General features: G+C 42.4%; 6 protein-coding genes across 15 annotated transcripts; 3 read left to right on the forward strand and 3 right to left on the reverse strand.

Annotated features, from left to right (window-relative positions):
• The first annotated feature begins 4299 nt into the window (after positions 1-4299).
• Positions 4300-6118, forward strand: LOC115672428 (protein ASPARTIC PROTEASE IN GUARD CELL 2). Its single transcript, XM_030594237.2, has one exon. It carries the CDS (start codon positions 4422-4424, stop codon positions 5889-5891), a length of 1470 nt encoding a protein of 489 aa, XP_030450097.1. The 5' UTR covers positions 4300-4421; the 3' UTR covers positions 5892-6118.
• A 1772-nt stretch (positions 6119-7890) lies between these two features.
• LOC115689272 (helicase-like transcription factor CHR28) lies at positions 7891-15706 on the reverse strand. 10 transcript variants are annotated; one of them, XM_056312868.1, is made up of 14 exons: positions 15527-15705; positions 15245-15311; positions 15005-15125; positions 14207-14325; positions 13883-14111; positions 13203-13804; positions 12612-12683; positions 12462-12539; positions 11470-12376; positions 10942-11072; positions 10216-10437; positions 9356-9934; positions 8872-9081; positions 7891-8339 (listed from the first exon to the last, which is right to left on the reverse strand). In XM_056312868.1, the coding sequence occupies exons 4-14, from the start codon at positions 14258-14260 to the stop codon at positions 8235-8237; spliced, it is 3189 nt and encodes a 1062-aa protein (XP_056168843.1). In that variant the 5' UTR covers positions 14261-14325; positions 15005-15125; positions 15245-15311; positions 15527-15705; the 3' UTR covers positions 7891-8234. The 10 variants fall into 10 exon arrangements, with proteins under 10 accessions (XP_056168843.1, XP_056168844.1, XP_056168842.1 ...); XM_056312869.1 differs by lacking the exon at positions 15245-15311 and having other exon boundaries at positions 14207-14321; XM_056312867.1 differs by lacking the exon at positions 15245-15311.
• A 15689-nt stretch (positions 15707-31395) lies between these two features.
• LOC115670782 (ABC transporter G family member 9) lies at positions 31396-35483 on the forward strand. The gene is made up of 4 exons (XM_030592147.2): positions 31396-31778; positions 32577-33384; positions 34221-34546; positions 34658-35483. Exons 1-4 carry the CDS (start codon positions 31617-31619, stop codon positions 35318-35320), a joined length of 1959 nt encoding a protein of 652 aa, XP_030448007.1. The 5' UTR covers positions 31396-31616; the 3' UTR covers positions 35321-35483.
• Positions 35484-36122: 639 nt separating this feature from the next.
• LOC115670831 (high mobility group B protein 7-like) lies at positions 36123-38350 on the forward strand. Its single transcript, XM_030592192.2, has 8 exons — positions 36123-36313; positions 36992-37074; positions 37239-37290; positions 37394-37504; positions 37591-37648; positions 37735-37779; positions 37861-37947; positions 38045-38350. The coding sequence occupies exons 1-8, from the start codon at positions 36183-36185 to the stop codon at positions 38162-38164; spliced, it is 687 nt and encodes a 228-aa protein (XP_030448052.1). The 5' UTR covers positions 36123-36182; the 3' UTR covers positions 38165-38350.
• Positions 38351-38437: 87 nt separating this feature from the next.
• LOC115670821 (receptor kinase-like protein Xa21) lies at positions 38438-40470 on the reverse strand. Its single transcript, XM_030592179.2, has one exon. The coding sequence runs from the start codon at positions 40447-40449 to the stop codon at positions 38638-38640; it is 1812 nt and encodes a 603-aa protein (XP_030448039.1). The 5' UTR covers positions 40450-40470; the 3' UTR covers positions 38438-38637.
• A 6595-nt stretch (positions 40471-47065) lies between these two features.
• On the reverse strand, positions 47066-52982 carry LOC115680712 (phytochrome-associated serine/threonine-protein phosphatase). The gene is made up of 10 exons (XM_030604578.2): positions 52827-52982; positions 51444-51590; positions 51277-51344; positions 50918-50975; positions 49944-50054; positions 49800-49850; positions 48066-48209; positions 47889-47984; positions 47733-47804; positions 47066-47603 (listed from the first exon to the last, which is right to left on the reverse strand). Exons 1-10 carry the CDS (start codon positions 52905-52907, stop codon positions 47520-47522), a joined length of 912 nt encoding a protein of 303 aa, XP_030460438.1. The 5' UTR covers positions 52908-52982; the 3' UTR covers positions 47066-47519.
• Positions 52983-53469: the final 487 nt, after the last annotated feature.

A 53469-nucleotide genomic window follows, 5' to 3' on the forward strand; every position in this document is an offset into this window, starting at 1 on the left:
CATCCGGCAAATATCTATTTGGAGGCTTACCTATACTGTGTCTAGCAGGTAATTTATATCCCACAGAAGTATTAAGCTCATCAAAGATACAAGAAGGAGTAGGAGAGGTTACCTCAGGAATATTCTCAGGAGTTAAGTCGGGTACTGGAGAAGAGGGAAGCTGTTCTTCGTGATTTTGCTCCTGTAGAAGTTGGCCACCCTCAGATGATACCTCTTCTACTCCCTCAGACGATACCACCGCCTCAGACGATGTCTTCTCCACACCCCAGACGATGAATCTTCCGCCCTCTCAGACGATGCTTTCTCCACCCCTCCAGATAATATACTACCAAGCTCTTCCGCCCCTTCAGACGATACTTTCTCCACCCCTTCAGATAATATACTACCAGGAAACTCCCACCAATTCGCCCTTTCTATCTGTATCTCCCCCTGAAAGGAAGAATGGGAACCCGGATAAAAGGATTCAGCTTCCACAAACGAGACATCCATAGTCACATAGGTTCGCCGGGTAGAAAGGTCATAGCAACGATATCCTTTATGGTGTGTACCATACCCCAAAAACAGACATCGCGGTGCACAAGGATCAAGTTTCGTCCGTTGATTCTTCGGGATATGAACAAATGCAACACATCCAAAAACCCTAGGAGGGATGGTCAGGACTGAAGGTAAAGGCATATATGTGGACAAAGTCTGTAGTGGTGTCTGAAAGTTTAACACTTTAGACGGCATCCGATTGAGAATATGGACAGCTGTAGTCACACTATTGTCCCAAAATCTCTGAGGCACATGACTTTCAATCAACAGAGCTCGAGCTGTCTCAAGGATATGTCTATTCTTTCTCTCTGCCACACCATTCTGCTGAGGTGTTTGAGAGCAGGATGACTCATGGATCATGCCATGTTGTTGAAAATACTCCTTAAGGTATTCATTCATGTACTCCCCACCATTATCACTTCTTAGAACTTTGATCTGTCCATTAAATTGGGTCTGTAACATAGTATGAAAATTTCTAAATATCTTGGCTACCTCATTCTTACTTTTCATCAAGAAAAGCCATGTCATTCTAGTACAGTCGTCAACAAATATCACAAACCACCTACAACCCGAAACAGCAGTAATAGGAGATGGACCCCAAACATCTGAATGTATCAAAGAGAAAGGAGCTTCACTTTTATTCAAACTTATAGGAAAAGGAACTCTATGGCTCTTAGCCAATATACAAGTCTGACATTGCAAATCTAAATCCTTCAAATTCAAAAACAATTCAGGAAATAATCGCTTCAAATAACCAAATGACGGATGTCCCAACTGTCGATGCCAAAGCCAAATCTGTTTTTCTCTACTGATGGATGTACCGCTAGCATGATTTGCACTCCCGGAACTGAAGTCATCCATATAATACAGCCCCCCTCTCTTAGTACCACGTCCAATTATCTCCTTCGTGAGAATATCCTGAAACAAACACAAGTGAGGATACATTATAACAGCACAATTCAAATCTTCAGTAACTTGTCCTACCGAAATCAATTTGGTCGATAATGAAGGGAAAAGCAAGGTGTTAGGAAGAGAAAAAACAGGAGAAATCGCAACAACTCCAGCCCCAGTCACAGGATAGGTGTATCCATTAGCATTTGAGATACTGTCACGTCTTGGTTCTGAAGTATGAACAAAGTCATCAGGAGTAAATGTCATGTGATCAGTAGCTCCCGAATCAATAACCCAGTGATTGCAATCAATCTGATTAGAACTAACCAAAGTACTTCCATGGTTACCTCCTGACATCAAATTATGAGGATCAACGTGAGGTATCAGTGATAGCTAAGGCTCAGCAGTCGCTAAAGAAGCTTTCCCTTTTCCTTCTGCTTGCTTTCGAGCTTTCAACTCTTTCCACCAATCTGGATACCCATGAAGCTTAAAGCACGTCTCCCTGGTATGCTTAGAATTACCACAATTCGAGCAACCTCCCCCCGGATAAATTTTCTGGCGTAGTGCCGAGCTAGGCTTTCCCCCTTCCTGCGTAACTCCTGGCTTCGCTATTTGCAACAGCGGTTCTTGGTATGCTTTGACATTCGTCCTATTCCCCCGAGATACCATGGCTGCCGAATCATGTACTGTGTCACTGTTGATCAGCATTACAGTTTGTCTCATGTCTTCTCGACGGACACGCGCATAGGCTTCTTTAACAGTAGGAAATGGCTGCATCTGCAAAACATCTGCTCTGACCTTGTCAAGACGGTCGTCCAACCCATCAAGAAATATGTATACCCGATCTTCCTGTATAGCCATATTGTATCTTTCAATATCTTCAAGATACCGCATTGGGTTCGGACGGCGAAAGTCGATTTCTCTCCACAAGCCTTGAAGGTTGTTGTAGTACGCCTCAATTGGTCCTCCTCCTTGTCGCATCCGAGCAACACGCCTCTTCAATTCATAAACCTGAGAGGAATCCGTTCCGTCTAAGAAAGTCGTTGCAACCGCATCCCAGACAGATTTCGCTGTTGGGAAGCGAATGAAGTTGCCGATCAACGCCGAATCCATGGAGTTGATAAGCCATCCTTTCACAGTCGAGTCTTCTGTTTTCCACCTCCGAAAGCCAGGATCTGTAGGCAGTGGCTGAGGAAGGGCTCCATTGATATATCCCAGTTTGTCTTTACCAGTGATGTACATCTCGGCAACCTGAGACCATAATCCATAGTTGGCTCCATCCAATTTAATTGCAATCTGAGATGAAGCCGAATCATTATGCGGTGTTGGTGATGGAGGAGGAGGGTGCGTCTGGTTCTGAGTGAGAATCTGAGTTAATCTGGCAGTCAGATTCTCCAAAAAAGCTTCCGTAGTCGAATTCCCCCCTTGGTTCTGATGGGGAATCACCGCTCCGGTAGGGTTCTGATCCTCCATGGATCCAAAATCAATCGTGACAAAGATGAAGAAGATCGAGTAGGACGCATGCCGAACGGCGCAATAGAGAAAGCGGGACCGCCGTAATCGAGGATTCACGTACAATACTCACAAAGAGCAAACCCTTGGCTCTGATACCATGTTAACGCAAAGATATTTCGAGGAAGAAAACCACATTCCTCACTTTTCTGTATTTCTTCTTCATTAGTTTATAATGACCTAGAGGCGTATATATATACAAAGAAAAGAAAGAATCTTAAAAAATATATCCTCTAAACTAGCTAACTATAATCCTTGATTCTAGCTAATTACAATCATAAATATATTTTACAGCTCATTCTCACACAAATATCACTTGACTTTTCTTAGAACAAGGGCAGAAGAAGAAATGTATATGCTCTTCTCACCTCTTCTATTGCTGTTGGTGGAAGCTCATGAAATGATTTGCAGAAACCTTATTTCATATCAATCTCTGTTTTGACCTTGCTTTTGCTATCATCATCATCATCCCCTCTTTGCTTTCCAAACAAAGCGTTCCCACAGCAAGAGAAAGTGCAGCATTTCTCACCAAGAGAAAGAAAAACCATCATAATTACAAGCGTGGAACATAATTAGTATAATTACACTTCGGTCAATGAAAATAAAGGGCTCATGTTGCTAATTCATGGCTCGTTGATTAGGGTTTCTCCATCGGATCCTTTTGGCTTTCTCGTGTTCCCCAATGGCTCTGTTATGTCCATGTGATGATTTCTCACGTCAAGAAAAGAAGACCCAAAAGTGAAAATTTACCATATAATAGTGTCAACACAATTAGATGAACGATCCTTTTCTTTCAAGGATCGATTTTCTTGCTCATCGTCTCACCTATTTTCATACTCAAAGGGACAAATAGGGTCACTTTTCATGCTGCAGCATCAAATATAATACTCAAGAAAGAAAAGAAAAGCCCTAGATTTAGCAGAGGAAAAGATCACATTGAACTTGGGGAGTTTCTATGTCTAGCTGTGGATGCATAGCGTGTGCAAATTGCAATGCACATCTTAGACAAAGCACGAGTATTTTATTCTTCTTAGAAAAATAAAGAAAAAAATAACAATGTGGGTGTTCATATATAGCAGCAGCTGGTCAAAGATTTGCACGGTCTGTGCAAATTGGTAATCACATCACATCACAGCTCTTCAAAAGAAGGAGAAGAAATAAAATAAAATAAAATGTATTGAAAAGTAAAAAGAGAGCGGAAATTACAAAAGTCGAGCTACCACCACAAGGGACACCTCCCTCCTATCATTTTCTTGAATCACTCCAAGAACAAGAGGCCAAACAGCAGAAACAGAAGAACCCCATCACCTCAATTATTTCAAAACCCCACAAACTTTGTCGTCCCTTCAATCAACCTCCCTAAACCCAAACCGAATAAATCCCCTTACCTCACCTCATTTTCTTCCTCAGAGGACTCACCAAAAGAGTGCTTGTCTTGAAAAACCTCTCCAGCTCTTCCTCCTTTATCGACCAAAACCAAAAGGATGCAGAGAACAAGTGTGTTGCGAGCGTTCTTGGTCCTCCTTGTGGTGCTTCAGCTTCTGAGTGCCGCCGCCGCCGCCGCCGCCACCACATCATACCCGGACTTCCAGCGCTTGGACGTGGAAGAAGCCGTCGCGGCCACAAAAGCCCTCCCTCCCAAGATAAACGAGTACCACGACTTCTTCAACAAACATGATGTGAGCGAGAGCGAGAGCGAGCACGAAGGCGAGTACAAGCTGAAGCTAGTTCACAGAGACAAATTACCTTCCACCAGCTCCCATGGCGACTCTCATGCCCGCCGTTTCCACGATCGGATGAAGCGGGACGCCAAACGGGTCGCCGGGCTCTTCCGTCGACTGTACGGCGGCAAGGCCGGTGGGGCCGCCTATGACGTGGTGGAGGATTTCGGGTCCGACGTTGTCTCGGGCATGGATCAAGGGAGTGGTGAGTACTTTGTGAGGATAGGAGTTGGAAGCCCGGCAAGGAGCCAATACATGGTGATTGACTCCGGCAGTGACATTGTGTGGGTGCAGTGTCAGCCTTGCAGCCAGTGCTACCGCCAGTCCGACCCAGTCTTCGACCCATCCGGGTCCGCATCGTTCTCCGGGGTGTCGTGCAGCTCCACGGTCTGCGACCGGCTCGAGAACGCGGGCTGCCGCTCTGGCCGGTGCCACTACGAGGTGTCCTACGGCGACGGGTCCTACACCAAGGGCACCATGGCATTGGAGACCCTCACCTTCGGGCGGACCGTGGTCAACAGCGTGGCAATCGGGTGCGGGCACATGAACCGGGGCATGTTCATCGGCGCCGCGGGCCTGCTAGGCCTAGGGGGCGGTTCCATGTCCTTCGTGGGCCAGCTGGGCGGGCAGACTGGTGGGGCCTTCAGCTATTGCCTCGTTAGTCGGGGCACCGATGCGTCCGGGTCATTGGAGTTCGGGCGCGGGGCCGTGCCTGTCGGAGCCGTCTGGGTCCCCCTGATCCGTAACCCGCGGGCGCCGAGTTTTTATTACATCGGTCTAGCGGGCCTCGGTGTTGGTGGCATCCGGGTGCCCATATCGGAGGACACTTTTGGCCTCAATGAATTGGGCAACGGAGGAGTCGTCATGGACACAGGCACCGCCGTGACCCGGTTCCCGTTGCCCGCTTATGTGGCGTTTCGCGACGCTTTTCTCGCTCAGACGACGAACCTCCCACGAGCCACGGGGGTGTCTATCTTCGACACCTGCTACAACCTGTATGGTTTCGTGACGGTGCGGGTCCCGACCATCTCGTTCTATTTCTCGGGCGGGCCGATCCTGACGCTCCCGGCGAGGAACTTCCTGATCCCGGTCGACGACGCGGGCACATTCTGTTTCGCGTTCGCGCCGTCTTCCTCAGCACTTTCCATCATTGGGAACATACAGCAAGAAGGCATACAAGTCTCTTTTGATGGAGCCAATGGATTCGTTGGTTTTGGTCCCAACGTTTGTTAAGTAAATATGTAAAGAACTCATGGGTGAATTTTGCTAGTCTTAGTCTTACCATATATATTATTCGTAGAGTGTAGTACATAGATGAGAAGTGATGTATTAATGTCTGATTATGGGGTGTTTATGCATTGGTATGAGACTAGAGAGGTGGGGTGAGTTAGAGATCGATAGTGTAAAAGCAAATTTTAACTCCCACTTCACTAGAGTATAAAAATCCTGTCTTTTCCCTTTCTTTGCTTTCATCAGAGAGAGAGAGAGAGAGAGAGTGAGAGCCAGTTAGCACCAAGAGAAAATCTGCAGGCAGTCAAAGGAACCGCATCAAAAGGTCGTTTACATGGGTATTAGAGCAAACTTCTTTTGGGGCAACCTTCGAGGATCCAAGAGGCCCCTTTTACTTAAAATGCATAGTAGAAATGGTTCAGTCTCACCACTGCTGTTAGTGTGTGGACATGACCCTGACACACTGTGAATTGCATTAGCTTTCCCTTTTTCCTGTCATCCATGTAGACAGATTCCTCTCTCTCTCTCTCTCTCTCTCTCTCAGAGTGAAGGCTGCAGAGTTCGAATGATGAGGGAAGGGAGCCACCACCACGGTGGACATGTGAGGCCACCAATAGGGTTTCTGGTCTGCCCTTGGCGTAACCTTAAGTTGGGAGTGTATTCAAGCGATCACTTTTGCAAAGTCATTTGCTTTTCCTTTTTCCCCCTAGATTGACATTAAGAGTACTTTTACCCTTTTTGTTTTAGGGAAGATTAGAGAGAAGAAAGAACAGGGAAAAAAAGAAAAACATCATTAACATCTGAGTCTTTCATACCCCATCTCTCATTCTCTCTCTCTCTCTCTCTCTCTCTCTCTGAAATGAGGTTGAAAAAACAATTATAGAGGGTAATGTCATTACTGTGGTGTCAATTTGAATCCTCCAATCCTTGTGCTGTCGAGCAACAACTTTAGAGGCCCACAAAAGTCGGAAAATCTGGAGGTGAAACTGGTGAAAGGAAGGGAATCAAATAAAGCAAAATGTTGGGATTTGCTCAGAAATTAGGATCACCTTGGATATTCGTCAAGATCATTTCCCACCCTCAATTATCTTGGTACGGCACAGTGTCAATTCTTTTCCATTATTTTAATATTTTCTGGATCCCCTTGCTGGACTATTGTGACTAGCCCAATTTTTTAGGTCACTTTTTCACCCTTCCTGAGGCAAGACAAGGAGACAATCACAACTGGCTCAAGAGACATTTTCCTTACTAGCCAACTCACAAGACCAATATAGTCAAATGGGAACAAAATATGTTCGCCATACTTTAGTACCATTCATAATATGTTTTGACATATTAAGGTCCCGATTTTTGTTGACTTGTGCTCAAGTTTTGAACGGTTGTGCACGGAACACAACCATTCAATTTGAAACCGTCTCGCCCTCTTCCAAAAAGTGCCTTTATAATCCAAGTGAGCCATTAAGAGGACTTTTTCTTTAGAAGAAAAGGGGACCTCTTAGTTTTAAGTAGTCATATTTTGTGGCTTTTACGTCTGCTGATTGACTAGTTGAAGAGTTCTGCCTCATCTCCTCAACTAGCCACATGAGAAAACAAGTTTAAGCCAGAGTAATTTTCTTAGGAATGTTTTCATCCATTCAATCTTAGATTTGTCAAGCGAAGAAAAAAATGACATAAGAACAGAATTTTGCACATCAATGTATGCCCAGCTTATAAATTGTATGGGATGCACTTAATAAACTTGGGCACCCTTGTCATCAGCAGTTAAAAAATAAAAAGAGCAAGGCACAAGCAAGGGATGTCTCTCTACCCGTGTCCCTCATTTCTCCCTCCCACTCACTAGATTCAACATGGTACGCCAGATATTCGTGGTTGGAAAGGAGAATCAATAGAGATTAGATCCTGAACTTAATGCATCACAAATGCCAACACGAGCAGCCAACAAGAGCGAAGATCCCATCAAAGATGGGCAACATGAACCTCAGAGGTTTGCTGAGAGAGAATATACAGAGACAAAATAATCATATCATAAGCTATGAAAGGGTCTAATTCTATGCTAATCTAGTTTAATCTACAATATAATATTTACATGTTAGCCTGGTTGCTGCATCCACCGCCAACAAAAATCCCTTCTGTCAAGCTAAAATTCAGGCACGGGCAATCTAGAGTTTACTGCCGATGTTCTTGTCAAAACACCAGCGGCGGCAGGGGGTAATATGCGCGCCAGCAGATACTCAAAAATTCCTCCCTCCTCTGACTAATGAAAACTTAAATCACTCCCTTGCCCTTCCCCAGAAGTTTTCGGAATGAGAAGACTTACTCGAGCCAAAAAATGTGATGAGAACAAATCTATAACATAAAGAGGTATTTGAGATCTTCAACTGTTAGACGAGTTGCAGCACCACCTCCTTGGTCTTCACCAAAAGCAGATGCCACCATCTTTCTCTTTTCTTCCTGCAAATGACAACAAGCAAAATGAAGCATGTTAACGAGTTAATATCCTATCATCAAGGCGGATATTAAGGCCAGTAGAACAAAATGTGCCAAATGATGAACAAACTAAGGCCTCTTAAAGCATCTATTACTACGCATATGTTCCTTTGCTTAACCATAGTGATAAGGTGTGCATTGCTCTCTCGTCACATAACAATATGATTCTAGCGATGGCTAATTAAAATGACCAGAACGCATATTTGATTAACGATTGAGGGGGAGAATAGTAGACTTCACGGCAATGAACTGACCATCAAATATTTTATTGCATCTGATTGATGAAAATTATTACTTTCCTCAAATAGAGAAAACAGACGGTGACTGCACTGACGATAGTTAGGTTCCTTGTCTGGAGAAAATAAATAATCACTGAATTGATGCTACTATAAATTAAAGAACGGGAAATGAAACCGCAAAAGAACCTGCAAAAATGTCAGAGACTCAAGCCTAACAGAGCTTAGAGGAGGCCCAAAAGAGAAAGACCAAGCAGTACCTGCAGAGCCAAAATCCTATCTTCCACCGTATCCTTAATTGTGATTCGAGATACAGTAACTGGTCGAGTTTGTCCAATTCTATGAGCTCGATCAATAGCTTGATCTTCAGTAGTTGGATTCCACCAAAGATCCAAAAGAATAACATGACAAGCAGCAACCATGTTTAGACCAAGGTTTCCTGCTTTTAATGACATTAGCATAACGACTATCTGCAAAAAATTTCAAAGATTCAGGTGTCAAGCTCAAAAAAATTTAGGGGAAGACACAACGTGGTTCTCTTGTGAAAACAAAACAGGTGACACAAAATTTCTCGCTTAGCAGCTTCAAGCTCCAACTACACACATTAACAGCATATTCCACTAATTACGATAATTATGCAGGGGCCTTTCGTCTAGTGCAGTTCTGTGAGAATATGCGTATCCAAAGCAAAACTGACAGGCACTGAGAGATGATTGAAATGTTCTCCAACTATAGCAGCCAAACCTCAGGATCAGTGTTAAATTCCTTCACAGCTTTGTCTCTTGCAGAAAGGGTCATTGTTCCATCAAGTCGTCTATATTGTATGCAAAACTGGTTCAGATTTTGTTCAACCAAGTTTAACATACTCGTCCACTGAGAAAAGACAATTGCTTTAAATGGTCCTTCGGGAGGAGAACTCGAATAAACAGTTGTGTGCTTCACAGCTTTAACTCTGTATGTAGAATCCCCGGCGGCTGTATTTTCATAATCATCACAATCAATGGGACCATGAAGCTCTGCATCTGTACTTTCACCTCTGCATTGCGACTGTAAAATCTCAAGAAGAGCTTTGATTTTAGCTGAACTAAACTCATGCTGCATGATCAATGATTTGTCAGCTCGCTGTGAACTCGTTGAACCATTTTCAAAGTTACCGAAGATGCAACTCCTGAGAATAGCTTCAGAGAAAACATCTGCTGGACCGAGTGGTTCTTTACATCTATGTGCAGGACATGTATTGTCGTCACCAGTCAGATATTCAGACACACACTGATAACAGAAAACATGGCCACAGATAGTAACAACGGGGTGGTCCGGTGTATCCTGAAAAATACATAAACCTAAAACCATTAGATAGAGTACAATAAATCGATGCAGGAATACAGATTCCAAACTGTCAATCAAATGCGATAGATGACATATTCGTAGTTGAGATGTTAATTGATTTCTTCGGATTTGCAGACACACAAGCAAAAACAAATATGGCTGCAAAAATTAACACTGATTAGTAAAACTGCATTCTGGAGTGCAGACAAAGTGATGAGCACAGGTGTGCATGCACACATGGTCACAAACACATCTAAACACTTATAAAAAACACGTACATTACAGGCAGTACATGTGGACAAGGATGTCTCCAGGAGATCCAGGAGATGATTAAGCCTATTTCGAGGTAATTTTTTTGCCGCTTGCACAGAAAAGTTTCCAACAGAATCAGAATTGTATCCTTTGACAAGCAGTGGATGGTCACAAGCCTGTCGCAGGCGCAAAAGCATCAGAAGAATATTTGCATAGTTCTGTTTCACAGTGCCAGCAGCAGCATATGCCTGCAATATAGAACTAGACAATTAGGAGCACATATAGCCCAACATAAGAAAGAGGGACCACCTAAATTAATCAAAATACGACAGCATAAACTATGGAGACACAATTTGCAATATTACAGTGTAAATATGGACTGCAAGTATGCAACATTTCCAAAATGCAAAATTTTGATCAATAACATCACAATTAAAAGCAATAACACAATGATCAACACCTTGCTAGCATCCTTGGTTTGTTTCTTTTTTTTTGGGTGTCTTTTTTCTTTTTGTTTTTTTTTTGGGGGGGGGGGGGAATGTTAGCAGTTGATACCACAATATCTAACTAAAGTGGCAGAATCATATCCAAAATGATATAAACAGAGATCATCTTCCAAATAGTCCCAGTGGCAGCACAAAATATGACTAGAAAAAGCTCTTTTAAATGACTCTGAACGATACCAGTATTGCTAGTTTAATAACAAAAAACTAAAATGCTAGTGAGAAAATTTAAGAAGGTCCGTTCCTCACCTTGAATTGTACGCGTGAATTGTGCTCTAGTTGGGTGTAGAAATCCCTCTCTTCATTTGAGAAATCCACCTTAGCCAAGCATATTGTTTTTGGAGGCAATGTAATTATCGGCTCCCCATCAATCAATGTTCCTAGAATGTGAAAATAGCTCATCAGTTTCCTCAAATAAATCCATTATCCGAAATAATTTAAAGATACACCAATGACAAGCAAAATTACTAATCAACAATTCCAATCAAAGCATCCCAAATATTATTAAGCACAGGAGTTGGGCAGGATATAGAAAAAAACCAACGAATGTCTCACCGAGAATTTGAATTCAATCATGAAATCACATACTTCATATCAGCATTAATAATGCGAAGGTCCTTCCCATTTAATGTGCAAAAAGGAAAGCGGGGGGGGGTTGGTTGGTTGGGGTGGGGGTGGTGGTTCATGCCCCTTGCAGGAGGGAAAGAACTACCATCAAATGCTAGATCTAAATTTCTGCGAATAAAATATTGTACTGGTGCTAAAAAACAAACTCACCTTTTGTACGACGCAGCATTATAGCCCTAAGGATTGCTTGGAGCTTCTTGTAACCATGGACTGAATTTCGCGATATAGGAATCTTTATTGTCGTATAAAATGATTTATATGCAGCATATGGTTCGTACTTCAAGAATCTGAAGTAGCTATATAAATCATCGATTGCATTCTGTATGGGAGTTCCAGACAAGCACCATCTTCTTTTGGCACGAAGGCTACAGCATGCTCTAGCAACTTGGGTCCTGTGATTTTTTATTGTCTGGGCTTCATCCAAAATTACCCTAAACCACCCTACTCTAGCAAGTGCACCGCTGCTACAATCAAAAGACGAACTATCAAACCCTTTTCTACCCTTCTTCCCTTTCTTACTAACATTGATAGCTTTTTTCCTCTTCTTATTAGCTGAAAACTCCGATGACAATCCATATGCTTCCCCATTTCTTTCTTCAGCATCATCCTCATCAACCAAAGGTTGTTTAGGTACTTCAATAGTTACAATAGCATATGTCGTGACAACTACATCATAATTTGCCAGTTCAACAGGATCCTTTGTCCTATTTCCTCCATGATAGACCAAAACCTTAAGCTTGGCTTCCTCTGCAACTTTCTCATCCAACTCCCTAGCCCATTGCCGGAGAACACTGGCAGGACAAACAACCAATGTGCCTCCAGCGGGCCTCCGCTTACTGAATGCATGGGTGGAAGTACTCACTTCTGGAATAGGTTTAGAATCCTTGGATTCTGCAGGAACCTGGGATTTGTTCAAAGCATTATTACCATTATCTTCATCGTCATCCAAATTCAGCGCTTCAGTTTTGGGATTGGGCATGTTTTCTGGCTTTGATTTAGACTGTAGATACCGTTGCATTTGTATAAGGGCAATCATAGAGATGGTCTTACCAAGGCCCTGCATCATCCGTACAGTTAATCTAGGATAGAATAAGGGAAATGGTTGACAAATATGTAGGCTAAAAGAATTGGTAGAAATTGACCTGATCATCAGCCAAAATTCCACCCAAACAGTGCAAACTTCTTGTTTCCTTTTGAAGCATCCATGCCAAGGCAATTTTCTACTAATACAATAATTAGAGAAAATCCATATTTATCTCAGATAATGGAACAGAGATGGTATTTAGAAGCACCTGATGTCTTAAAAGAGGTACAGACAATAGACCATCGGGTAACATAGCTTCAAGTTTTGGTTGATTAAGATCCTGCAAGAGTTAATATATCAGGCTTTGACACTCAAATGCATATATTCAACATTGACAACTAAACAGATTGTGCACCAGCCCAAGCAGTTACCTCTCCATTTTTTTTAAACAAACTCGGATGGAATTCATAGAGTGAATAGATCTAGTACATGGAAAAGCAAGCCTAGAGGTTACTGGGATGTTTAACACGAGATAGCCAATGATATTAACAAACTCAAGCCCAGCAGGGATTGCTGGCTAACCAATCACCGAGGTTAGTGGTTCTTGGCTTCTTGCAACTAAAACTTAGCCGGCCAATATTAAACCAAGATCCTTGTGTACCGTATTGTCATTACTAATTACTTCTCCGAAAAATTAAGCTGTCACCACGACTTGAGGATAGCACACCTAAAAGATCAAAGTTCGCTCAAAAACTGAAATGCCACATGTTGATGAGTGCTGACCAGGAGAAATTAGCATCATAACGTTAGTCATCCAACATGTAAATTTTTATTAACTTGAAATTAACAGCAATAGTACCTCTAATGCCGCTTGATAAATCAGTCTCTCGTCATTTTTGGACACCTCACCAATCGCAGAATGAAAAATGGGATCACTTGAACCAGGAAACTGTGCAGCAGACACAGACTTCACGGGCATAATTGATGGTGGCAAGATCCTACTACTTTTTTCCTCAATCATGATAACTTCGTCATCAGTGTTCGTGCTCCAATGGTCTCTCATGTAGCTCTTGCTATCTGATGAACTCGGCCGTGAAGAGTTTCCATGAATATCATTAATACGACGATTGTCCACATTCTCTTCAAAAATATTTGCTTTATTAGTGTGCACATGTGGGTGGAAAGACGACGGAAGCGTTCTCTTCAAAGCCTGCTGTGATGAAAGTCTTTCATAATCACCAATAGGGCTACTAGAAATTCGCGAGTTTATGGCTGAAGGCAGAGCTGAATGCCCATTTTCAGGAAAATATCTAACATCATCAGCCTGTGAGCTTTGAGCAGAGGATCCAATGCCATCACTGAAGGAAGAATTTGCACGAGCTTTCGCTTGTGGAACATATCTCAAAGGGCTTCCAGAAGTAGCAGTTTCTTTAGGAGCAGTAAGCAATTGTCCATGAGAATCTAGATTCATCTCAAAGGTAATCAGTTTCTCCTATATTATATTGATCAAATTTTACTAAGAAACTTTCATTTACTAACCTGGCCTCCTAGTGCTCACACCAGAAGTCGAATTCGAATCCCATGGCGGTAGAACCCTTCTATCTTGGCCAGTAGTATTTCTTCCACTGTCTTCCACCTCCGTTTCGCTATCTGATGAACTTATCTCTATAGGATCCATCACCAACTTACTGCTGCCTAATTTACTACGCCTTTCCCTCTCAGCAGCAAATGAAGAGCAAGAACTAATCAACGAGCAAACCTGCCAATTCTTAGATATGATTATCATTGTTAACATGCAACAACGTGAACAGCAAAAGACAAGCCAAATCATTATGCTGCCAAAACTTAAATTTCTTGACTCACCAAATCTGCAAAAAACAGGGAGATCCAACAGCTTAAAAGAAAGGATCTCCACATTGAATCATTGAAATTACAGAGATAATCCCCATGGTCAGATGCACAGTCATCTCCACACCCACTGCCTTCAAGATTAGGACATTGAAATTATTCACTACATTCAATTTCCTCACAACTACACCTAAATTAAATTTGGAGGGGCATAAAAGTTTTACCTATAAAAATTTTCTTATCAGGCAAAAAGAAAAGGTTATTATAAAGCACAGGGGCAGATAAAAACCATGGACAAAAAGAAGCTCAAAGACTAGAGCTCGTTTACACCCAAGAATATACGTCCAGTGTCTGAAAATGAATAGTAACGAATGCATAGTATAGAGTCGAATTCACCAACTGATACACCATTCATTTACGTGGAGTTCCCGCTTTTTTTCTTTTCTCAACTGAATAGGATAACCACTACCAACCAAAACGAAGTAAAGACCTAAAAAAGGTCTAGGTTAGGCCGGTAGCCTACAAGTCAACAGCACACGGCCTAGCTATTAAGAAGGATCACCGGATTACTATTTCCTCACGCAATAATATCCAAAGTTCGCAATCCACTACTCCAACAGCTGTCAGTCCTCAGAACAATATGGTCTAGAAGGACAAATTACCCTCTGGCTCACTATGTTATTGATCATTCTCGTTTCCTGCATGCAAAGTGAACTTTTGCCGATGTATCTTTTTGCGGAGACTACCAATTTGCGAAATCATATTCCACATACCACATCTTTGGAACTCATCATACATCAATAGACTACCCACCAATTACCAAGCAATGCTTCACATACTGCCTTTAATACAGCTTTCAAGCAACCGCTCCCAATAATGCCGGAGGAATCATGTATTTGCAAAGACTAGGAAAGTGATAGCAGGAACCAACATCCTATCACACCAGCAGAAACGAAAGGCAGCATCTTTGTCCATGAGTTCATCAATTAAAAAATAGAAATTTAGTCAAGAATTCAAATGGGCCATCACTAAACAGCAAAAAACCACTCATACCACCCGTCCCCAGTCACGAGACCAATTGTCCAAACCCCGAAAAGGAAATCACGAAAATTGCGCCTCCCTGTGTTGCCGCCACGCACGACCATTGTTAAAGAAACAGAGGCGGGGGTCAATTGCGAAGAGGAATCGCGCAAAGCGATGAAGTCAAGGCTGCTAAGCACCGAAAGTTTCGAACTTTACGATCAATCTGGCGTGGAGACGCGAGGAAAAAGAGAGAGCGGAAGTAATTGAGCACACGACAAGCCAAGATTTTGACGAAGAAACAACAAACCCTACCTTCGATGGTCGATCGCCATTGAAGCCGTGGCCTCGCGGACGCTACTACCTCCGGTTCAGAGTAGCAGGAAAACAAAGATGGCACGACAAAAATCAAAAGAGGAGCTTCGCAGGCACGGACACAGAGAGAGAGAGAGAGAGCAACGGCAGCGTTTCGAATAGGCAAAGGCGAACTTGTCTTCGATTCAGGTTTTTCTTTTTATGAATTCTCTAATGCATAATATTTAAATGAAAGACCAAGATAAAAAGGTGAGCTTTAAGGACTGAGACAAAAGAAAATTACAGAGAGTCCAGACCAGTTCTTTAATTTTGGAAATTTCTTTTATTGAATTTCAGCTGGCAAATAAAATCTTTTTGGCATGAAATAAAATCCTCATGAAATTGGATGGAGAAGTAATTAGAGAAAGCCACATATATGTGTCAAGAGTATCGAGTTTATATGTTTTTTTTTTCCATTTGAGCTGAAATATGGATTTTGTTTCCTTTGCGTTTCGTTGAGAATAATATATATTTAAAATTAAAATGTACTTATCAAGAATTTAAGGTACTCTTAGCAAGATGTGTTTTTTCTTTTAGTATTCAATTCCAGAAAAAGAAAGGGGCAAAACATACGTCAGCCCTTTCTTTATTCTTTCCTCTTTTTGTCTTTGCTATTAGCAAAATATATGAATATCCCATTCTTACAGTCAACAGCCAATATGGGAATAGTCTTTCATACACCATCTCCAATTTGGGTTCCTATAACCTTAAGTGCTCTGCTCATATAAGACCAGGAACATCAGATTTTCTCCGCTCAAAATTGTGAAGGGCGTTTAACTAATCTTCGCTTTGACAGCATTTGGTCCCGTCACTCTGACCAAACCCAACAAGAGAATCTCCCAAGGAATGGCTTGATTCTGCAAGTGATCGCTTGACATGGCACTGTTCATGAAGAACATGTTGTGTGTATTTGCTTGGGCTATCCATTTGATATTTGTCAGTTGGTTTACCAAACTATTGTAATATGACTCTAAAGGTTTTTAGTCTGTTTGTTTTGTGTTGCAGGTTCTCTCAACTCGTTTACAGGATTGAAAGGGAAGTCACGGAATCTTGAGACATTGCTCGAGTGCAGGTGAAAGTTGTGGCGTTTGTTCTCGAATCAGTTTTTCTTTGTTCAACTAGGAAAGCCGATACTTGTCCGGCAACTGATCAGTTTTCGCGTTGACTAGCGGTTGCTTGTACCAAAAGGTATCCTCCAATGGCTGCTCTTAGTGTTTGTCGACGGTTGGCATATCCGAGACATTTGCAAAAATGAAGAAAGGAGGCTAGGTAAATGTCGTTTGACTCGTCGTGTGTTATCCACTTCAGTGACTTGTACTTCCGACTGAGTTGCTCCAAATTTTCATGTACTTACTCGTTCGTTCAGATTGGCAATTTGTTTAGTTTTAGTTTAGTTTTGAATTTGACACCTCAGTGTAATGTCCAGCTAGTCGATTTCCTATTAAAAGTTACGTATTCAATGATGAAGATGTTCGAATTTGCTTTCGTTTTGCGTAAAAAGGTGGCACTTATCCCTATGTCCCGACTGGCAATCCCAACCTGTTAACCGCTGCACAAGCCTTGAAGGTGCTCAACTCTAGCGGATCCGAGATAACTGTGCTGGGTGTCTCATATTCTGATCCTCCAGGAGACGGTCCGGTGATCTTGTGTTTTGCTAATTTCGAACTTTGGTTTCTCCATCTGATGGATCTGGACTTTTAGGCTGCAGCCACTTGATCCTTGGCCAACGGTACCGATCTCGACATGATTATTTTGATGATGAAAGAGGTCAGACTAACATGCCATTTGAGGTCCCTATTTGCTTGACTCAGATCCGATATGGTAGAGCTCAACTACCCTGCTCTTATTTTGTGATTGTGAAATTACATATGCGATAGGACTTCAAACATGCCCCTCACAAAATGCTTTTAATCTTCTGATGAAAGCAATTCATATTGCTTCATTCAGTGCTTCGTCTCGGGGCATATTATCATGTGCAACTTGACTCTGCTATATTCAAGTATCATCTTATTTTAAAGTTGAAAGCATAGTCATTCATGAAGAATATTCGAAGTGTCTGAAAATTCTTTCTTGCTTTGCTGGGCACGCGATGCCTTCTTGTTGTCTGCTTCCTTTGGCGTTGCAAGGAGATGACAGATGACATTGACCATTTGTTCTGTTTATCATAGGTCAGTCCTCTAGGAGTGACCGGCACTCGAGCATCTGTGAACGATCGGGTGAGAACTCTTTTACATGACATAAAGGAGGTCAGCCTGAATGGGAATCTCTCTCTGCTTTCATGGCTGTGAAAGTCTTCATCCTCAGGTCATCGACTTCCGAGGAATGCGACCCGGTTTGTTCAGATTATCCTCATTTTCAGAGTGGTCCTCACATTCGATGAATTTCTCTGCAGCATCCAGTTCTTTCTTTAGTTGTTCAGAGTGCATAGTGGCGACAACATATGGCCACAATGTGTTCTTCAGACAGGACATGATGAATTTGATCCATCCTCAGAATTTTAATCTCATCATGTTGTTTGAGGCCATTCATCAGTCCACTGCTGAATTCTATTGGACCTTGGAACCCTAGAAGCCCTTTAATTTGCCGCATTCACCGAAAAATTAGGCTCATCGGCATTCATCCGTTGACGTTTTCTTTCCTAGTCACCGAAGCAGGACGAAACAGCAATTCATGATTGATGCGCCAATCAAAAGTTTCGTATCCACCGGGCCGTGTTTGCTGTCACAGGCAACGACAAACCTGTTGCCGTCAGCTTCGGCATATCGCAACCTGAGCATGCAAAACGGGTCAAATAAATTTTCTTGGCCTGCTAATCCTAGTTCCCATGTCAAGACTGGGCTTTCATTAATCCGCACAGGTCGCGAGTTGGGGAGCCGATGTCATGATCGTCGGCATCGCAATGGTGAAACTGCTCGATGAAGCTGAATCTCCAAAACAAGGGCTAAAGGAACTAGAGAATTTCACCATATCCTTAAAATCTGCACTGCTTTGAGAGAGGGCTACATGTTTGGTTGCTCTGATGTAGCTTAACAAGCATTAAACCTTGCCTTTCGGCCTGCGAAACTACGTTATTTTCGTTTACAAGAGATCTGTTTATTTAGAGAGGATGTTAACTTCTTCATATAAACTCATGTGGTCATTAAATTTCTGTTGAAAACTTAATGACATGCTAAGTGCTAAGCCCAACTACTCCAGATCTGTGAACTTATTACAGTCCCGAGTCCTTTTCATCGTATACTGCTCCCTCATCTTTCAATCTTCGCCCATCCCCGCTAAGGCGTTGGATCCTCCAACACTAAATCGTCGCTCAACGCCTAAATCTTCACTCAACTCATTTTCAGTATTGAAAGGGAAGTCACAGAATCTTGAGACATTGTTCCAGTGCTAGTGAAAGTTGTGGCGTTTGCTCTCGAATCGACTTGCTTTGTTTGGCTAGGAAAGCCGAAACTTGTCCGGCCACTTCAGTCTTTGCGTTGACTAGCGGTTGTTTGTACCGAAAGGTATCCTTCAATGGCTGGTCTTAGTGCGTCGTCAACGGTTGGCATATCCTAGACATTTGCAAAAATGAAGAAAGGAGGCTAGGTTAATGTCGTTTGACTCGTCGTGCGTTATTCACTTCAGTGGCTTATACTTCGAACCGAATTGCTCCAAATTTTCATGTACTTTCGTTCAGATTGGAAATTTATTTAGTTTTGGGTTAGTTTTGAATTTGACACCTCAATGTAATGTCCAGCTAGTCGATTTCCTGTTAAAAGCTGCTCATTCGATGATGAAAATGTTTAAATTTGCTTTCGTTTTGCATAAGAAGGTGGCACTTATCCCTATGTCCCGACTGGTGATCACAACCTAGCTATTGACCACTGCACAAGCCTCGAATGTGCTCGACTCTTGCGGGTCGAACATAACATAACTGAGTTGGGTGTCCCGTATTCTGATCCTCTAGCAATTGGTCCAGTAATCTTTTGTAAATTTGAACTTTGGTTTCATCTTATGGACCTCGACTTTTAGGCTGCAGCCACTTGATCCTTGGGCAATGGTACTGAACTCGACATTATCATTTTGATGATGAAAGAGGTCAGACTAACATGTCACTTGAGGTCCCTATTTGCTTGATTCAGATCCGATATGCTAGAGCTCAACTACCCTGCTCTTATTTTGTGATTTTGGAAATTACATATGCGATAGGACTTCAAACAAGCCCCTCATAAAATGCTTTTAATCTTCAGATGAAAGCAATTCATATTGCTTCATTCAGTGCTTCGTCTTGGGGCGTAATCACTGAGTTCTTGTGCAACCTGACTCTGATATTTTCAGATTAATCTTACTTTAAAGTTGAAAACATAGTCATTCATGAAGAATATTCGAAGTGTTATTCATTTGTCCCTTGAAGCGTGGCACTTTTTAGAGAACGATGCGTGAATGTAACTGACTCAGGCCAGGATATAATGCAGCTGTCTTGAGGTTTCGTCATAACCCGTTTTGGAGATCATCTTCTATACTGTGGTTGCATCTGTCGCCAAATAGGTCGTTCCATAATTATCTTCCCCAATCGCTTTGTTCTCGTACTACAACCCGATTCTGATGTGTGGGATGTTCATATTCTACCATAAATGATGCAGGGATGCACGGTCATTCGCAGGTTTCTCCCTTTGCTTTTTCTCTTGTGACTTGAAACACTGATCATATGCACGTTGTGGCACTTTTTGCAGGGATCTACCATCTGCAAAACCTTGAAGAAAAATCTGTTTCTTTCCTTTTTACTTCCATTTGTCCAAGATGGGCAATTGATATGTCCAGTTTTTGCTTTTATATCCTTTTGGCCGAGATGCGGATATATATGTCCAGTTCAAGTAGTCTTGCACATACATGTATCAAAAACTTATCGGTCCTGCCCGTTTCTGTTTTGATTCGTAAGCTCTTCAGAGGCCAATTGGTTCATCTTTTCAGGGCTTGTAGTCCAGGTTTGTCTCATATTCTCGAGACATTATCTTGTTCTTCACCATTAGCTAATGTGAAATAGCTAAAGAAGACATTCCATAGTTACATTGACTTCTTGTGCGGGATTTAAATAGCAGATCCACTTCCAGATTGTTGAGAATTATACGCACATTTATCACATATGTTGCATGTCAATTCACTTAAACAAAATGATTGCTCAAAATGGTTTCTTGGCTTCGTAGTTTTCTTATGGTTGGTTATACTTTAAACTTAAGTATACTATTTAAACTACAATTTATCCTAAGATGGCTTGTTCCAGAAGTTAGTTTGGATCTGTGGAATCATATAATCTTACTCCATTTTCCACGACTATATGGTTCAGTTGCTGCTTACTACACCTAGTACTCCAACCAGTCGAATGTGAGCCATAGCCAGAGCCTTGGAATGATTCGTAAATCTCGTAAGATCCTCCGTTCTGTTCTTTACTTTCCATGTTGATGTGAGAGTTTGTTTAACAAATTGTCTCGGGGCTACTAAACTAACTGCCTCATTGGTGTTGATTATAGATATTCCGGGGACTCGAGTAGATTTCGATTGTACTTCTTTTCTTTATAGAAGCTTACCTTTGTGTTGTTGTGAATCGGGGGTAAGGGTTGATTCAGATGCTCTAGTTTGTTTTTTACAACGCGTAGTCCCTGGAAATTCTGTCTTGCTTTGCTGGGCAAGCGATGCCTGCTTGTCGTCTGCTTCTTTAGGCGTTGCAAGGAGATGACAGATGACATTGACCTTGTGTTCTGTTTATCATAGGTCAGTCCTCTGGGAGTGACCGGCACTCGAGCATCTGTGAACGATCGGGGAAGAACTCTTCTTCATGACATAAAGGAGGTCAGCCTGAATGGGAATCTCTCTCTTTGCTTTCGTGGCTGTGAAAGTCTTCATCTTCAGGTCATCGACTTCCGAGGAATGCGACCTGGTTTTTGCTGATTATCCTCATATTCAGAGTGGTCCTTACATTCGACGAATTTCTCTGCAGCCTCCTGTTCTTTCTTTAGCTGTTCATAGCGCATAGTGGCGACAAGATATGACCACCATGTGTTCTCCAGACAGGACACGATGAATTTGATCGATCCTCAGGATTTTAATCTCATCATGTTGTTTAAGGTCATACATCACTCCACTCCTGAATTCTATTAGACCTTGGAGCCTTAGAAGCCCTTTAATTTGCCGCATTCACCGAAAAATTAGGCTCATCGGCATTCATCCGTCGACATTTTCTTTTCCTAGTTACCGAAGCAGGACGAAACAACAATTCATGATTGATGCGCCAATCAAAAGTTACTTATCCACCGGCCGTGTTTGCTGTCACAAGCAACAACTAAACCTGTTGCCGCCAACTTCGGCATATCGCGGAACCTGAAGATGCGAAACAGGTCAAATAAATTTTCGTGGCCTACTAATCCTGGGTCCCATGTCAATACTGGGCTTTCATTAATCCATACAGACCACGAGTTGGGGAGCCGATGTCGTGATCGTCAGCATCGCAATGGCGAAACTGCTCGATGAAGCCGAATCTCCAAAACAAGGGCTAAAGGGACTAGAGAATTTCACCAGATCCTTAAAATCTGCACTGCTTTGAGAGAGGGATCAGTGTTTGGTTGCTCTGATTTAGCATTATAAGCATTAAACCTCGCCTTTCGGCCTGCGAAAGTACCTTATATTTGTTAACAAGATATTTGTTTATTTAGAGAGGATGTTAAATTCTTCCTATGAACTCATGTGGTCATTAAATTTCTATTGAAAAACTTAATGATATGCTAAGTGCTAAACCCACCAAGTCCAAGTCTGTGAATTCATTACAGTCCCGAGTACTTTTCATCGTATCCATCCCTACTGAAGCGATGGATCATTAGATCCTCCAACAGTAGATCATCGCTCAACGTGCTTCGTACAAATCGAACGAGTGCTTTGTCCCGACACCGTCCTCGACATCTCCAGACAACCTTCCCTCCGCATCAAGAACTCAAAACAAGAACGAGGGTGCACTCGAAAATCAGTATGAATCTCAACCCTCCTTCAGAATGCTCTTGCCGTGTTAGGACGCGACGGCGTTTTCTTCAGCTAAGATTATGGCAAGATGTACGCGATCACGACACGTTATAGCGGCGCGACGGAAACGAACCACCAATCATATGGTTAATTTTCATTGGTAATTGCACCAGTGACTAGATTTTTGGTGACCCAAGACCTCATTCTTGCCAAAATGATGGGAACATTCGAGGCATGAAAAGGTTGAAGTTCTGTGTCTTACATGGGCCCGATGGGTCCGTGCATTGAGGGTGTTTCTTGCTGGGATCATTCAAACACCCTACGTGCACGGAGGAGTCCTCGTACACTTGTCCTTTTTTTTCGATTCTGGTGTTACTTCAAGGACACACCCCATGGAAGAGCGTCCCTCTCATCTCGCATCTTCTTCCAAAAGTGACTACTCGTGCTCTACTTCGCCTCGAAAGCGACAGGTCGTTCTTCTGGGTGCTCGTTCTGGTTGAGCAAGTGAAGAGGGGAAAAAGAACCCGCCTTGGACCACGCCTTTGAAGCGTCGGGAGATCCCCCGGCGACCCCCCCGGTCCGAATCGAGGTCTTTGAAATCGTACCCCAATATGGATCGAGACTTGGGTTGTGAATTGATTGGTTTAGGAGTGAACTAGCCGAACAATGATGATGTCAAAAAGAATCGAGAAAAAACCGCATTAGTATGAACCGATCCAGTATTGGCGTAGTTGATCCGAAACAAACTTTCAAAACTTCTGCTGAGCAATAAACCAGTTTAGATTCCACGGTAGTGAAGTACCTCGGCCATAGTAAGATAAGGATTAGATCGATAACAATATACGAGCTAAATGTTTTCAGCGCCGAATGAAAGTGGATATAAGGACAAAAGAGTGTTATATGAACTACATACTCCTGAATAGATGCTCAAAGTCCAGTATTAAAGAGTACAGATTGTAGAGTACGTCGATAATGAAACTATCGGTCCATCATGTACAAAAAAAATTAGACAGTAAAGAACTCTCATCATCCAAATGCTCAAGATATTAGAAGGGGTCTTGTTATTGATGGATGAATATATACTTCACGATAAAAGATTGAACTTTCAAAACACCCATCAACACACTGCACGCGGACATGGACAGAAATCACGTAGGATGTCGGAAACTACGATACTTTCTTCATTAGCTACTTTTTTTCTTTTGAACTTAGTCATTAGCTACTTAAAGAGTGCCTTCTGAACACTTAGGCTGCGTTTGGTAACCGGCCAAATAGTAACTAATTCTATTCTTTTGTTCCCAGAATCAATTTTAGAACAGAAATCCGTTTGGTAAATTTTTTTTTCCCAAGCACAAATTTGCCAAACTTTTGTTTCCATAATCAGTTTTGGAACAGAATCAAGAAGTAAAAAAAAAAAGTAGCTCCTTGATTCTGGGAACAAGAATCAGAAATAAATAAAAAAATTCTTCTTCTTCTTCTTCTTCTTCTTGGTTTTCTTCCTGGCCTGTGGTCGGTCGCCGGCACCGGCGACCTGGCCATGGCATAAGAAAGGGGAAGAAGAAGAAAAAAAATAAAAAGAAAAAGAAAAAGAAAGAAATATTAAAAAATTCAAAATATTATTAAAATATTTTAATAAAAGAAATTTTGTGCGGTTACCAAACACATTTCTGTTATTTTTCTATTCGAAGAGTAGAAATTTTGGACAATTACTAAACGCCTTCAAATGCTTAGAAATTATTTCTAAAAATGAAATAAAAAAGAATCATTTTTGAACAGAAATTATTCCTGAGAATAGAATGGTTATCAAATGCACCCTTATTCCCCCCTACAGATCCTAGTAACGAATACAGAACACGGCATAGAAAGTCAGAGAGGTAGGACTTTTCATCGTATGACATAACACAACAAGAGAACCCAACCCGGAACAATTCGATTACAAAATTAACTACAAAAGGTCGAGAACTAGTCCCTCTGTTTTTTACCCTCATCGGGGAGAAAATGCAAAATAATAATAATAATAATTTATTGTTATCTGTTCCCAGCTGCATTGGTCAATGAGAGTTTCTTAATCACGACGGGGGAGCCCTAGAGATAGGGACAAGTCAGACAAAACGCAACGAGGAGAGCAAAGAACGACATGCAGAGAGGGTGTCGTGTAGGCCACTGCAAGAAGTCGTTATGGGCCTCATTCAATGCGGTACTCCTTTGGTCAAAATTTCATTTGTTTTCTCTTTTTATTTTATTGGGGATTGGCAATAAATTCACCACATGTGAAAACGAAGCAATCGAATTGAAAGACTGGACATTTTTAGCTGAAGAATCATCTTAATTGGCATTGTCAACCGTATAGAATTAAATATTCGGATCGCGCCAGCAAGGTAAATCGGTATAGACCGATACGATGTCAGAACTTTCGACCCTAGAACTTTCCATTGTACCTAAGAGTGTGCAAAGGAAACAGGAACTGCTCGAACCATCCAGAAAAACATTTCCAATCAAAAACAGAAAAAAAAAAAACATTTAAGAAAAATAAAAACCCTAAAATCCCTAATCTAAACCTCAACATCCATCAACTAAGTGCCTGTCTCGTCGTCACTCTCGCTTTGTCTAAGTTGTCTCTTTATCTCTCACTCATGACCTCGACTCTTAAGCTCAACGCTCATTGACTCACGGCCTTGATTCTCAACTCCCATTAACTCACAGCTGCACCTTCGGCCATTCATCACCTCCCTCTCTCGCTCTCGGTCACCTCCATTTGCGTGAAACTACCGGTTCCTGGGTGGGTCCATAAAACCAACGGGCGATTCCCGGTTCCAATTTTTCGGAATCGGTCTTTAGTGGGCAGTTCCTAGTTCCATGATGAAAATCGTCCACCCATACCATGCTCACCCCTTAATCGTACCACAGTAATTACCACATGGGGATATGGAATTGAGGCAGCATGACAATATCGATATTCGAACAAGTTGCCTGGCAAAAAGGCGATCAGGTTGAGATGAAAGAAAGTCCGTCATCTCTTGAAAGTTTTCTGTTAAATTTTGTCAATCGCTCCCCGAGCCCAAAATTTCGTAAAAAGTCTTTTATCTCTCCTTCCTAAAACTTCTACCTTTGCCGTTGAAGTGATGCTCGTTGGTAAAACTGAAAAGCACGTGCCGAAAATTCAAGTGCCGAACTTGAAGTGCTGTAGTATTTATATATTGGTGTCGAGAATGAAAATTTGTTTGATAGTAGATGAAAATCGAATGATAAATTTCATCGCTTTCTTGCCAAATTGGTATGGTGATCATTATTGGGAGTTTTGTACAATTTGTTAATATTCGAACCTCGTCGAATATTTCTTATAGCTTAATTAATTAAGTAAGCGCTTTTTTACTTATCGCGTTAAGTGATTCTTGACTTAAATAATCCAGTTGCTCGTTGGTAGGGATTATCAAACGTACTTAATGTGGTCACCACACAGGCCCCAGTCGAACTAGCATAAGTCAACTATTTTGTCCCGTTTACCCTTCATCCCTTTATTGACCAGTGCCTAAGGAGGCAAAGCTATGCAATCCATGCTTTGGCCAGAGAAAAAGATGCACCCAGAAAACCGCAGTAAAAACGCAGTGTAAATTGCTAAAGTTGAAACGGTTTGCCTCAACACAGTGACACCTAATTTTACTGTGTAAATGTCATTCCTTTACCCAATTTCCTGTGGATTTTATACTGTCACGCTATATCCTCGCTTCAATGTCTTCGAGATTCCAATTTATAAAGTGAATATTTCTTAGGAGAGAAAAGGAAAAGAAGAAAAAAGAAAGAAAAAGCCACCATACTCTTTATTCTTTTTGTGAAACGACAATCGTACAAATAGGCTTTAAACGTTGGTTCAACGTGTAATGTCGTTCTTGAATTTTTAATCTGTGCAATCCTGAATTTTGATCTAATATGTAATGTAATCCCTAGACTTATTTCTTTTAAATTTTGTGCCCTAAACTATTGATAAACGTTAGAAAATTCAGAGATTGCATTGAATATTGGATCAAAATTTCGGGACCGCATTAAGTAAATTAAAACTTCAAGAATGACATTGTACATTGAATCAAAGTTCAATGACTAATTGTGTCATTTGGCCATTTGTGAACTCAGCATTATGGACAAGTAAGTAGAGTGCTGCATGTTACCGGTCAAAGTTCAAGTATGAATCTAATTGACATGAGAAAGCAGATTGGACAAGTAAGAGAAAGCCTTTTAGTTTCTAGGGATAATTTGAGAGATGCCATGCTTATGAAATCGTAGGATTATAAATGATTGTCCTACTTTGACTAGTTCTAATCGAATTTCTATCATTTTACCACACTGCAATGTCCATCCATATGTCGGTCATGGTTAATTGGTCAAAGGTTCGAATGCAAATCATGTCCTTAAAGAGTTACATTTGCCGTATCAATTCAAAATAGATTTATCTCCCACAGACTACACCACCCCGCCCCCCAAAAAAAAGAAAATTCTTTGCCTCGATCTACACTTACATATCATCAACCATAGTTCTTGACAGCAAATGCTTCTTTGCCTCGATCTACACTTACATATCATCAACCATAGTTCTTGACAGCAAATGCTCCAAAAAAAACCAGAAAAAGAAAGGAAGAAACGAAAGAAGAAAGTAATTCTTGGTGGTCAATGAGAAAAATTATTGCTTATGATTGTGACTGATGTCATCTCTTAAGTAATTAGACTAAGCCCCCCCAAAAAAAAAATTATGTGCTTTGTTGGACCATGCATACCCCAAAATCTATCAGAGCATCCAATTTCAGATGAAAAAAGTGGATTTGCTTTTCCCCAAACAGAAGCCAAAATTTCAAAAAGGGGGGGATGCAAAGTACCAAAAAGACACACAAACATCTGTCCATCAACACCCAGAAAGCGAATCCCACCAAATTTGTGATTTTATTGAATTTGAACAAGCAGAACTCAAAATAAAGAAACAAATAAAGAGATCAAATAAAACAAAAAAAAATCCCTTATTGTCAAATCCTCAAAGCGAAGGACCATGTGCCCCCACCACAGTCTATACATACCAGCCGTAGACTTTTTACAGTTAGCGACAACTCTATCACTCTATACACACACACAAAAAAAAGCGGTCTTTCAGAGAGAGAGAGAGAGAGGGAGTACAGAAGCTCCACTCCCCATAAAAACCCCTCTCCATCCCCATCCTTGCACCTCAAGCCAATCCCATCACACCATTTCCCCCTCCCCTCCCTCTTTTCCGCAAGACACATTCCTTTCTGGAGTCCTCTTCCAGGTCTTGTTCTGTGGGAAAACCAGGGTAAAGAAACGGAGGAAAATAGAGAATGGGGGTGGCGAACATGACGGGGCTTTGCTTGGAAGCGAGCTTGGTGCTGTTGGGTGGGAAGAGGAAGCTGAGGAGCTTGTTCTGGAGGGTGAGGGCAGAGATGAAGAGGCAAGCACTGAAGAACAAGAGCATCATCATCTGGTCTAGGAACAAGAAGAAGAAGAAGAACCAGAGGTTCAGCTTCCAGTATGACCCGTTTAGCTACGCCCTCAACTTCGACAATGGCAACTTCGGTTTCTTCTGCTGATGATGATGGAGTGTCTGAACTTGTTTGTTTGCTTTTTTTTTTTTTTTTTGGGGAGTAGCAGTAGCGTGGAAGAAGATGGCAGAGGAAGAGGGGAGGTTGGGTTTTCTTTTCTTTCTGGGGGAAGTGTCTTGTCATGTTTAGCGACTAATGGGAAAGCTAAGACACCCTTTTGGTTGGTAATCAAAAGCTTCAGCTGGTTCGCTTCATTCGAACAGAGATGAATGATGAGCTCATCATGAATTTTCTTGTCTCCCTTGCTCTTGCTCCCTGCTTTAGCCTTTATCATGTTTTATCTGAGTGCATCACTCTCTGATCACCCACCTTTTCTGGAGACAATCAGAACGATGGCTGGTTTGAAAATTGTTTAGGACGGGGGATGATGGAGAGAAAACTAGGAGTCTTTTACAATTTAATGGCATACCTATGTTGTCTGGCCCAGACACCGACATTGTTCTTTTGCTTCCATTTGGTCTACCGGCTGAATCGCCTTCTCTGAAACGGTCCATGCTGACATTATCTTTTAAGTACACATGTTACTCATCCGATAGCAAATGGGTAAAAAAGTTGTTTCCTTAATTATAAACGTTCACTACAGAGATAGTAATTTACAACTATAAAATTATCGGCGAGAGTCCGACTCGAATATTACTAATAAGTGCACAAACCCGACGCACGTTACAAGCATGTTTCGTGTAGGACGTGCCGCCCGTGATTTAAAGATGATTCATCGTCGAATTCGTGGTTTCCTCTATCTTGTAGAGATGTATTTCAGAGAGGCTTTTAACTTGTTAGGCTTGAAACCCTACCTCGTTAAAGGCGATCACGAGATCTTGTCATCTTGGGTTCATGCCTTCATGACATTCATTGGGTACCATTGTCGATTTTCTTATATCAAAGATTGTCACGTGGTGAAATCTCATTCGCTTGCCATACCTGTTACATAACCAAGTATTAATATAAGTTGGCAATATAAAGTAATTTAATCATCGGGTTAAATCCTTATCCAACCAGTCATCGATAAAAGCTTTTTATTTTTTCTGGATAATACTCTCTTGAAATTAGGAAATTGGGGTCCCGTAATACTCATGTATATGTATATAAACTCGAAGGCACCAAAATTGCGTGGTTCGTGCGTTCGTGCATTCTATAATTATAGGCATTCAATAGGTGGTTTCATAGGCGCGTCATCTAAAGCTTACTCTCGCACGATATCAAGCCAGAGGTACATTTTATTCCGGCACGTGCTATGAAATAATCGCGCTTTGTGCCATTTCAATCAAAGTAAGAAAAATAGTGACAAATAAGACATGTATACTTTTTCGTTTTTCTTATAAAGTTATAATGGTTGGTACTTATTGATTTTTTTTGTTTTGTTATTTCTTTGTTAAAATATCAAAGGGTTGGATTCTAATCTTAATAGATTGGTATTGGGTCATGATTGGGTGGCCCGTGATCAGCAATAGCTTGTTGTGGGTCGGGCCTGCCCATACCCGATGGAACTGAAAGCATTTTCCTTTTTTTGTTGGGTGGCAACAAATTGGGCCCGACCATCATGCTCTGCTCGTCCCAAGCCCCCATGATAGCCACCTCCAATGCCGGCGGCTGCCGGCCCGAGGTCACCGCCGGCACTCCCTCTGTCATCGTCGATGGGGCCACTGGTCGTTGCCGCCGGTCGGTTCAAGTTTCATCGTCGATTGGTCTTGGAGTTACTGCCGATCTCAGCCACCCTCGGCCATCTCAATCAACGTCGATTCCCGCCTTTCGACAACGAATCGCTTTCAAAGTAGAAATAAATATACAGAATTTTATGTAAGCATAGGCCGCTGGGGTATATACGAATCGTGCAATGCACATCACGACGACTCATTGCACTTCGATTCGACTCATGTAATTCTTCAAGAAATCATTTTCCAAGAAATGAATTAGCAATTGTCAGATCACAAAGGAATAGTTTTCAATCCCTTCCTGAACTCTCTTTTTTTTTGTAACTATTCAAGTATTATTGCGGTTCTCGGTATAGAAATTACGACAAAATGCACTTATTTGATGCTCATCAACGCCAGATTATCCAGGGTTGAGCAAAAGAAACTGCTCGGATAGGAAACCGCTTAGACTGGACCGGCCGGTTATGGGCGATTTCGAGGGCATCGGTCCGGTTCCCAGTTCCATAAAATTGGAATCGGTGAATTTCGGTTCCAGGTGCGGAACCGTCCACCGGACCGAAACAATTTTTTTAAATCTCTTATTTCTTAAAAATCAGTAAAAAAAAAAAACCTAATCTATCTCTCAGTTCACAAAAGAAGGTCCTTCAAAGCTAAAGTGACACCGTTTACTTATGCATGTGAGTAAGATAACAAGAACAAATCAAAACGAAACAACAGTCGCTCATTTCAACCAAATTTTGCCACAAATTGAAAAAAAATTATATGAAATCTATAATGTTATACGTAACTTACTCATTGTAAACATGCCTTGATTATTATAAACATCTTCAATTTCATCTTGAACATTAACGATAAATTAAACAAAAAAAGTTGAATATGCCACCGGTTTCATTGGCCCACCCGGGAATTCGACCGGACCGATCAGTCTGGTCAAATTCCAGGGTGGCACCAGTCCTGTCGGATTCGAAGATCCTCACCAATGAATACAAGAAGATGTACGCGATATAAATAAATTAATCAGATTGAAAAAAATGGTGGTTTTGATTATTTCGCGCAATATGGGACATATATATATGTCCATATATATATAATGTCAATAAGATATGCATATGGACCAAACAGCAAATGAATGGCCTTAGCTAATTAAATTGATTAGTAGAGCTAGGTGAAGAGGCTCTCGGTTCTAGAAATTGGGAACCGGTCTCTCTGGTCCGGTTCGGTTCGCGTTAAAAAATCCCATTTGACATTGCCTCGAACACTCGCCAGGAATGAAGTCCCGCGTACTATAAAAGCTCGACCGCCAACAACCTCGAACATGTGTTGCGGATCGCTGATTTTCAGGGCCAGATGCTCGAGCCCCCCTGGTCGCAAGTTTGACCATCGCAACAAGAACAAACCCCAGGTCAGGTCACGCCCCTCTTTGAAATCGCCACCCCAAAACCAACCCCATCTGGCTCTCCGATCGAAAGTGAATGACTGAACTTTCTCGAGCGTGATTTCATGCACTCTCTCTCTCGTCATTCCAAGAAAGCGTGCGTGTTTGCGAGAGAGAGAGAGAGTGACACAAAGAGTTTCTGTTTTGGAGAGAGAGAGAGAGAAAGAGAGAGATGTGAACGTGGAATTCGATGAAGATCAGATATGCTAAGTCGCCACGTCCAAACCCAACTCTTTCTGCATGAACCCTTCAATCTCTCTCTCTCTCTCTCTCTGCTCTGATAGATATTTCGTCTTGGGCCTCTTTCTGAAGTGTCGCTTTCTTGAGGAATCGAGCGAGTGGCACTTTTCTTGGGGTTCTGAAGATCGAAGCGAGGGAGGACCATGAGCAGGGAGCAACAAGAGATGGTCGATCTCGAGGCCCAGACCCAGAAAGCAGCCGCCGCCGCCGACGACGACGACCCGGGACTTGGAGGTGGCACGACGACCGTGACGACGGCGACGTCGTGCATTTTCAACAACTGCAGTAACCCCATCACTCTCAAGGTACGCCGAACGTCAGATTCCAAGATCCTCATATACCTAAAAAGGTGGCTTCGTATCGCGTTACTGGATTTGATGTGCACAGATTCTTTGTCAGACACGATAGCTAAGATTAAGAAAGAAGGGAGAAAGATTGTGCGCGGTTTGGTCGATCGATCGGGCATGCATGTTCTGCGTGAAGCCATCATGAACCAAACAATGTCCAGCGTGAATCAGAGGTGAACAGGGTTGACAAGAAAAGAAACCATGAGGACATTGATCATATTCAGTTCTTTCTCCAAATTTTCAGAATCTTTAAGCATCCGGCGATCGAATGCCATCACTCTCCAACGTTGCATTGTGTTGATTTTGCGCCTGTCAGGGGATGGATCTTTGGTGGATGCATATCAGGGTTCCAATTTGATTCGACTCGAGCCGGCTAATTAACACTCTTGAGCTTAGAATTAGATTCTTGTTAGATATGTGATCTTTGTTGAAGAAAATTCACTCAAAACCGCTCTTATCTGTATTGGAATTCAAATGTGTAATCCATTTAGATGTTGCATACTGACCATGTAATTTGATCACAGAGAGAGTTTGTGGAGAAAAAAGAATAGTCTACGCACGATTTTACAATGCTTTCTGATTATAGTTGCATTCAACTTATAATAGTCGAGGAATTGCTCCTTATATTTAGGTTAAGTCGTATTTACGCGCATTAAAATTTGTTTCATTTTCAACATGCTTGCGACTGTTTGAACTTCGATCTTTGTATATCACAGGACTAATAGTTTCGCCCGCTTTCCTCCTAACTATGCACAGTTTCACGACGTTGTTTACCAAATAAAGATCCATAGAGCAGCGGGAGGATTCCTCCGAAAGAGTACGAAGACCGAAGAGAAGGTGATCTTGAATGGACTCACCGGCGTGGTTCGACCCGGCGAAATGCTAGCCATGCTCGGCCCCTCGGGAAGCGGGAAGACCACCTTGTTGACCGCCTTGGGGGGGCGACTTGCAGGCGGCCGCTTGGCCGGGACCATTACCTACAACGGCAAGCCCTTCTCGAACTCGTTAAAGCGGAGCACCGGGTTCGTGACGCAAGACGATGTCATGTACCCTCACTTGACTGTGACCGAAACCCTAGTCTTCACCGCCCTCCTCAGGTTGGACAAGAGCTACACCAAAGAAGAGAAGGTCATGCACGCCGAGGAAGTCATAACCCAGCTAGGCTTGACCAAGTGCAAGAACAGCATCATCGGGGGCGGCGGGTTCCTGAGAGGCGTATCAGGAGGAGAGAGAAAACGGGTCAGCATAGGGCAAGAGATGCTCATAAACCCTAGCTTGCTGTTTCTCGACGAGCCGACATCGGGGCTCGATTCGACCACGGCTCAGAGGATCGTGTCGAAGTTGTGCGAGCTCGCGAAAAGGGGAAGGACGGTTGTTATGACAATTCATCAGCCTTCGAGCAGGTTGTTCTACATGTTTCACAAGGTGTTGCTCTTGTCCGAGGGAAATTCCTTGTACTTCGGGGAGGGAACGAGAGTGATGGAATACTTTGCCGGCATCGGATTCGCGCCTTCCGTGGCCATGAACCCTGCCGATTTTCTCTTGGATCTAGCGAATGGCATTGGTAAGTGCATGTTCCTTTGAAACAGTCTCTTGTCAAATTTTCTAGATATTATTAAGGTGTCACGAGCATGATGTTTCCAAACGCAGTTTCGTGATTAGAAGATGAGATAGAGCTGTTGTTCGATTGGATTACTAGCTATCCCCTTTTGCTCTTTCAAAACCGAACTCCTTATTTACTTGAAATTAATCCAAAACGCTTTTTATCTGTGGATATCCTCCGGAATGTGTTTAATTGAAATTGGGGGATACATAATTATGCATTTCGAGACATAATTTAATGCTCGAATTAAGACATCCATTTGCTAAAGAAATGTGCTGACATTGAATCCTAGGACATAATACTGTGAATTATTGCAAAATGTTGAGTCATTTGTTCCAGTTTTCTCGCACGGTGTTGATGTAACTGGTTTGCTACGAACCGCTCCCGAAGATGAACAGAAAGATAGCTAAAGCACGATTAAGCAGACCTTAGCTTTGGCATACAAGAACCATCTCGAGGACAGATTGAAACAAGAGCTCTGCCCGATTGAAGATTGCTTCGTTAAACAAGGACACTTAACACAAGGATTCCGATCATTGGCCGACAACATGATGGCAACAGTTCTCAATCCTCCTCAGAAGAGGGGTCAAAGAAAGGAAATACCAATCCTTCTCCGGCTTGTGTTCGAGTCCTTCTTGAGTGAAGCAATCTTCAACTGCGCAAAGCTCTTGTTTCAATCTGTCCTCGAGATGCTTCTTGTATGCCAAAGCCAAGGTTTGCTTACTTGTGCTTTTGCAAAATGTCGAGTCTTTTGTTCTAGTGTTCTTGCTGATTTGTTCATGTAACTGTTCCGGTAGGAACCGCTCCCGAAGATGAAGACAAAGAAAGCAAAAGCACGATAAAGCAGACCTTGGCTTTGGCATTCAAAAACCATCTGGAGGACAGATTGAAGCAAGAGCTTTGCGCGACCGAAGATTGCTTCATTAAGCATGGACACGAACACAAGCATTCCGATCGTTGGCCCACGACATGGTGGCAACAGTTCACGATCCTGCTCAAAAGAGGGGTCAAAGAAAGGAAACACCACTCCTTCTCCGGCATAAAAGTTGCGCAAGTGCTAGTCGTCGCTTTCATCTCCGGCTTATTGTGGTGGCAATCCGAGGCTTCTAATTTGCAAGACAAGGTATATGATGGGCGTTTCCTAACTTGTTTTTCTCGAGGAAAACACAGCTAGTTATCAAATTGAATCAGCTGTCCTCCTCTAACGTATGGACTAAAAATTCGAATCATGCAGATTGGGCTCCTCTTCTTCTACTCGGCGTTCTGGGGCTTCTTCCCCCTCTTCAACGCTATCTTCACTTTCCCCAAGGAACGGATGATGCTCGAGAAGGAGCGGTCGTCGGGCATGTACCGGCTCTCCTCCTACTTCATGTCCCGCATCGTGGGCGACCTCCCGATGGAGCTCATCCTCCCCTCCGTCTTCGTTGTCGTCACGTACTGGATGGCCGGGATGAAGCCCACGGCCGGTAACTTCCTGAGCACGCTCTTCGTGCTCCTCTACAGCGTGCTCGTGGCGCAGGGCCTCGGGCTCGCCATCGGCGCCCTGGTGATGGACCAGCAGTCGGCGACCATCCTCGGGTCGGTGCTGATGCTCTCGTTCCTCCTCGCCGGCGGGTACTACGTCCAGAACGTGCCCCCCTTCATCGCCTGGATCAGGTACCTGTCGATAAGCCACTACACGTACAAGCTCCTGATGGGATCGCAGTTCAAGCCCGGCGACACGTACCCTTGCGGCGGCGGTTCCTCCTGCTTGGTCGGGGATTATCCGGGGATCAAGAAGGTGGGGCTTGATGGGCAGGGCGTCTCCGCCATTGCACTGGGGATTATGTTCGTCGGGTACAGGCTCATTGCCTACGTTGCATTGATGAGGATTGGGATGGCCAAGAGGAGAAAGTAAGCGAAATTTTTTGTTTTTTCTTTCCTTTCTCTTATCATGATGTAATCTTCTGCACAATACGATGAAGTTGAGAGGAGCAAGCATTTCGAATTATCAAGACGTATTCGTTAATTTCTTATATTTTACTTAACATTTTATCGTATCGCAGAGTATTTGAGCTCAAGTTTAATCCTTTTTTTTTTCTTTGTTGGAGCTATGTCGATGAGAACTCAATTTAACCCTATTGGGTCGAGTAGATTTGACTTCAACGATAACAAATGGTCAAAGTTTTTTCATTATTTCGACGCAATTAATCAAAGTTCAACGTTAAAATCTACGTGTAAATTCTGCTTATGACTCTTCCGTCGGAAAGTAAAAAAACAGATACTTGAAATTTGTTAATATATTCTGATATTCATCATCTCGGTATTAGTTCACGTCATCATCTATGGGCTGGGCCTTCTAACCAAGACCGGGCCCAATCGGAAGATCCTCCAGCTTCGAACCGCGCCGGCCCATTACGAGCCCGTAAATGTTGGCGCGCGCCCAAGATGGAGGACGATCCAAACCGTCCAGTGCGTGCGAAAGAGATCGGACGGCGAGAGATGACGGCCACGTCATCGATCCCGCGCGATAACTGGCAACAACCCAGAACGCGCGCTCTTCAAATGGCGGCAAAAACTCGAAAAAAACTTCCACTCGATTTCGCAAATTTCGCCCTCTCGTTTTCGCCTTTTCAATTTCCCTCTTCAACGCCCTTCATAATAGCTCCGCTTCTTCTCAAACGAACACATTACATTCTCTCTCTCTCTCTCTCTCTCTCTCTCTCTCTCTCTCTAAAACCCTGTTCATCTTCTCCGCGACTTCGGAAGGAGCAGCGGCGATGGCGGGAGGAGGATCGTCGAAGTCGAACCCGCCGAAGGCGAGGAAGAGAGTGGAGGTCGAAGCCGCGGCGGCGGCGGCGGCGGCTTCGTCGCTCGTTCGCGCCAAGGATGGCAGCGCTTTCGCCCGTTGGTAACGTCCGTTTGTCCCGAGTTTTTCCATTTTCTTGTTTTTGAAATTTTTTGTTTCGCCGGAAAATCAACGTCCGAAGTAGAAGAAGTTCGTGGAGCGAGGCCGCGCGCTGTGCTGTGCCGGTCATCGTTTTTAGGTTTTGAGGTGCTCGTTTCTGTATGTCGCTGCTCGGTTTTCATCTCCGCTTAGCTCGTTGCTGGATCCGCGGTTTTGGTCTGTTTAGCCTCGGTAATGGCCGGTGTGGTATCTACTTCCGGTCGGTCTAGCTTCTGTGGTTAATGTTATGTGCCGAACCGGGCGCGATGTGTGTGTGCATCTTCCGGTTTTGATTTTTCTTTTGCATTGTATTGTCGTTTCTCTGTTTGTGTCTTGGTATGGATGATTAGGCGACTCCTAGGTTGTGCTGTATAGTGTATCTGCTTTCCAGAACCTAGTTTTCCACGAAGTTGTTGAGCCTAATCTTGTGCAATGAGTTATATACGGGACGTAAGCGCTAGTTTCGATTCACGTTTGGATTCGACTGTCGCTTTTCTGTTGAAGATTTTGTTTGGTCTATTGGATTTCCAATTCACGTGGTTTGTTGTTTGAGGAGTCCTGCCTTACTCTGCGATCATTTCCCAGAATCTAGTGTTATATTTGGAAGTTGTGGCTAATCTGGATGTGAATGTGGATTTGCAGTGAAGAGTGCAGCAAGGATGTTCCGGTGGCGCTCATTAGCATGCATAGTTGCGGCCTTGATGCCAAAATTAAGATGAATTTGGGTATGTTGTCGAGCCTCATTGCCTTTAAAGTATGACAAACGTGCTTGTATTTTCGGATTTATCCATAGACATTTATCTTGTACATAACTGTCAAGTATTTTGTTATCTCTGAAATTGCATGTTTCAATTTGAGTAATTTAGGAAATTCCATCTGTGTTTTTCAGAGGCTCAAGTCGTGGAAAAACCTGCTGAGGTGAAGAAGAAACCAGCGGATAGGTAAAACTCATATAGCTGGTGTACTTTGTACTATCTTGTGATCACACTTTAGGTAGATAATTTGTAAAAATTCTTGCAATTTGTGCTGCTGATGAATTGACAGAAAGAGGTCATCAGAGCCCAAGTCTAAGAAAGCTAAAACAGAAAAGAAGTCTAAGAAGGGCAAGGATGCAAACATGCCTAAGCGCCCTGCCACTGCATTTTTCCTCTTCATGTAAGGGCAGCAATGTGTGTTCGTGTGTTTTTGTCGACATCCCCCGTTTTAAAGTCCTTGTGCTGAATGAATTTGTTATGTTTCAGGGATGATTTTAGAAAGACTTACAAGGAAGCGAATCCAGATTCTAAGGGTGTTAAGGAGGTAAAAATGATTGACTCCTGCAGACAGTTCCTGGGATTTCCATGTCATATCCTTCCTGGTTAATTTTGTTTCTTGTGATTGTATAGGTTGCAAAACAGGGTGGTGAGAAATGGAAGTCAATGCCGGATGAAGTGAGTTCGTTTCTCTTTACTTGTGATGTTTCTCCGTAGGGCAGGATCTAGCAATGTGATCTAACCAGTGATTTGCCGTAGGAGAAAAAACCCTATTTGGACAAAGCTTCTGAGCTCAAAGCAGAGTTCAATAAGGCCATGGAGGCTCATAATGCTGATGATGGAGAAGTGAGCTCGACCTCTCTATTCTCTGTAGGTTTATATGAATCTACATGCACAGACTCACTTATAGATGTGCTGAATTTTGGTTTTCATGATTGGACAGAATGAAGAGGGTTCAGATAAGGAGGAAGCTGCAGATAAGGAGGAATCTGCAGATGAGGAGGAAGCTGCAAATGAGGAAACTGCAGGGGAGAAAGCTGAGGAAGTATTGGAGGATGAGTAGTCCATGCGTTGATGGTTTTCACGTTAGTTTAGGATGGTTTAGCATCTGGCTTCTAGTTGTTGTAAATCTAAGTTCTAGCCAGTGCACTTTTTGGGAAACTATTGATTTCTTTACCAAAGTTACTCTGCAAGTGGGCAGTGCATTAAACCTTTAATCTTTACTTCAATGCCACGGTAACGTTCGTTATGCTGGCGTTTCTCATTGCAGGAGAGCACTCTAGCTATTAATTGCTCTCTGTCATAAAATAAGGACGCGCCATTGCATTTGCACGTATTATTATAAAGATTAGATATCTCTTATAGATGTTCAAGTAGGAAGACAGATGAAATTATTGGATCGCTGACTTCTGTGGTTACAACGATTTAAAAAATGGAAGAATGACCTATCCTTCTTCCCTCTACCGATCCTATATGGATATATGTATGCTCACATGGCGTGAGCATTGATCTAATCAGACAAATTCGGTCAGCATCTTATTGGCCCGGTTCGCTGATTCTCCTACAAGGTGGCAGGGGCTTGCCACATAAGCACAGATTGTGGGCATAAGCCACTGGCGGAAAGATGTTAAAAGGCCTCACTTGTGGTATCTGTCCACATAGCCTGTTCGCCCTGAAATTTGCATGGTGAACGAGCCTCAACCCCACGAAGCTACTGGGGATTCTTCCCGTGAGCGCGTTGATAGACAGGTCGAGCCACTGGAGATTGCCCAATTGACCCAACCCCGGAGGGATGGTCCCGCTTATCCGGTTCCTCGAAATATCCAATCTTTCGAGCCCGACCAGGTTCGCGATCGAAGCCGGGATTTGGCCAGTGATTCGGTTGCTTCCGATGTTGAGCACCTTCAAGCTCGAACCCTCTCCGAATTCGGGAATAGCGCCTGATAATTGATTGTTGGTAACATCGATAGCCTCCAAGGAGCTGCTTGTCTTGTTACTTAATATTGCGGAGAGTGACCCTGTTAGGCGATTCGAGTGAAGATCGAGAGAGTGCAGGCCATCTGGTAGTTTGATCCCCGAAAGGTCAAAGCTGAGCTGATTGTTCCCCAGCTTAACATCACTTAGACTGGGAATATTCGCCAGAAAGCTAGAGATACCACCTGTGAAGGAATTGTCAGATAGGTCTACGTAGCTCAAGGAATCTGGTTTTGCGAAAACAGGCAGGTTTCCTCCGAGCTTGCAGCCGGCGAGGCGGACATCATACAATGGCCTGTTCATGATCCAACCAGGAATCGACCCTAAAGCGAGATTGTTGTATGAAAGATCGACCGTCGACAGAGACCGGATTCCTTGGCTGAGGGAACTAGGTAAAGGGTTGGACAGCTCATTCCTGGACAAGTTAAGCGACCAGAGATTCGTCAATTTCGAAAGGGAAGCCGGTATTGGCCCCGAGATCCTGTTGCCAGCCAACTGAAGCTGTGCAAGAGATTTCAGATTGCCAATCTGGTCTGGGATTTTGCCCGTGAGCAGATTGTGGCTCAAGGACAGCGCCGAAATGCTCCGCAAACTAAGCAATGAAATCGGTATCTGGCCCGACAGCTGGTTGTTAGAGAGGTCAAGATTGGTAAGGTTCGGAAATAGCCCCGAGAATTCCGGGACCGACCCCGATAACAAGTTGAAGCTGAGATCGAGAAACTGCAATCTCTGCAAGTTTCCGAAGATGGGCGGTATCGGACCGGCAAGGAAGTTCTTGGCCAAGTTCAGCAGACCCACATTCCTGAGATTCCCCAAGCTCGGAGGTATCTGACCCCGGAACCGGTTGCCCGTCAGCGAAAGGGCCTGGAGCGACGGCAACTGGCCGAGGCCCGGGGGGACGACCCCTTCAAGGGAATTGTACTCGAGGACCAGCTGAGCGAGGCGGGGCAACTTGAAGAGGCTCTCGGGGATGATCCCCGTGATGTGCTTCATCCCGGAGATCGCCAGCACCTCCAGGAACCGCAAGTCGCCCAGGGAAGGCGACAGGGTGCCCGTCATGTAGACGCCGCTGTCCTCCACCGATCCCTGGAGCATCAGCCCGGTGACCCTCCCCGAAGGGCCGCACTGGACCCCCTCCCAGTCCTCGCAGCAATTGGTCCCCGTCCAGGAATCGAGGTTCCCGGAAGTGTCCTTCGAGATCTTGGCCTTGAAGCTCAGGAGAGCGATCCTGTCCGCCTCCGCGCATCCCCCCGCCGCCGCCGGCGCTCCTCCGTCTCCAGAGCTCTCCCGAGCCCCGACCGACGCGATCGCCGCCGCCGCCGCCGCCTGCATCAGGAAAAGAACGGCGGCGACCCTTCTCGGAACCATCCGCATTTCCTCGGGGCCGCCTGGGGATCGGTACTGGCAAAAGACACGGGGTGGGGTGCGGTGACGGAAGGATCTTCAGCGGGGGGGGGGCGGCGCTGCTGCTCATCTTAACGTTGCGCGGGGGGGCGCGCGCGAAGGGAGCTCACGGGGAAGCTGCGAAGCAAAAAGGGGGGTTTGGCGATTACGCTAAAAATTTGCTGCCTTCGTGCTGGCAAAAGGAGGAGGCGAGGGTGGGGCGCAATGATGGAAGCAAGAGGGAGGCAGGGATTCTCTTATGTTTTTTAAGGAAGTGTGAAGGGAAAGGGAGCAAAAACGGGGTGCTGCAGTTCACCCAAAAAAACAGAGAGAGAACCCAAAAGGGTGTGAAGAAGACTGAACATCTTTTCTGCTATTTATAGGCCCCCCCCCCCCCTTCTTTTTTATTCTCTCTTGGTATGAAAGTTATTTATTACGCAAGTTTTTGAAAGAAGGAAGAGGAGGGGAGAGCGCCACCGTGTAAAGGCGTTCACATGGTGAATTTGTGACCGTTTGATGGGATCACGGGGGGGGATCGATCGTAGTTCAACGGGAACGTTGGAGCGCACCGGATTCAAAAAATCCCCATCTCTCCTCCTCCTTGTAATCGTAATGATATTGTTTATTCAGGCCTCTTTTTCTTCTTCCTCTTCTTCTTTTTTTCCCTTCCTCCTGGCCCAGTAAATCAGCGAAAAAAAATAATAATTAAAATTTAAAAAGAAAAAAAAAACCGTAATTTTTCCATCTCTTTGAACTTGACTTCTTGACTTTGAACTATGATGGTGATTCTCATGGGCGGGGTGGTGATGGACTAAGTAGCACCGACACGCGACATGACACGACACGCCGACACATTATTTCTCAAAAAATGAGAATTCCGACACATTAGGACACGTTATATATAAAAATATATACATAATAAATTATCATTTTTATGATTATTGCAATTAAATTAATTTGATTCTAATTCATAAATAAATAAAAGAGTGTCGGCCAAGTGTCGATATCCGACACGACACGGAGGCCTTCGGAGAGTGTCCGTGCTTCCCAGGTGATGGAGGGGGGGGTGAGTGTGAGGTCATGTGGATGGATGCACCGTAAAGCCATCATGATGATGATTGATGAAGAAATTGCCCACAGCTTGCAATCTCAATGCGGGTCCCCGGATTTTTTGCGTTTTTGATCTATTCATTTCTATGCTTTTTGGTAATTTTCCACGCCACATTTAATTGTAGTATCATTGCCCATGGACAGGGAAAAAGTGAAGGTGAGTCGAATTAAGCGCGAAAAACTTTTTTTTATTTTCAGGTTTATTGGTTTGTTCTCGGTTGGAAAAACGAAATGGGTATCCTCAATAGGATTATTTCGTTATAGTATGCCTTTTCTTTTTTGCCCTAAATGGCACAAATGGTTCATGAATTTTGATTCAATGTGCAATATGGTTCTTGAACTTTAGCCTATTGTTCAATGTGGTTCTCGAATTATCAAATTGTTCAATATGGTCCATGGACTTTTTGTACATGTTTAATTTAGTCTTTGAATTATATGAAAATGTTTAATGTAGTCCATGAACTTGAATTAATGGACATTTTCATATAGTTCTGGAACTGAATTGAACATATATAAAAAATTCAGAAATCACATTGCAGGTTGGGTTAAAGTTCAGGAACTACATTACATATTTGGCCAAAGTTCATGGACCATTTGTGTCATTTTCCCAAATTGAAATATATATAATACCAAAAGCAAAAAAAAAAAAAAGCCCCTTTTTTTGGGCCCCTAAATCGTATGCATGAAGAAAAGCAAATTTAGTTTAGATCCAAATGATGGACCGACCCTAAATGAAGGGGATTTGCTTTGCTTTTAGATCAAGTGCATTATCTCAAAATGATATTATCGTGAGGACAGATCATGTGATAGCTCCTTGCTTTGACCCAAATAAGAAAAATACTAGACGGGTCTATTTTTTTGACCTCGCGAAATTGATTGACAACTGTATCTAGAAAAGTGAAATTATTAGAGCTATGGACCGTGATTGCTCCCAAGGAGCAAATAGCTCACAGATTTCATTTGGATTTACCAGGCAAAATGATGCCATCGCCATCTTCACATTTACTTCCACATGATTACTGAATTTTTACCCTTTTCTTTAAGCTTGCTTGCTTGCATGCTTCCCGTAATAAATCTTTTTTTTTTATCTATCAATTTTTTCCAACTTAATTATTCAACCATGTAAAACTACTTCCTATTTTATTAAATTATAAAAAAAATAATGAAAATGAATTGCCATGTTGATCCTTTCTGTCAAGTGATTTGCAGATCAATCTTTTGGAGCAACAACTGATCAGAAAGTGATCTTTTCTTGACAACTTCGACTCGTTTGAGCAAGAGGTTGTGCGAAGCGTTTTTCATTGTCTGATCTTATTGAGCCCTAGGAAAATTACTCAAATGCAAAATGGAATTTTCAGTCGGCCCCTCGTCGATATAAAAAATCAAACAAGTACAGTAAATAGACATGTTGCCCCATTTTAAAGGTGTATAGTCTAGACAGTTCTCTAACTTCTCGAATCTTTCGATTAATCTGCCGTGCACCCAATTCAACGCCATCTCTATCTAATCTTGGCTACGATCATGACCCTCGTCAAGAACGTGGAATGATCCGAATCGCTATTACTTGCTCTTTCAAGACTATACGAAGTTATCCATTGAATTTTGCTTTCTCCTTTTCCGCACCACGTCTCCTTAAAGCAATATGTTCCCACCGATTATGATAATGCAAGCTGATTGAACTGAAAAGGACATGGCACATCACAGCAATTTGCCAGTTAGCAGATAAGAGTGATACAGCAACCAGAAGCTTGGGCTCTCCACTTAGGACCCTACCAAGGCCCTCCTCCTCCTCAGGAGAACGCCAATGGTCTAAACAGGTTCCAATTTGTCCGTGGTCTGAACAGGTCTCCTGATGACGTTAGCACAGTCAGAATTGTTGAATCTTTATCAGACTACTTTCAGACAATCTTGACTTCATCTTATTATATTTCAATCTCTGAAAACCCCCCATAGTCAAATCTTCCATGAAGTTCAGAGAAATTTTAAAAAAATGCCCTGATTTTAAGGTTCCATTCCGCAAAAACCACACACATTTCTGCGGCTTTCGGTTTCGAACGATGAAACTGCATCGGTCGGGCGTGAAACTATATGATGCCGACTTAGATGTAAAATCGACCATCACCGTCGTGTGTTCCAACAAAAAAAAAAAAGAAGGATATTTACTCACGCGACGTAAGCCTATGCTTATTTTTCCGCTCATCGTGGTATCGTTAGGCCGATTTATTCACTAATTTATCTACTTATTTTTACCCAAAACAATATGGACCCACATGTAAAAGAATTGTCGAGAGTGCATGTGATCATGTTAAAAGCAAAGAGTGGAGCCTCGGAGGTACTTCAATGGAAGGCAAAAGGGAAAAATGGGGAAGCTTCATGGAGAGTGGGATTAGATCATGCATAGTCTTCACTAATTAGAAGTTAATCACAAGCTAAACTTTGTCTTGTGTGCATCCAATCACGTTTTTGCTTTTGCTAATCTTGCTTTTTGAGGGGGGACATCGAACCACTTTGAGTATGTGCTGGCCAAGTGGATACGTGTGTGAATAGAGGGTGGACCCTAATTTTTACACTCTTTTGGAAAAATTAGAGAAAATCTCAACGGTTGCTTTGGCTAATTAGCTGAGAATAAAGGAGATGATGGGACTACTATTTTGAAAGATAAGCATAATCTCCATCCTCACTCCAATATAGATTAAGTACAGACGAGATCTTGCTTTTACTATTCAAAAAAGTGTTTTAAGCAAAGATTATATTTCAGTGACTGCCGTAAGATTATAAAAAAGAAAAGGATGGAAAATTATGAATTTAATGTATGCGTGCAAGAGTGGCATATATTAGTCGAGTGAGTAAACATTTTTTTCTATTTTCCTTGAATCGATCACAATAAAGGGTTTTTTCCCGTCTATCATGTCATGCGTACTGCAAAAGTTATTTTTAAGTAGCAAAATCGTTTACTTTAAAAAAGAATTTACAATAATTTTACATAAACCAAGCTTCACACAGCCCCCATCCATGCTATAAAATATCTAATATTTTGACTACTTTTCCAAGGTTCACCACCCCAGACAGACCAGACCGCCTATTTAAATAAACCCTCATTCAGTCCTTTCTTCTTTTCTTTTTCCTCTGTTTTCAAATGATTATCCAAAGAAATGAAACCGTGTCCTGGCCAATTTGCTCGCAGTGGGAAGAAAAAGTGCGATCTGTGTATCCTAACAACTACAATTGATGATCAGATTTGGGAAGGCAATGCAAAGTTAGTGACGGCTGGACATTGATACTCGAAAAGCACAATTAAATTACCTTATTTTCTCCCTTTTTCTTCTTCTTTTCCTCACTGTTTTTGTTTGGTGAAATCTGGGTCACGCCCCTTGAATGGCATGGAGCCATTGGAATCCAGAGAGACAGCAAGTGACCCTGTACTGAAAACCTGATGAACGAACTGTACTGAAATCTGTCTGCTCCAGATAGGACAGCAAAACGGCATTTTGATTTCCACTCTCTCTCTTCTTCTTTTTTTTTTCCGTCCTTTTGACAGACTTCATGAAGAATTTCCCCTCTAATTGGAATCAGGTTCCGCTGATTACGGGGCCAATGGGAGCAGTCCACGTGGATGGGGAAATTTCTGAGCTGGAAGTGAAGCCTTGAAGTTGAAGATTGGTGGAGAGAGTCCCCCCCCACTTTGATTAGTGTGGAGAAAAGGGGGGCTACACAAAAGAAGAAAAAAACAACGCAGTTTTATTTTTTGGGTCCCAAAATTGGTGGGTGGTTGACGCCCAAGCTCACGAAAAGCCATCAGGCACTGAAAAGTGAAATGATTTGGTTTGGGTCCGTGTCGTATCTCCTCTTGCAAATTTCAAGTGGAGTTCGTCGTCAATCATGTTACCGTTATTCAACTTTGCTTTGCCCGATTGTCTAAATTTTGAAAAAAGAGGAATCTTTTACTGTTTTTTGTGGCCCGGCAGTGTATCAATGTAGTAGTAGTGATGAAAGAGAACGATTGTATGAACTTCAGCTCCTCGTACCTAGGATGATGTTCAGCTAATAGAGAGAAGAGAGAGAGAGAGCGACATACGCTCAAATGGGTAGGTTCTTGTTCGCCGTTATCAGCTTAATTGCCGGTGAATTGTTCGAAAGAGAGGACCTTCTAGTTAGAGACTCCATGAGATAGTGGCGTAGATAAAAATGACAAGAGACTAACCTCGACAATCGAGAGGTGTGCGGGTCGGACTCCTCGTGCTTACCATTCCTCCGACCTCACGGGATTCATAAGAATGGTATTCTTTGTTCGAAGAGGATGCAATTTCATGACCACGTAAAGTTCTTCTATCGGTTCCTAGATCCATTTAAAAGCAACACGGCCCAAGTAAAAAGTTTCTGGGATTGCTTGAAACCTTAGACACGAATTGCGGAAAGAGCGTCGGTTATATGAAATTGAGCACAAATGTCAATCGCCTCAAAGGACAGTGAATCTACTACAAAGTTCCTATATGCTAGAATAGCTCCATGTACATTAAAGCAACAGAGGATTTAAGACCCCATAAATGATTTGTCCAGTTAGGCACAAGCCACGATGCTTACCTTTTCGAGTAAGGTGATTAGTTTAGGCCTGATTCCTTGGCTTTCCTGGATACCCAAGTAGCATTTACCTAGATTCTATTCACAATAGACCTTGAACCGCTGCTCCTAGGTTGCCTCAAGATAGAGTTGAAAACGGACATCAGAGTGTGAAGGACAGGAGCAAAATGTCAATTTGACACTGACGCTCAGCACCTCGAGAAGAAACAACTTCTTTGAATTTGGCCACATGTATAGGGGCAAACTTTTTATCGCGTGAACCGCAATAATGTGCACCAAACACAAACGCGGAATCTCTAGAGCTTATTACTAAACCTCACCTTCAATCGACAGAGCTTGGAGAGGCACTTGATACGGACATCGTTGTCGAGTTGAGAAGAGCATCAACCAGCTGGTCTATATGTCTAGTGAACCAAAGAAGTCGACCTGACGATGGGGAGTCAAAGTCGGTGCAACCACCCATATTCATTTGAATCATCCAAATGAAACATAAGTTTGCACCGCTGTTGCGGTAGCAGCACTAGAGCAGGATGTGTAAAGATACTGGCATTGCGCACCAATTGCCAAAGAGATCACACTCAGAATGCAAAACTGAAATGTGTGCCACGAAGTTCCACACGTTAGTCGCCGCCATTCGTAATAATGACTACTAAGAAACAGATAACATGGCCGAACGGCTCTACAACCCAAAGAACAGTCGCAACTTGGATTTCATTTGGTGAAAAGGAGGACAAGTCACATTTTCTTCAAATGCACAGCTAAGTTACAGGTTATTCCGATTGGATGGAACATTCTCCTCAAGGACCTATCTTTTACATAGCCTCATAAAATTCCAATCCAGCTTTAAAGAGGAACTTCAATTCCATGACCAAGGTTCAAGGGGAAATCAAAACAGAAGCATACTGGGGAAAAAAAAGAGTGGGAGAGAGATATTTGTCATTAACAAATATAAAATATAACCAATATATGCAGTGACTGTCAACATCAACCTGCAGAAACTAGAATTGACCAAGAAAACAAAATCATACATCAGCTAGGAATTGTTTCCCTGATCGGATTGCCAGAAGTTCAGTTCTTCCAAGAAACTAGGCATATTTTCTGCTCCAACATAACTAAGGGCAGATCCAAACAATCTGAAATCAATGAACAGGGCTAGATACGCAACGTACCACAGACTGGAGGGAAGAACATACCATTCATAATGGACGTACCCTAAGAAACCACTTACAAATTTGAAAGGCCCTGGACAAATGAAAGAATTCCCCTCCAGGCAAAGCATCAGATAGTGGTTGTAGACGTACATCATGTCATTTCTGTATGCTCCCTCCAGTAACCAACGTAATTGGATAACTGAACAGGTCTCGGGTTCCCAATTATAAGAAATAAGGCACACCTGTCCTTGGCCCTCTCATTTGGTTGTTCTCTTCCGTTTCAGTAAAGAACTTTACTTCTCTCTCCTAGTAGACATTACACATATGCACACAGAGACCAAGAGGTTTAGACCCAAAATATGATAATTTGCACTAATGAGATATTATTCTAGTATCTAATGATGTTGTAGAGGCGCACTAGCCTGGAAAACTCACCATGTTCTCATTAAAGCTCAATATAGAAGCTACATTTCCACACCGATAGCAGTAATTTGGTGCAGACCAGACCTGTAAAGGTGCAATCAAGCATCAGTTATAAGATTGAACTAACTCATCGCAAACGGTACTGCAGAAAGGGCCTTGAAGACTCACAGTTACGAGGCCTTTGTCTTGAAACATGTATTTAAGGCCTTCTTGTACAAGCTGGTGAGCCCGACAAACAAGATCGAGATTGTTTATATGATTGAACTGCAAGAACGGAAAACAGGTAATAAAATTAATAAGCCACCAAGATAAGCACCTTCATAAATTATAGCATGCCGATATTACCTCAGAAGTCACCCTGGACCCAAAAAGCCACCCTGCTCCACGAGGACTAACTGCCCATGTCTCAATATCTTCTGGATCACTCCACATGAGATCACAGAATGGCCCCTCATGTGGGATTTCGCAATTCCGCTCAATCAATCTTATCTGAAAAAAGACCAAAAATATGATGCCATAAGAAATGTAAAACAATGGATCAACAGTATTCATCAAAATGAAAAATGTGCCACAGGTAAATTACTAGATAAATTACTAGTTCCACAGAGGAGATAAACTCGTAAGTGGATTAAAAATAATGACATGGTCAATCCATCCATTTACAATATCTGGTGATTCTGCGAATAACTCAAGTCACATCACAAGAATTAACAAAGGATACTTCTCCGACAATACAAAGGTATCTCATCAAGCAACTGCAACTATACATTTAACACATTCCGAAACAGTAAACATGTCAGTTGCATAGACTGAGCTTTCTAACATTAAGCCATTTACAGAAATCTCTGGCACAAACACTTCACTATCCTATAGCAGTCTTGTAAGTGTAACAGATACTGTTAACTAGGACGAGGACGCATCATCGCTGACTCCTTGTGCTCTCATTTTTTGCACTTATCTGGGAATTATTATTTTCAATTTCGACCACAGAAGAGTGATTCACCTTAATAATGTGAAGCTGATACAAATTTGCTGACTCCAATCTTATGAAAATCCTAAGTTGATGTAGGTTAATCATAAAACTCCAACAAATTCCAGCTTTAGGCTACATGCCACAGATAAGTGCTTCATCTTAGTTAAGCGTAATGAACATGAAAGCTTTTGCAATAGATCCATATGGTTCAGCTAATAACAAATTTCATAAAGTTATTAATAACCATCTCCTTCTCTTGTTCTTTCAGCAAAGTTCAAAAAATACATTGCACAGATACACCCACATCACTATTAAGTAAAAAGTCCAGCTCAATCGATCTAGATAAATTTTTGGCCAAGACAAAAGAAACCAATCCAGATGAAGTTCCAAATGTGGAAGTGATGGTAATAATTCTTTCAACTTATGGAAGGTAGATAGATTTTCCATTCAAATAATGGTCCGGCCATTAAACAGTATTCTACTTCTAGTGTGGCTATAACAAGTAAAGAAAACCATATCATGTATATTAGGGAATGTCTGCATACCCATCGATGTGAAACTTACACTTTCTATTTTGCCTATCGGTTCACTAGGACTAAGTTTTCAGATCATATCTTGTATCCTACAGTTCACTCCAAGAGGAGTATCCTACAGTTTCACTATGATCCCGCAAGAACAAGCTTGCTTATTGATTGGTAGCATTTTCATGGAAACAAGAACACTAAATATTTAAATCTCATGTCTGTTAATTTATATAGCACGAATTTGTAGCATACTCCTACCAATGAACAAGTAAATCCAAAATCTGATGCAATTATTAATGAAGGAGACCTTATGGAGAGATTGGCGAAACTATGCTTGATTAACGATAACAAGCACTGGAATACTCTTCCAAACATATTTCCAGTTCAGAAGCACATTCACATAACTCTGCCTATATGAGACTCTCTAGTCCAAATACCCAGATTTGGTTAAGAGACATTTAAAGAGAAAACATGCATCTCCAGGTCAACACCATATGACAACTGCACGGCTTCTCCATAATCACATCTATTAACAACCAAAAAAAAAAAATGCTATTAGTATCACGTCAACATTAGAAATACCTGGTCAATAGTCCTAATGTCAGGAGAGAGACCACCATGGACACAAAGTACCTGCATAACAAAACAGATGAAATATGTATATTTAGATGGTCTGATATTTCTGCATATCAATCATAACTATGCTTGTGAGAGAGAGAGCTGTACCGTTCCATCTATAATTGCTGAGAGAGTTAAGTAGTCAAAAACATCAGTACAATACCGCCAAGCATTGGCATTTCCATACTTCCTTTGGCATTCATCATAGAAACCATATACCTACAAATTTGCCAAATATCAGACTAAGTTGCTAAATGTACCATGCATATTACTAAACCATTTACAGAACATGTTTCAGTAAATTCATACATAAGGCCTGAATGTATCTTGCTGAATCTTTTCCTAGGGTACCTAAACAATCACAGGCTTCCTCAATGGATACAGATCCAAGTCCTAAAGCAATGAAGCCATGGCTTAAAATATTTAGAGCACGAACATATTTGCACAAGCAATTTATATATGTCCCTGAAATTTTAATGAAGGGCTTTCTTAGGTAAAACAGCTAGATTAATATACTTGAATAAATAAGTTTTGCTGAAGAGCGCAGCATATAAACACCAAAATTTTTCAACAGAGAGAACAACATTTTGCCAATGACTAAGATGAGAATAATTTTGGAACGCTCGTCAATGACTATCGTTAAAGAATGGCGCCCACTCCTTGCCACTTCAGAAAAATCTCCTCGGATAGAAAAAGCAATCAGATAGACAGACATTAACGCAATGGACATGAATACTGTTGGCAATTGCTCAACGCTCGCACGCCAAAGTCTATTCAGTAAATAAAGAGAAATGCTCAGGAAATTGTAACTTCAATTTATGTTGAAGCAAAAATTAAATGTGTAAACCATCTTCTTTTCTATCATTTGGAGGTCAAAAGTAAGAAACCAGAGGAGACCTATAGAAAATTTATTACAGGATGTCAGTTGGTACAAAAGCAGCCAAATGGACGTCACTAATAAGATGTTGAAAGAGAATAGGTAAGTCCCTTGCGCAGAACAATTTGAAAGGCGGGAGAAAAAGGAGACACAAGGACTATGGCATTCCTACTATAAAAGTTATTCTTCCAAATGCAACTCATACCTGGGTAAGTTGCCTGCTTTCATGATTTCCACGTAGAAGTGTGATATTGGCAGGGTATCTGTCATCACAACCACCAAAAAGAGCCAAAAAAATCAAGCTCGAACACAAGATAGCTTCTTGAAAAAACATCTAATGACCAGCATGAGAAAATACAAATTGTAGGATTGCTCCTTCAGCAAGAACAACAATGGCAAACTCGAGTACTTGATCTATATGTTGCTTATGTAGAGCTAAGAAACAAACAAACTAATGCAACAAGAATAAGGCAATGTCAAAACTCAATAGGATGACAAATGCATAAACAAGATTGATAACTAATAAAAAAAAAAAAAGAAGTTGTGCAATGATTCAGGGTATACCTAGCTTTTAGAAGCAAGAGAATGGTAAAAACTTCAAGACTGTTATAGCCTCGGTCAACAAAATCACCCTAGAAGCATCAAGAAATTTGCATGGTAAGAAAAAGGATGCAAAAAAACACGCGGAAAGATATCAAAGCCTGTATTAGCACCAAAGCAGTATACTGTACCATAAATATGTAATTAGTCTCTGGTACATGACCACCTGTCTGGAAAAGTTTCATAAGATCATGAAACTGACCATGAATGTCACCACAGACAGTAACTGGACTGTTGACAGGTTGCACATTGGACTCCTCTATAAGAATCTCTTTAACCTGTGATGTCGTATGGAAAATTACAGTCAGTCAATGGACTTACAGCATATTCGTATTAGATAAGAACTCTATGTGGCTGGCAAAATCCACAAGAAGATCTCAAATAGAAGATAAATCAAAGCATTTGTACGTGATACTACTAATCACTCTCCAAAGCATGCTAAGTAATCACAACACCACCTAAAATCAGGCCAGGTTTACCTTCCATCCAACTTAGCATGTGAAAACAGTGAACAAAATATGCAAGATGTGAATTTCAATAGCTGTCCGTCCTACCTAAACAAAATTAAGAGAACATGCTGCACATATGAACACCAAAGACAAAATAATCAGTGAGTTCAGAAGGGTATATCCCAAATCTCACATCAAAATCGAAAAGTCATGCAGTTCCTTTGTGTTCATTTTCTTTCTTCTCTTGCAACATATGCATATTCATATGCATAGACATCAGTAAAAGTAAACCCAACAACTGATATCACCCAAACTTTAAAACATGAAACTGCACTGTGAAAAGATACTTTGAATCTGGATACAAACATACTGAAATGACAAATATGCATCCGAATATCCGCCGATTAAAACAATAACGTACTCAACAACTACATCCGCAGGAACACTTCACTTAAATCATAAGCTATCCGAAGCCGTATGCAATGTATCCCATTTTGCCACTACTCGTCTACTCTATCTATTCAAAATACAGAAATTGAGTGTGTCGAGCCAGTAAATCCTATCCTGAGGAACCATGAATAGGAAACCCCTCACCCAACCCCAACAGACCAGCGAGACAACCGAAGGGATTGACTTTTCACGTTTCGATTACTCGTAAAACACCAATCCAGCAAAATGGGAAACACCCCCAAAATATCTTCAGCCGTCTCTCCCGGCAACCACGAAGCCCGAGCCGAATCGAACAACAACAGGAACAGAAACGAGATCGCGAGATCCCAATCCCCCACCCAACAACAAACACACAACGACGACAGCGAGAAAGGCAGGAAACGCATCCTTCCTCTCGCAATGCCCGCACGTATCAAGACAAGCCAAGACCCGCCCGCCAGAACTCCTCAATCGCGCCGATTCCAACTCGGTCGAAACTCGACCGGAAGGAGCCGTCCCAACTCGACCGGAGCCCTAGCCGATGCCCCGGGCCCCGCGCGAAAAACCCTAAGCCCAAACAAACCACTCGACCACGACAGAGACAGAGAGAGAGGGAGAGGGAGAGCAAAGGCATACGTATTCGCAGAGCAGCTGGAGCTCGTTCTCGAAGAGGTGATCCCCTTCCTTCACCTTCGAAATCCAAGCGTCCAAATCCATATCTCTCTCTCCCTCTCGCCCCCTCCCCCCTCCCCCTCGCTGGAATCTCCGCCCGCGTCAAACCGAGGAAGAGCGAGACGAAGACGACGAGGGAGGAAGAAGACGACGGAGCGCTGAAGGATTTCTCGTTATTGACGAGTTCTCGGTGTGGGGGGTGATGGGGAGACGAGGAAGGGCGAACGAGAACGGAGGAGGCACGGAGGAACCCGAAACGGGAGTGAACGTACGATCGCTGAGGTCAAATTGGCTTCTCTTCTCTTTAAAAAAAAATCCTCTCTTTTCTCGTTTTTTTATTTTCTTTTCTCCCTTTTTTATATCCTTTTTTTTTGTGAATTTCTGTTAAAACCCTCTCTCCTTTTTTCGTCGTTGAGAAAAGTTATTAGTCCCCCTTTTCGGCTAATCAATTGTTGAACGCTCGATTGCAATAATTACTAAATATAAAATATCGAGGCCCTTTTAGAGTTTATCGAAAGATAAAGCAAATGACTCGGTTTCTCTTGATATTATTTGGCTCCGTTTGTTTCGCGAAATACATTTTCATTATTTTCCGACGCTTGAATCA

The sequence above is a fragment of the Syzygium oleosum genome, unplaced genomic scaffold, assembly GCF_021117445.2.
Source record: "Syzygium oleosum isolate NSW1041296 unplaced genomic scaffold, Sole_v2.1 Sole_v2.07, whole genome shotgun sequence".
In the NCBI taxonomy this organism is placed as follows: Eukaryota; Viridiplantae; Streptophyta; class Magnoliopsida; order Myrtales; family Myrtaceae; genus Syzygium; species Syzygium oleosum.

Bases quoted from the DNA above. Each gene is read 5' to 3' on its own strand.
- LOC115672428 (XM_030594237.2), top strand. From the start codon at position 4,422: ATGCAGAGAACAAGTGTGTTGCGAGCGTTCTTGGTCCTCCTTGTGGTG.
- LOC115689272 (XM_056312864.1), bottom strand. From the start codon at position 15,546: ATGGCGATCGACCATCGAAG. The intron at 11,073-11,469 runs GTGAGTTTGTTT...TTCACATTCTAG, and splicing joins AATGCTGCGTCGTACAAAAG to GAACATTGATTGATGGGGAG. The intron at 10,438-10,941 runs GTGAGGAACGGA...TCTATATTGCAG, and splicing joins ATTCACGCGTACAATTCAAG to GCATATGCTGCTGCTGGCAC.
- LOC115670782 (XM_030592147.2), top strand. From the start codon at position 31,617: ATGAGCAGGGAGCAACAAGAGATGGTCGATCTCGAGGCCCAGACCCAG. The intron at 31,779-32,576 runs GTACGCCGAACG...AACTATGCACAG, and splicing joins GTAACCCCATCACTCTCAAG to TTTCACGACGTTGTTTACCA. The intron at 33,385-34,220 runs GTAAGTGCATGT...CTGTTCCGGTAG, and splicing joins GGATCTAGCGAATGGCATTG to GAACCGCTCCCGAAGATGAA.
- LOC115670831 (XM_030592192.2), top strand. From the start codon at position 36,183: ATGGCGGGAGGAGGATCGTCGAAGTCGAACCCGCCGAAGGCGAGGAAG. The intron at 37,075-37,238 runs GTATGTTGTCGA...TGTGTTTTTCAG, and splicing joins CAAAATTAAGATGAATTTGG to AGGCTCAAGTCGTGGAAAAA. The intron at 37,780-37,860 runs GTGAGTTCGTTT...GATTTGCCGTAG, and splicing joins GGAAGTCAATGCCGGATGAA to GAGAAAAAACCCTATTTGGA.
- LOC115670821 (XM_030592179.2), bottom strand. From the start codon at position 40,449: ATGCGGATGGTTCCGAGAAGGGTCGCCGCCGTTCTTTTCCTGATGCAG.
- LOC115680712 (XM_030604578.2), bottom strand. From the start codon at position 52,907: ATGGATTTGGACGCTTGGATTTCGAAGGTGAAGGAAGGGGATCACCTC. The intron at 51,591-52,826 runs GTATGCCTTTGC...ACGACATCACAG, and splicing joins TCCAGCTGCTCTGCGAATAC to GTTAAAGAGATTCTTATAGA. The intron at 47,604-47,732 runs GTGAGTTTTCCA...AATGTCTACTAG, and splicing joins TGAGCTTTAATGAGAACATG to GAGAGAGAAGTAAAGTTCTT.